The following is a 69,572-nucleotide window of genomic DNA, read 5'->3' as shown; positions in this document are numbered from 1 at the left end:
GGTCTCTGTGATTCATTCTCAGGGTTGCCTGTTTCGTTGCAACTTTCGAACTGTTAAGCAATTTTGCGCAACTGTGTGGAAACTAAAGGAACTGAAAAATATCAGGATATACGGTTCCGGTTTTTTTGATCCGAATTTCTTTTTTCACACGCCTTTGAAGTCTGCATTGAGGTTTTTTTTGGTCTGGACGACACGTGGTCCCGCTGCCTGGCCGGGTCACGTGCGCATCCTTACTGGAAGACAGGAAACACTGGTCTGTGGTGTCTCACACGCGCCTCACATGTCTCTCAAAGGATGCGCGAGGGCTCATTCATAATGCATTAATGGACAGGGCCTCGGGAAAGCCTCTCTCTCCCGGCTGGTGGTGGCGGGGCCCGCTCCCATTCATCATAACTCACTGCAGACGGATCTATAAAGGCGGTGATCAATGACTGTGTGTTCCATTAGGGAAAAAGTGCAAATTTAGCTCGAGGAAATCACCGAACTTGTGGTTTGGCAATTTGCAGTTATCTCAATGGAACCTTCGATTTGAACATGCGTGGGTGCACCCACTCTTTAAAAAGAAAGAAAGAAAAAAAAAAACACTTCTGATGCAAACTTTTGCGGTTTTTGCTTCAGCCAGGAGCCTTGCAGCACGCCGCCATCTCTCTCCAATGTTAGGCCTCTTGTTGTGGCTATCATCAGAGCATGATGCAAGGCAGGGCGGTGAGTGAGAAACATGCAGCTGGTGGCTCTGCTTCGCCCGAGGGGGAGAAGAACCTCACCTTGATTTTTTTATTTTATTTTATTTATTTATTTTTTTGCTGATGAGGGCTGACTTCTCTTGAAGCATGCAAATATGGCGGCGTGTTCACCGAAGCTAGCAATGAGGAGTTGGAAGGGATGTGCATAAGACTGTCAGGACACTGTCATGAACATGGAGTTTTTCGGTAAATAATGCCACTTTTAATGAAAATTTGCATTAATAGTTGCATTAGCGTAGCGTTGTTTGGCAAATAATTACATTTTTTATGCAAAGTTGCACTAAAACTTACATTAAGCTCAATTAAGAGCCAACTTTGCGTTAAAAGTGTCATTCTTTACCGAGGGACGCTTCATGACAGCATTCATAAAGACTCCTTCATGTTCATGTCAGGTGTTGTGTCATGTTTATGTCAGTGTCATGTCAGTCTTATGCAAACCCCTTCAAATAAAGAGTTACCGAGGATTCGAGGTTTACCATGACATTGAGAAAAGAGTGCATCAATATTTGTCATTCTTTGCAACACATTACTTCCGTGAGGTTGGCTTTAATGCCTGCATGTTTTTCTTTTTTGTTTGATTGATTTCACCAGCGAGGTAGAAGAGGGGCATTAAAAAGCTGCCCGAGAGCAAAGGAGGTTAAACAGATTTAGCACTTCAGCTAAGCTGATGTTTGGACTGTAGGAGTGTATGAGCTTCAGAGGTTGAACCTATTTATGAGCAAGGTGGGCGCAGAGGTGCATGTGGTTACTGGGCTCAAAATGAACACGACGGCCTCCACCCACCAGTCCACATCCTGGCGTTTTACAGCATCCTCTGTGTGCGTGCGTGTGTGTTTTTTTTCTAATTTTCCCAAGCAGTTATCATCATAATCGCCCTGCTTCCTGCCATCAGTCCGTAATGTTGCTTTGTCGCGGCCGTACTCTGGTGCAGGCAGTGGCAACGCGTCAGGTTCACAGCTTGAAACTGGTGGATTTGTCCTCTTAAGACAAGTATCAACATTGTTTTAAATTGTTGTTATAAACCTTTTGCTGCTGCTTGAGCTGGAAGTGTTTGGGGATTTGTCACTTCCCCAACATTCCTGGAGCTCCAGCATTACCTCATGTTCAGCTTTTATCGCCTCAATAAGTCTGACCAGCTCTCCTCGGCATGCTGCTGCCACCACCGTGTTTCACAGCTGAGAATCTGTGTGTTCGGGGTTTGCATGTACTCTGCGATGTTCTATTTTGTCATCACCGAAGCAGCGCAACTTTGGCCACACGTTTGCAGTGTCTCATACATGGGTTGCTGCTGTGAACTGCGGGCAAGTCTTCATGATGCAGCGTGGCCTCTGGTGTTCTCTACCAAATCTCTTAAGGCCTTCAGATACAAGCTGTGTGCCTGTCGCAATTAAATTGCACTCAGGGGATACTTTATTTTCTAGATACGACACTGAAAAATAAGAAAGAAAAAAGTTTGGATTTGCCATCGAAGACTTCAAAATCTGTTGAGATTGTGGTGGTAATTTGACAAAAAATATGAAGAAGTGCAAGGAGCGTAAAGAGCTTTTGCAAGCCACTGTAATTTTTGCTTTACGACAGATTGCATGATATGTGTGCGTCTGTGCATTTCATGGGAAATGAGGAATTTGGTTCAAACACATGTTTGCACAATTGCATGCATGCTCACTGACACCCACACAACCATAGAAAGTCACAGCTCAGATGGAGTGGGCAAAACTTGATGCTTTCTGTGTGTGTGTGTGTCTATGACTCAGCAGACCTAGTTTAATAAATAAATAGATGTGGGTTTCACATGCTGAAAGTATGAGATTGTAGTTGCAGACATCAGACTGACTGTGCAGCAGAAATTAGAGCCATGCTCATGCATCTCAACCTGACGGACGAGCAGAAGTTTCTCTTTTTTTAACCTCAGCAACTCCACAGCGTGAAACCAAGTTTTTCTCCGTGTGATCACGCTGAAAGCGATCGATCTGGAAAGGCGCTGATGGTTTCAGGAAAGCTTGTGAAGAAAGAAAAATAAAATAAATCGGAGGAAGCTCTCAAGCACGTTGCACTGCAGGAGAGGCGCTTCAGTCAAAAGCTAGTTTGTTGCGAATATTAAATTGATCTGCTTTGCATGTTACAGTAGAGGAGGAAAGGCCTGCTTTTCAGAATTGATCGAGCAAGTAAAAAAATGAGGACAAAGAGGAAAGAATGTGTCTTTGTTTTTTTTTCTCATGAACTCAATTCGACCTCATCATCACTCCGCTCTGGTTGGGAGATTTTGCTTCCATCAGAATGCCTCGGTTAATAATCCAGCCCTTCGGTATCTTCCGAAACGAGTCAGTGACGCAGCTTTAGATCTGCTCTCGCTCCTTCTCCTTCTAAGGCTCGTTACAATAAAAATGTATTAATTAAAATTGGCTTTATGCCACAGATTTCTAATAATTTCTAAAGTTGGTTTCTGCTTCCGAATTAAATTAATGGGAGATTTTTGACTTTTTTTTCTTAACGTTGCGTTTTACAATCTGTTGTTCAATTCCTAAATATTTTGACTGCCAACATGTTTAGGTAAGTTATTCTTGACTGGCAATGACCGCAGGTCGTTTTTTAAAATGCGATTTGAGATAAATTGGACCCGAATTGTAGTTGGGAAAACACAAATAGATCACAATAAACACCCCCATGACAGAGCTCCTTAGCGAACCCTCGTTGCGATCCACGCCGAGATGGAAAGAGAATGTCAGGTGAACGACTTCAGACGACTCCAAAACTTGGTTTATCTGATAAAGTCAGATTTCTCCTGTGCTTTTTTCTCCGCTTTTAACGACAAGGCAAAAGAAGCACTGAAATGTTTTTGTGGAGATGCCAAAAAAAGAAAAAAAAGGCTTAAAACAGTCCACATTCTCCAGGTTTACACGATCTCACACCTTTCTATTAGAACTTTTCACTTTTAAAATTGGTTGTATTAAGAGTTTCAAGCACATTTTTTTGGGAGAATTTGAATCATTTGGTGTCATGTATGGATCCTTCCATGGGAACCAAGAGCCGTCTCGAGTTCGTTGAATCCAAAAGACGATTTATGTTTCTTTTAGGACATTTTTACTCACGATACAGACACAGACTACCTATTCTCCACAGAAAATGATAGTAGCCTCAAAACAAAAAGGCAATCTGTTTTCAGCAAGTCAAGGTCAAAATCTCCACCGGCGGTTCAAGAGATAACAGCCATCTCCGTGTGAGTCATTGAAAAAGCCATTATATAAAAATTAGGATGACTTAGGATGCTCTTCCTCATCGCTGCTATCTTATCGGCCTCGTCTTCCTCCGGGTTGAGTTACTGTGTTTTGCATACGGCCGGCGCATTGTGCTTACTGGCCACATTATAGTCACCTCGCTGAATCGCATTATGGTATTCAGAGAGATAGTAAAAAATAAATAAAAAAAGAAGAGAAGAAAAAGAAGAAGAGGCTATAATTTGCAGGCAAAGCTAAAATGAACATGTCATCACTGAAGGGGGTTGATTTTTATCCTGCCATTTTGTTAATTAGCCCTCAGACGTCAACGAGCTTGTGTCTTAAAGCAAAAAAAATTAAAAATAAATAAATAAAAATTGCAGAGAATTGCAGCTCTCTGAAGCCTGAAAGCAAATTAAAAAAAATTCATTAGTTTTTTCTAACTAATGAAAATAAGAACTTGCTGCACAAGCTAAAACTTTAGCAGATTGCAATGCGCTTTGAAAACAAACCAAGAGGAAACAAAGAAAAGAAAGCACAATGTGTGGATGTTTCCTTTTCCTCAAGCCTCTGAAGACACGTAGGATGTTGACCTAGTTTTTGAGAAATCAAGTCAGCAAAGTGAACATGTGGATGGAAATCCAGACTTTTATTAGGACACTGCGAGGTTAAACGGGTGACTGGAAAATTAAATAGCAAGCATCAGAATGTATATCCAGCACATTGTCTGTGACACTGACTGCACGCTTCAGAGGAAAACATAGCTCTGTTTGTAGATGCAGAAGTTTTATAGCGTGTCACAACCAAACTTGAAAGTATTTTGTGTTTGAGGTTGAGATGTGCATAATTGCAACTTGAACGAAACTGACACACCGCTTAACCTGTTGGGAAAATAAAAATGTAAAAGAAATAAATACATAAAAAATGCGTCATGCCATTTGTTATCAATTGAAAATCACCGGCAGGGAGCCGAGAGGCCTCTGATAAGGCGCCGAGAAAGAAACGGCCCCGCATTTACCCACATGCCCGAGAGGCGGCTTCAAACAGACGGAGGAGGAAAAAGGGGACAGAGTTTGAATTATAGACAAAAAGTACAACAGGAGACAGACCAGCCAGAGAGAGAGAGAGAGACGGAGGACGTGATTGAGTGACGAGATGGAGAGAGACGAAGTCAACCGACCCCACTTGGAGCTATTGACATTCAATTTGACTTTGGGACATCTGCAAGGCTGTTTCTTCTCGTTAATTACAGAGCTCTGGTTTAGCTCACGCTTCTTAGCGAGGAAAGGAAAGGAGGTGCTTGGTGGTGGAGATTGGAGCTGTGAAACAGAACCCCCTCCAAACTCAGCGTCCATCAGTTACTTCATCTTTTGTTTTGGTCAGCTTGAATGTCAGAGGTAATGAAAACAAAGTGCAAAAATATCTGTATTTTATTATTTGTTTACAAGGAAAAATTGCACAAAGTTGTGCATAATTGTAAAACAGAAGGAAATAGATATGGGTTTTAAAAATATTTTACAAACGTAAATCTTGGAAGTTAGCCTTCAGCTTCTTTGTGCTGCAAGCCTTTTAGACAGCTGCTAACTAGCAAGTCTTTCAGGAAGTGCCTCTAATATCTATTTTCAGCTATTTCCAGGTCTTGCCAAAGATTCTCAATTATGTTGACTGGACAATTAAAACGCATCAGCTGGCTTTAATCTAAGTCAATTCATTGAATCTTTGGCTGTATTTTTCAGGGTTGTTGTCCAGCTGAAAGCTGAAGTTTCACCCCAGGCTCAAGTTTTCTGGTTTTCATCCAGGATTGTCCTGTATTTAGTCCCAACGCCTCTGACCCGCCAGTGCTGAAGAAATGTATTGCGGACCCTGATTTTGCTCAATGTTCATTTTGTCACATTGTGGAGAGAGGCGGGTTCAGGTAAATGCCAATAAGAATATCTTCAAATAACATTTTATTTGATACTGAGATTGAATCGCACAATGTAATCAGATGACTTCTGAATTTACACCGGATTTTGTGCATCGGTCTCAAAAATGCAGACGCTACTTTTCGGAGTATCACATAATATGTGATGCTTCGTGTTGGTCTATCACCAATGTTTCAGAAGGAAAAAGCTAAAGTTTGGGCCTGTAATATAATAATAAAAAAAAAAGTTGGAAAAAAGTTTACGGGTACAAATACTTTTCCAAACCACTGCGTCACACAGACTGAGTGTCAAACCAAATGATGAAATCTGAAGCCCGGTGATATTGCACTCGCCCAGAGAAACGTGTCAAACATTCTGATTTGTCATTTAAGAGGAGCGCATAGAAAAGCAAGAGAACACGCACGCATTCGCGCGCACACACAGCTCGTTCAGACCCCGGAGGCCCGTGTTTGCCTTTCCTGTAATCCGAGCTTCCTTTCTCTGAAGAATGATGTAACTGAATGCCAGTCATGAACCGAGCAGAAGAGCCGAGCAGCCCAGACACCCTGGAAGGAACAGGTGTGTGGGACTGCACACTGTTTATATCTCTTCACATCACTGCTGGACGGCAAAACATTTTCTGTAGCTACTTTAAAAAAACTAATAATAATGAAATAGAAGTTTTAAACATGATCTTCTATTTCATCACCTTGCCCCGCAAACACTTTTACGAGGTCACCGAGACGAGGCAATGGACTCAGACTCACAAAACTATTGCAGCACTAAATCGTTCTCTGGTTTGTGGATCAGAAATGCGAGGCGAGCTGTGCACACCTTGGGCTGGATCTCTGCGCAGAGCCATCGTCAAGAAATGGATTAATCACGAGGTTCTCTTTGGCCCTGTCCTGCAGCGTCGACCTAAAAGCTTCCTTAAAAAATCAAGAAGAAAGAAAAGTAAACCTTCCAACACAGAGGTCAAGAGGTCTAACTGAGCAAAAACAAAAGAAAAAAGAAAGAAATAGCCATAGAGCTGATGGATTACGCGTTACGTATGTGATGTGTTGCATCATAGATGTTGTGCAAAAAGAAGCAGCGCTTGTTCTTTTCATCCTGCTGGTGAAATAGGTCAGGGGTTTGTTTACTTTGAAACACTGCAATTGTAGCCAAAAGGGGGGTTGCCACACAACTTTGTGTGTCTCCGGGTGCCTGCGCCGGGCTTTGCTCGCTCGGCTCTCCATGTGACCCAGTTGCTGATCGGGCCCGGCGTTCCTCGCTCCGATGCGGTTTCCATGCCAACACAGACGGTGGCAAAAAACGAAGGATGAGGGCTCACTTGGTCGAGATCAAAGGAAGCACTTTGTCAGTGTGTTGTCTCTGCTAGATGGGATGTGCACGCAAGCTAACTGAGTGCCTGTAGTTGTTCGCCAGGAATCTACTGCAGAACATTGCTTTCTGACCTTTCTCTAATTTCAGATGCAACTTGTGCAGAACACTACAAAAGAGTACAAGTGAAACATCTCCCAACAATCTGAATTATGAAGTGTAGTACTTGTGATTTTTAAGACTCCAATGAAATAAATAAAATGCAAAATGTACCGACCAGCAGTTGTCGGTGTCAATGAAATCGACATTGCAAATGGTTTGTCCAAAAGAAACAAGAAAGAGTTTGAATGACCACTGCAGTCCCAAAATGATTCCACTCCTTCATGACATGCATTTTTAAGTCTCTTCAGCAGCTATTATCAGAAAACAACTTTTGACTGTGTACTTTCTACAGACTAACCACTGATCGAAGGCCCTACAAGTTCCAGTTTTGTGTTACTGCGTCACAGATCAAAATCCAGAACCTCGTTGGCCTTATTATATAGTTGAGAGCAAACCGTAGCTGACTTTTCTCGGTCAGCAATAAGGTTCTCTTGGAGTCCAACTGGGTATTCCTTCGATGTTCTACAGCTTTTCGAAGTCGCTTTCTCGACATTTGCAAAACTGCAATTGCATTTCTCAAAACGCTGCATAGACAAAACACCATGGATTACCCACAAAAGCTAGTCTCTCGCTTAAAATCCTTACTCAGCAGTAAATATGAGTGTTGTTGAGCAGGTCAGTACCATTACAATGACAAGTCTTATGTAATAGTGTATGGATAAGACACTCAAATTGCTTAGTCATGTTGGAGTACAGTGTACTTTGGAAGGGTGTGTTGCTGTAGACGCACTGGTGAGGAAGAAGACTAATTTCATACGATATTCTGGCAGTGACTGGTAGCCAGTGAACTTGGTGCCTTACAGGTGTAATTTCATCATAACTTTTAGTTTTTACCACAATTTAGCTGACATGTACATACTAAGGTTTCTGAAGCTTGCCGTTTGAAACACCAAAGAGTCAGTTGCAGTAACGTAGCCTTGAGGGAATGAATGCATGGACCATTTTCTCAGTGTTGGGATGGCTGAGCAAACTACAGAACTTGCTATGTTTTTGAGATGTAGGAATGCAGGTTTACAGATACAAGATGTGAGAGGTAAACCTTACACTAAGGGCGCAACTTGAGTTGTTGAGTTGAAGAAAACTTGCCATTTTCTGTGCCCTTATTGCATGAAGAGACGTGAAGTGAGGTTTTAGGTATCGGTGCTGGCATTGAGAAGCTGGAAGAGTCCGATGGTGAGTGGTTTAGTTGTAGAGTCGGGTATCGTCGGCATAACAGCAAATTGAGAATCCGTAGCCAGTGACCACATGTCCAAGTTGAAGCATTTAAAGCATGGGTCCACAACTCCAGTCCTGCAACTTTTCTGTGTATCTCTACTTTGGCACGACCAAGTCAAGTAATCGGAATTTGGAAAACTTGAGTGCACTCTGAGTAAGGGATTCAACCATTTCATTCAGGTTTGTCGGATAAACCTGAATGGTATCCTACAACTTCTAAAAGTTGTAGGATACCAAGGACTGGAGTTGCGGATTCCTGACGTAAAGTGAGAAACGGTATGGACCAAACAGTGAGCTTTGAGGAACACCACAAGGGCATTTTATTGGGCTTCTCCAATTGAAACATATTCAGTCCTTCTGGTAAGGTAGGACGGAAACAGATCTCTAACAATAAATTGTTGGAGATCCAATGCAGAGCATTTTATATGGAGGTTGTTGGCCTCAGTCTAATCAGAGCTCTTCAAACAGAAGGTTGGATTTGAGACGTTTCAGCAGTTGGACAGCTCTACCATAATTTTTGAGAGGAAAGGGGGACAGAAGAAGGTAGTTGGATCAAGTGTTGGTCTTTTAAGTAGAGGCAGATTTCAGATTGATTATGGTGGCAATCAATGGAGAGATGGAGGAAACGTATTGCCTTAATCAGCGTGATTCAAAAAAGAAGAATTTACTCCAAGGTAAACGTATTAACTGGGGGAAATATGTTCCAAAATGAGTGCTTGTTCCCTGAGACTGTGCAGCACTCTGTAAATAAATGGACTCGTCTTGGGAACACTGTGATATCATTCTTCCTTAAAGAAAGCTGCATTTTAAGGCCGTACTTCTCAACCAGTCACACCTTAACATTAACAGCAAAGCAAGAACAATACTGGCAATCCATGCTTGGAAAGCTTGTTGAAGGACTGAATGGACGGATAATGCAAGAGCTGTGTTTGGTGATACTGTGGGAGAACTTTTCCACTCCATTCATCAGCTGCGGAGGGAGAGAGACAAAGAAATGAATGAAAAAGAAAGGGGATCTGTAAGAAATACGAAAACAAGAACAGATGAAAGACAAGGAGTAATAAAAGACACGAGTCTGATTCAGAATTTCAAAGAGATGTGATTAATTTACCAGCACTGAGACCAAACCCAAGCTAAATTCGTGTGGCCGTACGTCACCCTTTCTGGAGCAGATCAGTGTGTGTGTGGGGGTGTGCAAGAGTGTGTCTATAGCTGGGGATACAGTGAAGAAGACAGAGTGCTGTCTTTTTAGTAGACAATTGAGATAGAGCAAGTCCTATTTTCACCTACAAAAAGCCCCACTAACACAAATCCATTTTCATCCACGCACACACACACACACACACACACACACACATCCACGCACACACACTAAGTCCTCTGTATCATCATCGTTGGAGGGGAAGATTGATGATCTTGCTGTTGTCTATTCTAGATAACTGCCTCATCATCAGCCAAGCATGCCGCCCAGCTGATAAATCATCTTAATGTAGGGCGATAGGCCTTCACTGCTTTAACCACCGCAGCATTGGTGACAATGATCGCTCCGTTTGGCTTTCTCTGAGCTCCTCCTCTGAATGTCATTGCATTCATGAATGCAGAATGTCCCTAGCGCCTCAGAAATTATTTAAGTTACCTTAAAGAGTGATCATTCGGAGAGACAGTTGCAGCTACTGGTATCTTCTCCTCACGTACGGAATAGTAAATGCTTAATACTGCACCTTAAAATCAGAATCGGCATGCTTCCTTTGATTGCTGTTGTACAGAAGCGCAAGATTCATTTCGGTTTTAAATGATTTGCACTTTAAGAAGCCGTTTTAAAAGCGACTGCTCTGATTTTCTGCAATAATGTTCCCTGGGGCAAGTAGTTTCCTTATCATAGCAGAACATGTCCATTATTATTTTATAGAAACTATGCAAAATCCCCAGAGCGTGAGAAGACAAACCCTCCGTATTAGTCAACTAATTTTGACGCAACGTGACATTTCCCAATAAACCGGTCAGAAATTGTTATTGGAATGCTACCAATCAAACCCTTCATGTACTTGCTGGCCACCTTTTTGCTCGTTTCCACTTCTACTTTGACTAATGTTGGAAATGAGTTTTAAGGTTGAACCCCCCCATCCCCCCAAAAAAAATTTGTTAAAACCATCACACTATAGGTTCACATTCATTAATCCATGCAGATTTGGAGGCGCCGGAATATTAATTTAGCCTCAACTTCCTAGGTGCACCTCTCTCATTGCATTGGTATTCAAGGTTCAAAAGGAACCTGACAAGAAAATAATGAGATCATTTATGTCACATTTGCATATGAACTGCAGATGTTTGCAGTCATGCTGCATTTGGCCGTTTGTATTGTTTCAGCAAGCTGTTGGAAAAAAAAAAAAAAGAGGTGGAGGGTTGGCGGATTAATGGGGGCAACAATCCCCGGTGGCATTTTTGTGATAGCTACATGTTTATGCCGAGTCTTCACACACACGCACACAGAGATAAACAAAAACACCTTAAATCAAAACATTTTAGGCCCATTAATTGGCGTTTTTTTTTTTTTTCAAATGACATCATTCGCATGATGGTTTGCTGAGTGCATGCATGGAGAATTGTTAATGCAAAGATCTCACGCGCACGCACTCAGCCCCTTCCCTGAGTGTGATTTTTCTTTTTTTAACAGGGTGAATCACCAACCTGCCTCTCCTCCTCAGGGTCTCCATCCGGATGACTCATCCCTCATCAAACCGTGGCCTGTAGGAAAAATCAGCACTCCCCCCGTACACGCACACACACACACACACGCACACGCACGCACACCTTCAGACGTCCACTCACCCTGTAGTGAACACAAACATATTTAGCAGACATGCTAGAATAAACGCGCACACCCACGCAGGCAGATATGCAGGGTTTCCCTCTTCTTCTTTTTTTCCCTCCTCTTTTCTTTCTTTTCTTTATCTATTTGTTTATTTTTGCTGGCTTTCTTCCAGCCATGTCTGCAAGCAGCGGCGCGCGGCGCGTTGGGGAGGGAGGGAACCCCCGTGGCAGATAAACGGAGCCGTGTTGAGTGTGAGCGCGCATCGAGAACGGGATCACACGCTCCATACGATGACTCATACACGGGCTGCTTTGCCAGGGAGCGGCTGGCTGGGCTGGATGGAAGCTCTAAAGCAGGAAACTCATCAGCTATGCGCCGCTGAGCCCCAGACTCCAGCGAGACGGATGCGAGGCTCTCCCACTTTCTTGTTAACCGATGTTTGATTTCCACTTGGCCAGAAAAATAGCTGCCTGTTTTATGCTTTCGCGCGGCTCCGCTATGCGATGGCGGACGTTTCAACAGCCAGTTTCACATCTCATTAGTTCATTTAATGCGCTGCAAGATGGGTACAGATGGCTTTTGGAAACCGGGCCCGTAACAAGAGACCCCGGCAGAAAAATTTTCCACATGCGTGCGTGTGCGTGCGTGCCGGTGCCGCGTCCCTTGCTCTGCGCCGTCGTGGCGGGGGGATAGTGCTGTTGTAAGGGTGCGCATAATTTGTTTAATTACTTAAACGTGTCACAGTGTGTGCAGAAGGGAACACAGAGAGCAGCCTCGCAAAAGACAGGGAGGCAGTGAACATTAACGACTTGAATAATGATTGAAAACCACACAGAGCAGGGCAAGGGAACCGAGGTGGTGAGAAAATGGGCTTATGTCAAAAATCATCTCTGCTCCTGTTGAGTTCTTCTTCTTATTATTATTCAATAAGCAGGGATTAAACATACAAACAAAAAAGAGAGTGAAAACAAACAGTTGCAGGCGTAATTTAGCGCAATAATTTCTGTGCTTTTCCAAGAAAATGATGAACAATTAATTATTTATTTTTTATTTTTTTGGATTTTCTATTAGTAGCCACTTAAATTTAATTTCCCTCTACATTAGAAAAAAAAAGCTGAAAAATATTCCTGGTGTGAGACGGTGTGCATCTCGTGTCGCGTTTGTCCTCTGCAGTATTTATTCTGTCAACTTTACCCCCCACATTTTATCATGTTCTAAACTCAAAAAACAAACACGATGTATTTTATTTGACACAGCAACACCAAATAATGTAGAGGCGTAAAGTGGAGCGAAATTGATTCGGATAAAAAATAAATAAATTTAAAAAGTTAAAAAAAATTTTAAAAAATCTGAAAAGTGTGGCGTGCATTTGAATTAAGCCCACTCGAGTCAGCGCTTTTAACTCAGGTGGTTTCCATTTTCCATCTACAGGTTAAAGGTGTTGCTCCCTCTTGTTTGCAAAGTAGCTCAGGCTCAGTCAGACTGGATGGAGAGCATTGAAACACATAACACAAGTATGTTTTAATAGAAACCATTCCATTGCAAAAGGGTCCCATGCTTAATGTCATTGCTGTGCTGGATGGTGAACCTCAGTCCCCGTCTCAAGTCTTTTTAATTAAAAACTATGTCAGAGTATCAGGTCCAATTTTGTGACGGCAGAGAAACTTTAACAAAAATGCAATAGATACAATTAAAATCCACAATATGGTGAAAAATTGCACGTGCACTGCAGTGCAGCAGCTGCAACATCATGAGACAATACAAAATCATCCAGTCTCTTGAAATGTGCTTTTGGGCCTTATCCATACATCTATGTGTGGAATATATTAAGCCAGATGTAAGAAGAAAAAGAGAGAGAGAAATGGAGAGAGGCCTGGTAATGTATGCATGTCCATCTCAGTTAGGAAAAGGCTGAAGAGATAAACAACCACATGAAGCTGGCAGGATAGATAAATGATCACATTGAAGTGTGTGTGTGTATGTACCAGGTTTTTATATCCTTATAGGAACCTATTTCTGTCTACAGTGTGAGCTTATGGGGACCATTGCTCCTTGTGGGGACATTTCCCATGAGAAAGATTGTTTTTGGGTTAGTGGTTAGATCTGTGGTTTTGGTTTAGGGTTAAGGGTAGGGTTAGGCTGTAGGGACTAATGGAAGTCAATGTGAAGTCCCCACAAGTGATGAAAACACAACTGTGTCTGTGTGTTTGCATGTGCATCAGGCAAGCGCATAAAGAGCTGCCAGAGAAGGGACTTTGATGAAACAGCTGCAGGCGGTGGCAGGAGAACAATGCAATGCTGGGTCAGTCATCTCTTTGTTCTACCTTGCAACTTAGGGTGTGCACTTGTATGTCATGTGGCTCCAACTTCCTAGAGATCAAATGGGGAAAAAAAAAACAAAACAAAAAAACAACCCTTGTGCAACTGCGAAGCGAACCTCCTCGCTTCAAATCGATGCCCCACTGCAGATCAGATCCGGTTCGGCTTGCTACGTTTGTCATCTTCCTTTACTTTTCAGTCACTTTCTGGCCTTGCTTTCCACAGAGTCCTTCATATTCTGCTCTCCAGTGGCCTAGATAAGAGGGAATATTGCTGAGCACATCATCTATCTGATCGGTGGGACAAAATCGCAATTAAAGCACATAAGCTACCTGATATTTAATGAGACACAACGGTCCAGATCCCACCGACTGAAAGAAATATTCCTACTCTCAGATAAGGAGAATAGACAATCCGATGGAGCCTTCAAAGTGCAACGTATAGTCCCAGTCCCATCAATAAATATTTCAGTGCAAGTTTGCCTGCGATTACAGTGAATTCTGCAGAAAGTGTGCATGTATTCTTTTGTGTATATGTGTGTATAACTCTCTGTTCCCCCACCCTTCTTTGTTCCAGATGCAAAAGAGGATGTGCATGAGTCATAGCCCTGTGGTGTAGCGTATCAGTGATCCGACTGTCCCCTCAATGAAGAAGAAGGAAAAAAAAAAAAAACAGAGAGAGAAAACAGAGAGAGATGTGGATAGAGGCTGTGACAAAAACTGCTTGGTCTCCATGACAACCGAGCTCTGCTGGTGTCACCAGGAACACGGCGTTTCGCTCTAATGAGGCAAACTGGATCATTTTGTCCATTTACCTGTGTACCCAGCAGCCGCGTGCCGCTCCTCGTGTCTTTTATCACCCGCGCGCGTCGAGGAGAGGCTGGCGCCGCAGCCTCGGTGTTTGCTTTGTTGCAGCTCCGAGAGGGCAAATTGCCTCTCTGTGCTCCGATGTGAAACTCGGCAGACAAATTTGGAAAAGATTGGCTGCTCCAACTTACTGATTTGCACTGCAGAGGGAGAGTCAAGGTGACCCCTCAACACACACACACACACACACACACACACACCCACAGAAACACAAACAGGTATGCGGTGTCGCAATGACACCAACTGATGACTTCCCTTTTGGGGTGCTCCGGAGCAGATCCATGGATCGAGCTCCAGTGAATCATTTCTGACTTTGCAGCTGAGCTGTGAAGGTCTAAAAGTATCTGGAAGCTGCAATAGTCAGAACAACCTTTGCTAAACTTACTACTTCCTTGCAGGAGGTCAAGCGCTCTACCTTTCTGAATCTTGAATCTCTTGTGGATGTGCAGCACAGCTCTAAAACGCAGTCCCACTAAATGTTTTTGAATCTAAACACTGACATAATGTTATTTTTTGTTTTTAAATGACTAAACTTTTCATTTGAGGATGAGACCTGATTATTATAAGATATAATTGATTTATGTTTTTGATTGATGATTTAAAAAAAAAAAAAACTTTTTAGGGACATTTTAAGAGTAATTCAGATCAATTGTCAAAAGTCATTTTCAAGAGTGCAATAACTTTCGTTGAAGTCCAATAATGTTATCCATCGTGTCCTACAGATTTCTATGTATTTCAGAGGGACTTTTGAATGATACACTGAATAGTTGTTGTGAAGCAGAAATTAAATGATGCATGGTTTCTGGACATTTCTACAAAAGAACAAAAGGAAATTTAGAATCTGTGGGGACATGTCGACACTATCATTCACAGATGCTCTAGAATCAATTTGACAAGGATTGGTGAAAATCTCTCTCTAGCCGTACAAATCTGGCAAAAGAGCAGCCATAATTTTCCAAAAGTACCATTTGCTTTTCTGATTTTTATTTGTACAAATAAGTATTGTACAAATACTTATTTGTACAATAAGTATTTGTACAAATAGGTTCGACTGGATCTGCCCTCTGGTCATTTACTAGTCGAACCTGCTTGCATCGAAGTTGAAAAAAGGCACTCTGACGGTTTCCTTGACAGATCCCCAAACCTTTTCCACTTGCTCCTTTTGAGACAGAACTTGTAATTTTCATTCAAATCAAAATTACAAGTTTCTCTACTTTGTGTTGGTCACATAAAAGACAAACAAAACTCATAGTAATGTAGCAAACTATGAAGAAAAACAATCAAGAGGCATTCATGTTTTAGAACGTGCCCCCCTCCCCGGCACCAAATGTTGGGGAAAAAAGTACCGATATGAATCTGTTTACGTTCCTCCCAAATCCATCACCTTTACATCAACACATTTCTTGTGCACGGTGCAGATCCACTCCATCCTGTCTGACTAATTGCCATGCAGTTCAGGTAAAGACAGCAGCAGCTACCAGAGCCTCCCTCCCCTTAGATCTGCAGCTTCAGAGACATAATCTTTCGATCCTGTCCTGGATCTGCCCTCTGGTCATTTACTAGTCGAACCTGCTTGCATCGAAGTTGAAAAAAGGCACTCTGACGGTATCCTTGACAGATCCCCAAACCTTTTCCACTTGCTCCTTTTGAGACAGAAGAGCCTCGGCTCTACTTTGTGAGTCCTCCCTCCCCCACCGAATGATTTGACTGCGCATTGTATCTTCCAGGCAGAAGCCCAGACACCCTGCCAAAGCTCATTTGTGTCAGCTCTCTAATTCCTCAGTCACTACTCGCTGCTGACAGTGAAGGTTAGCATGAAAAATAGCCTTTAAAGTTACTGCTGTGCTAAACTTTCCCCCTCATTATGATGTAACAGATTGGGTGTCAGCTGCGAAGAATGCAATCTCCTGTGCTGTTGGCAATCTCAACTTTTTCACCAACTGATATGGCAAAATAACTTTTTCAATTTGCACGGTGTGATATCAAACACTCCCCCAGATGCGTTTCTGTCACAAAGTATTACCACAAGCCTCAAACTTTCTCATTAATCCTTTGTTTACTTTTTCTAATGCTGCTTTGCACTCACCTCAGAAGTCGGACCAGAGTTAACAGCGTTATGATTACAAGGTCAGAATTTCAACATTTCGTGAAAACTGCCCGCAGCGCCTCTCGCAAACACATTGAAACGCAAAGTTCGACTTCGTAGACAGATGGAACAAATGGAAATCAGCTGAGGTCATCAGAGGCTCGGTCGTCCAGAGACATTGGCTTTCCTTTTCGAGAATGGCAAAGAAAATCAGCAAGCTGCCGTTTGCGATTAAACTTGGAGACGAAAACCAAGTCTGCGGCCCACAACACTTTCTGCCCTGCAGCTGGAGGCGCAAAAACCCGCGCGTTTAATGATGGACGATGATCTCACCGTTATGCCCACGATGAATGCTGGATCATTCAATTAGAGAGCAACACAATTAATCATTCTCTTCCCCTCTGATGGTCTCCGCCACACTCAGCTCATCTGACACCACCAAACCACAGAAGACGGCCCTGTTATACGTCTCTGTAATGTGGACAAACAGTGACAGTCGTCTCAGACGGAAGACCATTTTGATGGGAGAGGATCAAATGGGAGCTCATTACGAAAAGAGTGCCAAAGCATCCAAGGATTACAGTTTTAGGCTATGAAGAGACCCCAGTCCTTGCTGTGGCCCTGGAAAAAAAACTCCTATTCGTCCTGGTTGGGGCAAAATAAGTCCTGGTAACCTCAGACAGCAGACAAAGCTGTACAGTCGGTCAACTTTTTTTAGTGTCTGTATGTCAGTGCGAGCCTGACAGAGAGTCGTTTATTTCCATCTTGTTCTTAGCGTGTCTTCGTCTATCAGCCTCAAACCTCCACACTGCTTGTCTTGTTTCACAGGAAATGTGTCAGTCACGGATCTCAAGGCGGGAATGGCTAAAGAAAATCATTTCCCTACACCCTCGTTTTCTTTTCCTCTCTCAGCTCCATATTTGGACTTTTCCAGAGGGATGTTTATGGGAAGCAGAGTTCATACTGTGGGAGAAAAGGTGGCACTTCCATTAAGGCTTTGCTCCCTTAGATTACTCGGGTCTTGTGTTAAGCCGTAAAAACTAAAATGGGACTGGATCACAGTTTTTTCAGAGCTGACATTTGTTCATGCTCACAAACTCAAATGAAATTCTGAATCAGAAAAACAATGCCAAAACTTTACGTTACATTTTTAAATTTATATTGCAAGAGCATCATTAAGGTTTCGACTATCTTTTCAGTCTGAAACCTCCTTAATGTTCCACTGGGCAATCTAAACTCTAATCTACTATTGCCATAAATTCTAATTTTCATCTTAATGAAGGTACCTAATGTTTGATTTTCAATTTCAGGCTTGTTTCAGAGCCTAGATGTGTTATCCCATTGACTTTCCTTCCAAGATCATCGATTATATTTTTTTCCAATTAAACTTTATTTATATTTATGACTGACATAAATCACCTAGCATCTCCTTGTTTTACATTTGAGCAATTTAAGCTATTAAAAACTTCACAGTGGCACTATTTAGCTCAGAGCATGCACACAATCTGCAGAAGCTACAGTCTTCGACACGGTTATCCTGTGTTCAATTTCCGCTGTCATGGCCATTTGCCATCACTCTCTATCCAGTTTCCTGCCAACTTACTGTTTAAATAAAGGCCACTAGTACTAAAAAAAAGCTCCTTCTAACATAAAATGTCAGTTTCATGTTATAAAGTAACTTTATGCCGGAGATGTCGAGGCGGCCAGGCTGTATGTTTGGGCCCCACTTTGCAAAGGTATTTTCATATCTGCGGTCTCCTCTGTTTCTGGGAGGCTACCCAAAGAAAATGGACAAATGCAAAATTGAGAACGTCGACCTTTCGGAGGCAACCTTGAAGTTAATTTGACACTGTGTATTTGACAGCCAATTGCATATTTGAAAGCCAATCTGTTTTCAACAGTTGTGTCAACAAGCCCAAAACCGGGCAATGAGGTGCAGCCTTACCACATAGACGTACGTCTATGTGGTTTATTTTACTGGGAGTCTCTTTTCCCCGTGACAAAAAAAAAAAAAAAAAAAATCATTTGACTCTGAAATTCTTTTCAAATCAAAAACCTCTTAAAGCTCTGGAACCGATCTGACCCAGCTCAAACCCAGACATATTAACAGGATATTCAATATGCCGTGGAGACCTTGTATGTCGAAAGTGTTCAAAGAGACTGGAAGTCAATAAACAGTTACAAAGTTTGTTCTAGCTTTGGTTGAACGATAAGTCCACTGCTTCATTCCATTTGAAATGTTGCAAAAATATTTATTTCACAGGATGTATTATTTTAGTTGAGATTATACAACTGCGTTGTGGTACGCAGTTCCAATACAAGCAAAGCTGGGGGTATAATTCCCACTAGCATGAGGGATTAGCTTGTGAAAACCAGGCATGTCGATGTTATGTCACTTAAACACTGTGCTGTTTGATGTAAGGCACATGCAGGATGTACCCTACGTATAACCTGGAAGGATATGTGGGTACAGACAAAGGATGGATAATGAGCAAACATCTTTCACCCAAATAAAATCCAAAATAGTTAGAAAAAAACTCGTTTTTACGACTTTGAGCACAGCATACTGAAGACGGAGACTTTCCTGAGACTCCCTTTCATTCGATTAAATTTTTTCTAAGACCAGGAGACAAACTCATATCTATACATTCCAGTTCCTAAATCAAAATCTGTCACCTAAGAAGTTGTAACCCATTCACCCTCCGAGTGTTTTAATAAAATCCATAAGCACATTTCAAACTTGAGTGAATTTCAAAAAATAAAAATAATCGATAATTTGCTCTTTATCTGGCACACTGATGTAAATCCGAAACAGTCGGCCAAATCTTTATCCTCGCAAAGTTGATGAGATGAATAGGACCGTAACTTTTCAGACCTCACGGGTTTTGTAGAACGACAAAAAGCTTTCTTCATGTGTCACAGGGTTTTTTTTTTTCCTGTGGGGGTGCGATGTTTTGGAGATGCTTTTTACGGGCTCGTGAGGTCCGGTCCCGTTGTACGAACAGAACCTACAAGGTGTTCTTTCAGGCGGCCGTGATTACGCAAGTCCTGGACCTCTGCCATGCTGCACAACTCTGGCAAAATGTGAACCCAAAGTTTGTTTGTTTTTGCTGACCTGCAGGACCATAAGGAACAATGAAGGATCACTCGTTTTCTAATAACAGGATGACCAGATTTGACTGTGTTTAATATGGACGAATTCTAGCACCCTAGGAATGCGGTCATTTCCTCGCCATTATAAATGTTACACACCGGATAGAACTGAGCAGTCCGCTGTTGGGACCGCCAGAGCTTTCCAACGCGCTTCCTGTATGGGAACGCTTAGTGTGCTTACAGTACGTGTGTCTGTGTGTGGATGTGTGTTTGAGCGAATACAAGAAAAGCGAAAAAAAGGAAGGGAGAGGCAGAGTGGGAGTCGGGCAAAGGCATATCCAAGGGGATTAAAACCTAAACCGCTGGATATTTCTGACCTTGAGGGCAAGTGGGTGAAAAACAAAGAGGAGCCAGGAAAGAGAAGGAGAAAAATAAAGAGATGGAAGGAGAGAGAGAGGAAAGAACAGAGCTTTCAGAGAGCACCTGGAAAACCTCCAGAATCCTCTGCTCAAACCAACCATAAAATTCCAGCTGAAGCCACAAAACCTGGACGAGGACTGACAAGGGCGCCTCCTGCCCGACGTGGATGTGTGTGCTCGCACGGCTGCGGTGTGCGCGCGCGCATATTTAGTTGTGAGATTCGTTGCGTGTGGCAAATGTGATTAAAAGGTCTAGAGCAAGAGGAGGCCAAGAAGCAGACGAGTGATGCAATCCACGGAAGCAACAGAGGAGAGGACACGAGGGCGGCAGGAAGGAAGGGAGGGAAGAGGGGAAGGAGGAATTGTTGCTTCTGGGGATCCAGCTCTCCAGGAATGTGCTGATGGTCAAATCCCACGCAGTTTAGAAAAGTGCTGCATTTTCAAAAACATGCCACCCCGGCCTCCCCCCCCCCCATTCTAATCCTCCTGCCTCCCGCCCTCAAGAAAAATAAAACTTTCCAAGAGGCGACACCTGTTTCAGATCACCGCGGATGGCAAAGCGCACGAGTAACTCGCACGTCTCAGAAAGGGGGGACAGACTTTGAGTCACCGCAGTTGACTTTCAGCGACACAACGGGCCGTTTTGCTGTTCAAACTGGTATTTCTCGCTACATGCTCGAATCCGCCCTCACACGACAGCAGCGAAGTTCTATTTCAGTGCGAGCTACACAATGTCCACAGGCACCCACACAGGCTCAGTGGGTAAAGTGCTTGGTAAGCCTGGACAAATAGTCTATTTATGAGCATCACAAGAGTGGGCGGCAGTCCTCGAGCTGGTTTTCTGCCGTCTGAAGTGCTAAGTGCTGTATACAGTTACAATAGACAGAACATTCACAAGGACAAGTGAAGGTGGGGAGAGAAGGAGAGAGGTGTGGGGGGCTGAGTGGAGGAGAGGTGGGGGGGACGGAGAGAGCACTGGGAATAGAGATGGTGAGTCAGAGGCCATTTGGAAAGTAATTTCATCTCTGAATGCTGTATATCTTTTCATCAATGAAAGAAAAGAATTTTCTAAACCAGGTAGGCAGAAGAAGAAGAAAAAAAACACATCTCTGTTTTGTGAAACAGAGTCCATTGAGTGGGCGAAGAACAGATGCCATTCATAGGCTGTTCTTGCAGCTTATTTATTTAATATTGATTCAATTGTTTGTTAAACCGCACCGTTCAGATAAGCTTACAAGCATGATTGCAAAAGGTGCATCGGTAAAATTGCACTTACACTGGCTTGCATTGTGTCTTCTTTCAAGTCTGACATCCATCCATCCATCCATCCATCCATCCATCCATCCATCCATCCGTTCCACTTGTCTCTGGTAATGAGGATAACAAGTCCAGCAGGGAAACAAATTCCTGACACTCACCGGTTCCTCTCAGGATGTATAACTGTATGTACTTGAACAATATGCACTAATAGATGTTATGTATTTTCCCCTCTCCACCTCACAGCTGAAACGTCACAAAATGAGAAGACCTACACTTCCTAACAACTTGAGCAAACCTAACAGTTTGACGGATACAGCAGCAAGCACTGCAACAAGTAGTCCTGTTTAGACATATCCAAGGTATGCTGTTAACTGTGTGGCTATAGATAGACAGAAAAAAGGAACATATTCAGCTAAATAGCAAACAAGTTGCATCAAGAATACATCTTGCTATTAAAGAGTCGCTCAGTTGTTGCTATCTGACCAGAAGTCGCTCCATGGATAAACCTAACGGGGATAAGTCGTTGAACTACAATATCCGGGATTCTCATGCAAATACGCTGATGTGCACCACCCTCAACGTGTTGTACAACTTTTATTCTGATGAATAATGCATTCCTCTGATGCTCTTCTTACACTCAGAAACTCTTGCCATCACTGCTTCTACTTTGTACCTCATCGCTACATCACTTGATGCAGTCCGAAGAACACAGGTTTGCGGTGCATTAGCCAAATGCAAATGCTTAAAAAACATATATTCGCTAGAAAAAATAAACAAATAAATCTGACTGAATAAATGCATCAAAATGTTCTGTGGTGGTTTAAACTTGGATTGCTTTTTCTTATCTTTGATCTAATGTACCATGCGTCAGCCCGTATGCTTCAACTGCACCATAACTCATAAAACAATGAACAAGTTCAACTTTTTGAGTTTGGTTGCTTAGAAAAAAAAACAACAAAAAAAAAATCTTCTTTCCCCTTTCTTCACCCTTTGACCTTTGCTTTCTTTTTTATTTATAGCTTCCAGTTGAAAACATGAAGTCGGAGTTGAAGACCAATTGGGTCTCGCTCCAGCCTCTACTAAGTTTTATTGATCAAAAGGTTCTTTGCCATCGATGGAGTCACCGAGTGCGCATATGGAAGCTTTTGTAATTTTTTATTTTTTTTGGGCAAATCGCTGGTTTACTGCATTTCCATGAGGTTTCACGGATTGAATCAGTACTTTGGACTGGCCTGCTATGGCCAGGCCTGGAGCCAGCTTCAAAATGAAAAAGAATATAGGAAAAGGGTTAGTGTGTTAAGTTGGAGAAGTTCAGGATATACATTTATAGTCACACCTGGGATCCTCGGTGTAATCTGGCGAAATAAACTTGACCTCCGCTGGAGTGCATAAACAAGTGTTAACATTTTAATCTTTTTTTTTTCCTTCTTTTTTTTTCTTCACTCCTCCTAAGCAAATATAAGTGGAGATTTATTTTTCCTTTCGTAAAAAAACAACTGAAACCACTCTCCGGTTTTGGACTTAATGAAAACCGGAGCACTTCGTTAACAACAAGAAAAACACCGGTGTCTGTTGAAACAAGTCGCAACGCATTAAATGTGTTTTTCTGCTAACAGGGTTCACAGAGAGAGCCGAGGATGGGAAAGGATACCACAGAGTGCAAGCGTTGGACTGCAGCGCGGTGGTCTGGCAGCGACCGTGCTGTGATTTGGGGAAAGCATAAGGAGGAAGCTGAGGTTATTCTTGGACCTCCACTGTCCAAACTTCCATAAAATGTGCTGGTGTTTACCATGGCCGGTCGAGTTTGTCTGCCGTAATTAGGAGCCAGGCCTGTTCAAGAGCTGCCGAGGGGTCCTGTGAGGACACCGACTGTCAAACCTGCCCTCACTGCAATCATGTAGGAGGGTTTTCTTTTGTTGTTGTTGGTATTGGGGAGGAGGGATGGAGGGGGGGAATAAAAAAATGCAGTCTGGACACAAATTCAAGCCAAGACACAATCATCATCAGAAAAAAAACAAAAATAAAAAGCATTGTGTTTTTTTCTCACTTGCACATTGCAGCTTTTGTTCTGCTGTTGGTGCGACGCTATTTTTCAGTGGACCGGATGATTCCGGCAGAGCAAGCACCAACTCTTCGCCTTCGCCTCACCTCACAAGCACGCATTTACTCACCGCCTCCGTCACATGGCTACCCCACAACGAATACCTTGGGAATTTATTGTCCCGCTCGCACACCCGACTGGCTTCACGTATCAAGGAATACATGTCAAAATCTTGACTTTCACAAAAACTGTCCTGTGCACCTTTGAGCAGGGGCACTGCCAGGAATCTTGGGCCCCATAACAAAAAATTAAATCGCCCCCCCCATGCAGCTGCTGTACAATTGTTTGAGTCTATCTGAACCATCGAAAGCATCATAATTTTAAAGGCCTGCAACAGCCTTGCTTTCTTTGGAGCAATACTGATTACTAGCACAATATTTACTGCTCATGAATTTTACATCCAACAGTCTGCATACAACATGCAAATAGGTTGCTTAAATTTTTAGCATAATTTACCGATTATGCTAAAAATTTACAGTCTACCCACCTCTCTTGGAGAAAAAAACGAATTATAATTTGTCACTCTAACCTTTTTATCTCTCTCTATTCTTTTATTTTATTATTATTATTATTATTTTATTTCTATGAACAATAAATAAATAAATTGCGGAGGGGCCCCTTTTGGTCAGGGGCCCTTGGAATTGCCATAACTTCCCCCGCCCTATGCGGCGCCCCTGCCGACACGATATGCCCTCGAGGGAATGTGAAAAAAAAAAAACGTCAGCCAATACCACTGCTGAAACTGAATTGAAAGGGCATGTTCCTGAAATGACTGTTTGACCTTTTGTTCTCTCAACGATAAGGCATTATGTTTATCCCCTTGATTACACATGTCAGGCAGCGATGAACAGAGCCGCTTCCTGTCTGTTATTTTCATTCTGACGATGCGCACTGTGAACACACATTGCAGACCGCAAAACCTGAACCAAGACGACTTAAATAGTTGCCTCTGGCACTTTCAGGGAGCAGGAGAAGGCCTTTTATGTGTTAACAAATACTGCAAAAGCAAAAACGGTCACTCAGAGCCCAGCACATTTGTTTCGTATTTCGATGATTTATCGAATAAAAACCCTTCCTAGATAGACTCCCCGCCGGCGGTCTGCACCACATTCACATCTAACGAGAGACCTTCGTAATTCATAAGATTTGTGTCTGGAGTTATTGTCCAGGAAACGAGGATCTCTAGTGACCAGCTAGTAAGCTAAGTGTCATCTCTAGAAAAATATGAGTGGCATTGGAGTATTCTAATAAACTGTAGTTGCACATGGTGTTCCAGGTCGGAGCGGAAGTCTGCTGCATATAGTTGGTCCAGGGAGAAGCATGACTCACCGGAACAGAGCAGATTGAGAGTTTGCAGAATTCATTAGGACAAGTGGAAGGTATATGGATATCCTGAGAAAAACACACACACGCACACACACACACCCCCACACAGACACACTCACACACACACACACTTGGCAGCTCCTAAGCCGATCCCCAGGGGCTTCCCCAAGTAGCTTTCCATACACCTTTGGAATGACAGCATTTTGCAACTCTGCAGATGATATATCCTAGTCTGAAGATATGTTGCCCAATTTATGTTTGTATTACCATTGCGCTCCCAGTCAGTTGACAACACTGTAACTAGAGTCCTTTCGGTGTCGATTTATTATTGTTTTCATCAGTAAAAACACATGTTTTCTGTTTGTACTTGATAGAGTTATCGCGTTACAACCAGAATGCCCACTGAAGCCAGCATTCTGACTTGGAAAGTCAACCTAAATCTCAAAATTCAGCATGGCCGTCATGCATGCAAGGGTCATAACTGCAGAAATGAACTGTTTTAGTGTTCTTCTAAAGTTTTATGCCTCGTTAAATCACTTGCCTCCAGTAAAACCTCTCTTAGGTAATGTTTCTACAGTTTAAATGCACAACAGGCTGAAAAATACGTTGGTTTTATAGCATCTTAGAAATGTACACCATATAAAACTTTTTTTTCCTCCTCTCCGACATTAAATCACCCTAAACTTTTCCCTTTTTTTTCAGATCAATAGGATGACCAAAATTATTTCCATTTGCAAAATTCCAAATTATGAGATTTTAAAAACATTTCTCTCTCTTTTTTCTTGACTTTCTTCAAATACAAAGTTGTCATTGTGTGCTGTATAATTTGGTGGAATTGCATTTTAAACCAGGCAGAACTGTTGTAGAGTCAAGTTTGCACTGCGCCTTCTTCACACATGCACACACACACACTCCGTTTACCTTTGTGACAGCTCCTCTGAAGCAATAACTGCGCTCCCCTTAGGCCACGTATTAACAAATTTGGTGGTATGACAGATCGTATATTTAGAAGAGCCATCAGCCCTCGAGCTGCATCTTCCTCGCTCATGTCTTGAGATGCTCGCATTAATAATTTCACATAATGTTCTCTCCTTGAGAGGTTGTGTATTTCGTAAAGTTCACTGGCTCCTCTTGCAACCTCGTCCCCCAAAAAACCAACAGCTACATCAAGCTATCGTTCTTGTCCTTCACTGATGGAGTGCTGCTCTCCGATTTAGAACTGAAATTGACAAAGTCTTTGTCTCAGAATGCATTTGTAAATGGCTTACAGTCATTTTTGACGCAAAGTCCACGTTGGGACAGAACTTTTTTTCCTCAGTGGACAATGACACTCCCACAGCTTCAGGCAATGGGACCCAGTGTAGAACTAGTTCTGCTCCCTGTGCTGAAAAGATGACACCAAAATCAATTTCTTACAGTGATATGCACTGGCTGGCACAGAAACTTTAACAGATCCATTTAAAAAAAACAATGTATTGTTACAACAACTTTAGCTTCATACACATTGAGATGTGGTCCTGATTGGTTTTCATCAGCTGAATCAGCAATCAGCAACCTCACTTACTATACTGAAGGATGAAATCGTCAATTTTGTTGTTGCTGTTGTTCTGTGACCGTATGAAAAAACATTTTTGATCTGGTAAATTTGGTCTAGTAAACCAGTTTACAAGGTCTGTTGATTCTATTCTGCGATTCCTTTACTCGTTTTGGACAACGGTCATCTATTGAACAGATGAACGCTGCATCGTCATCTGAGAATGGCACCCAATGAGAAAGCATCTTTGTGGAGGTCCATAATTCTCTTCCTCCTTTTAGTCTGATTTATTTTGCTTCTTCAGTAATATTCCAGAAGGAAACAGTGGCTTTGAGGTGCAAACTGTGCCTCCGTTTCACTCAAAATGTTATAAAATCAGAAGCAGAAGAAGTGACGTAATCATCTTGGCTTTCCCTGATGTTTTGAGTATAAACCATTACGTTCTTCCAAATGTGAAAAAAGGTTTTGTTTTCACTCTCAGACTGGAATGTTGGCAAACCGAACCAGTTTTGGTAATCCCTACTGACTTGAATTATTATCAAAATGTCAAAGATTTCAGGTGAGGTGCGGAGAAGAAATTCACCAAATGGATCTGGCTTACTAGGATTTTAAGTGAAAGGGGGCATAGGAACTCGAGAGCAACACGGTGAGTTTAACGTACAAGATGAGAGTAAAAATTAAACTTGCACAGAAGGCACGCGGAGAAAAGGGGCAAGTGCAACGAAAGAAACCAGCAGAGAACAATGAAAGCCGAGCAGCTTAAATACGGAAGAGTGGCGGCATTGAAACCAGGTGAGTTAATCAGAGGGACGGAGATGCACATGGGGGAGAATACAAAGCATGAACGCAGACTAATTAACACAGAGAGTTGAACCAAACACAGAAGGATCTACAAACCCAAAGGGGACAAAAAGACTTATGCCAACATAAGAGTCAAATCCAGAATACAAAATGCATAGGAGAAAAGTAATAACCGAGCAACACAAAAGAATTTACTAAATATGGTAAGACCATAACAACAACAACAAACAACCCAGAGATGTTTAGAGTGCAAGCACAGGCAAAAACCAAGTGCAAACATCAGTGGATCAGGACATCTTAAGCTGGAGATGGGAACAAACTTTTAGATTCAACAGTGATGCAACACACACACACACAAACATATGCCTAAGAGCAATTAAGAAAATAATCAACCAATTCACAGACTTCTTGTTTTTGAAGTTGGAGAAGGTGCCCTTTGCATAGGTTGCTGAAAGAGCCACTCATGTCATGTAAAGAAATAAAAGCTTTCTTTTATGTAGCATATGCTACATTATTATTATTTTTTCTTTTTTGCATAAGCATGTATGTAACCTACTGAGAAACATTAAAGCGTGATTTTATTGTTTTATAGCTCTCTGCGCAATGCCGCCATCGTGTGGACACTGGGGAGCAATACGTGGAAAAAGGCACCAATTTTCCTGTTATTTGTGTTGAACGTTACGGTAATATCACTTTACTCATAAATTGTTCTTAAGACAGCCGCCGTAACAGTTTCTCTCCTAATCGCCGTCCAGCACGCTCAATAACAATTAGTGCGAAAACAAAACGCAGTCACGTCAAAGAAACGCCAAATTTCCACATATAACAATCAATTCGACACAAGGCAGAAGATTAACTCCAGCTCATTATCACACGCGCTCGTTTCGTTCCGGTTACGTAACGCCATCATCACGGTCGATGTATTACATTCTCAAACCAAGCGAGGGAGGCTTTTGTAGTCGGTATTTCACAGGTTAAACAAAGGACTAGTCCAAAAACCGGCGACTGGGCCACCGGATGTCAACGCCGTGAAAAGCCTGGAGCGGTCTTTGTGAGGGACTTCAGCAGGAAGTGCCTTCCGCCGTGGAAGTGAAGGGCTGCCATTTTACCGAGCTTACGGTAAGAAAACTTCACTCGCGTCGAATAGTTTCGCTGGACGCCACAGGGTCACTCGTGTGAGCAGTGAAGTGTGGAGTGGGTTTGAGGACCAGCCCACACGGTACCTTCGCTTCGAGCCGAGTGTTGCTGTCGGAGCTGGTCTAGCTATTGTCTGCGATGCTAGTGCTAGCATTCGCCTCGAGCTGCTGGCGTCAACCCAGAGTGATGGACTGTGAGTGTTTTTTTCCTCATGTGAAGATGCAGCGAGAGCAACACAATGCCAGGAAGAATGCAGCTTTCCAGACATGCTTGGTGACCTTTTGCACTTTTAAGATGCGACTATTGCTCAGCCGGATTGCTGTTGTGCGTGCAAAAAAGTGTTGAAAGCGTCACTACAAATGTGTCATCCTTCGAGGAAGTATGTGTTTTCTAACAATATGCAATGGACGTGTGTAAAAACAAACAAAACTGGAAAAGTTGCGGATTAATAAAATATAATCAAACAGAGAAGTGTTTCTAAAAACATATATTTTTAGATTCCGCAAAGATTCAGTATCTCACAGTGTTCACACCATTGATATTTTTTCACATTTTGCTGTTTCACAGCCACAAAATGTAAGAATTTTATTTACCTCCACTCATCTTCCCTTCCAGTCAGATTTCCTGTTCTTGCTAAAGCAGAGCATCCCCTCAGCATAATGATGCCACCACCATGTTTAGCCATTGTGATAGTAATATTGGAAAGTTGCTTTCAAACTCGTGTTGAACCTCTCCATGATTTAATCGCTGCTCTGTTTGCTGTGCCCCTTTGTCTTCTTGATGCTCTTGTTTCTTTCATGCTTGCAGGGTGCTTTGGATCAGTATTATGTGGTTTATCAAATGAAAATAATTTTTTAAAAAAGCCAATGTCACGAGATGTGTAAATACAGAAGTTTTTTCTTGTTAAAATGTAACTTGAAACTCGGTTTTATGGAAATAAAATAAGAAACTTTTCAAGAGTGGTTTAAATTAGAACAAAGCAAAATCTCCCTCTGAATTATTTTACTTCTTTAACATCTGATTATGATTCTCCATACTCCCCTTTTGAATTATTTGTAAGTTTGTCTTTGGTATCTTTTACATTCAATCTGAAGAAAAGAAAATTCAGTGTAGATTCCCCTTAAACTGGTGACTCCTATTGGTATCAGACACTTGGGGGACACGCATAAAAAAAAAAAAAACATTCTGTAGATCTTCTAGGACATCTTTAGAGTAATAACATGTCCCATATTTGTGTTTTCCTCAGCGCTTGAAGTGATAAATGGGGATCAAGGTGATCCAGCTCACCTCGAAGTCTCACCATGAAAACCTTCTGGCTTCCCTGCATCAAATGAGGATGCAGGGGCAACTGTGTGACATAACGGTCCAAGTGAACTACCAGGAAGAGGTGGAGGAGTTTCAAGCCCACCAGCTGATTTTGGCCGCATCCAGCGGGTATTTTCAGAAGATTCTCCTCTCTCAGGACGCAAGCCAAGCTAAGCTACAGCTCTCCAACATGCACTCGAGTGACTTCTCAAAGTATCTGGAGTTCGTCTACACGGGTAAGATAGAGGTCGCCAGGAATAAGATCGGCGACGTTCAAGAAGTGGCACGGTTACTGGATTGCGAGGGCCTGTCGGTGGTTTGCAGCGACGCCTTGAGCGCTGGAGTTCTGGAAAGGCCCAAAAGGAAAACCTGCGACTCCACGGTCAAAGACGGAGGAGTGGAATTACCCAGCGCTGAAAAGGTGGACGCAAAGAAGCAACCTCCTAAGCAGCAGCTTTCGTTGCAGAGCCCCGAGAAACAAGACCGCAAAAGGAAGCTGAAGGCAAAAACCTTTCAAAGGAAAACAACCAAGCAAGTAAAAAAGTTGAAACTAAAGCTGGCGGGCCGTAAGGTGCTCCAAAGGCGCTTGCGTTACTCTTTGAAAGAGGATCCTAAAGATAAAAACCAAACGAATGAATCTGAGGACAGAACTAGAGAGGATTCTGAACCAGAAAATGAAGACTTAAATGTAGAACAGGAGAATATCGAGGGCAGAGCCTCGGATGAGGCGGATGAGATGGACTTTGAGGAAGATGCACAGAGTAACGATCCTCAAGACTCATTGTATGTGGACGAAGAGGAGGAGGATGACGAAGATGAGGAAGGACAGTCTGGCGAGGAAGTTAAAAGGATATCCAAGGCCCAGTTCAGCTGTAACAAGTGCCAGCGGACTTTCCATTACGAAAAAAGCTACTTGAAGCACATCAGGTAACTTGGTTGCTGTCCTGTGTCCGATTAATCTTCACCAGAGTTCCGTTTGGTGTCGGCTATGAGCTGAACTGTTCCTTCCCATAGCACATACCACGGAGTGAAAGCGCACGTCATCCACCGCTGTGAGACTTGCATGCAGACCTTCGCCAACAGCAGCAATCTGAAGATCCACGAGAAGCACGTCCACAGCAACGAGAGGCTCTTTGCCTGCGATTCCTGCAGCAAGACCTTCAAACGGAAGAAGGACGTCGTCCGCCATAAACGACAGGTGAGGAGTGACGAAACCTTGCTTCCCCCCTCTTTTTTTGTTTTTTTCTGTCTGCACAATAAGCTCAACATTTCCTGTTGTGTCTCAGGTGCACGAAAGGAACATGAGACACGTGTGCTCCGAATGTGGGAAGTCCCTCAGCTCCAGAGCGGCCTTGCTGCTTCACGAGAGGACGCACACGGGCTTGAAGCCCTACGAGTGCACCGTCTGCGGGGCCAAGTTTACCCAGAACTCTGCCCTCAAGATGCATCACAGGTAGCAGTTTTGACCTCTTTCCAGCTCATGAAGGATTTCAGCCTTAAAATGCGACCTGTTTATCTTTGCGTTGTAATAATTTAAAGTTACTTAGAGGTATTCACGCCCATTTCCTAAAATCTCCTTGAAGGGTTTTGATGAAGTGGATCAGATCACATTTGCAAGCCCCTGTAAGTTGAAATCACGATTAAGTGTTCAGTAAGTGTGTTCATGTGTCTGCAGGACTCATACAGGGGAGAAGCCCTATGCATGTGATTTGTGTGACGCCCGGTTCTCTCAGAGGCACATGTTGGCCTATCACAAGAGATCACACACAGGTAAAGAAAAAAAACAAGCATTTAACAAACATTTTTCCAGATTTGAATTTGACTTTGAGCAAAGACGGCTGATTAAACAAATCCATTGTTGCTTTAGGGGAAAAACCTTTCATGTGTGAGTCCTGCGGTAAAAGCTTTGCATCCAAGGAGTACCTGAGGCATCACTCTAACATCCACACGGGCTCGAAGCCGTACAAGTGTGAGCACTGTGGCAGAGGCTTCGCCCAGAGGAACTCTCTCAACCAGCATTTAAAAATACACACGGGTATAGTTCTTCAGACACATTTTTGGAGTACAAGGAATTGTTTTTGTTTACCCCGATTCATTTTCTAAATTTTGCTGCTCAGGTGAGCGTCCGTACAGCTGCAAATCCTGTGATAAACACTTCACTCAGCTCAATGCGCTGCAGAGGCACCAGCGGATTCATACGGGAGAGAAGCCCTACATGTGTGGACTCTGTAAACGCACCTTTACTGACAAGTCCACCCTGCGCAGGCACACCATGGTGAGTACGGCTTCTCTCGCCAAACGGCAAAAAAGAAGCGTCTGTGTTTAAGGCAGGAGCATTGATTCTCTTGTTCGGGTTGCTGAAACAGATCCATGGCTCGGATGCACCGTGGAAGACCTACCTGGTTGTGCTGGAGGGGAACGTGGAGGAGAAGAAGCCCAAGTCTCCTATAAAAGAAAAGGGAGGATCGGAGGAGAAAAGGAGCACGGCCAACAAAAGCTCTGCCTCCGCAGTTGCCACCGTTCACGCCACTGACGAAGCGGACAAAAGCAGCACAGAAACCGTGGTGGTTCCGACTGAGCCGGTGAGTCTCCCAGCTGACTGGGCCAGGCACGGAGCCATCACTCTGGTCAGCCACAGCGGCGGAGGCGCCATCGCCGTCATCCACACCGAGGTCCCACTGGGGACGCAGATCCAGCCCATCATGACCACCGGGGGCACAAACGCCATCACGTTAGACGGTTCGGCCATCGCTGTGCCCTTTTCCATCCCGGTATCCGTAGCTCAGACCTTGTCCTCTGAAGCCCCGTCCGGCTCGCTGTCTGTTCCCACGCTCTCCGTCCCCGTTTCTGAGACCTTGTTGGCGTCAGACATCTCCACCGTCTCCGCGACGTCTCTGCTGGAAGCAGCTGCTGCACAGACGGTTTTAGCCCCACCTTCGGAAAACAAGCCAACCTCCGAGAGTGACAAATTGCACCCGGACATAGAGACTGTGATCGTTGGGGAGGGGATTCGTGGAAAAGAACAGGAACATCTCCTGAACGATGGACCGAACAAGACAGCAGATGAAGCAGAAACCACCAAAGATCAAAGTTCTGTGTAAAAGAAACTTTCTTTGAGCTGTGATTAAGGATTTTGCAGCAATATGACATAAAGGCTTATGTAAAGCTTTTGGTGTCATTTAAAATCAATGTTGCCTGAGAACAGCTGCGCATTATTAACAATTTATTCCTACTATTTTATCAGATAGTGTGATAGTTGTCAGGTAGCAGGTGATGCTTTGTGTTTTTTTTTTTTTGGTCCTGGTTTATTTGTGCAAGTTTTTACATGTATGTTACCATTTCATCTCTTCTTATTGCCATATCTTACCTATGTACTTAAACTAATTTGTCCTTGTAGTTAAGTATTTTAGTGAATTATGATGATGCATATTTAAAATTGCTTCCATTTCATGTATAATTGAATTGTTAAAGCTTCCATAACAATTTAGCCCCAACATTCAAGGACACGAAGAGTGTGTATTGAGAGTGACCAAAATGTACGTCTGGATTTTAAAATAAAGTAAAACTTAAACAGGTTAGTGACATGTAAGCTCACAAACACCACAGTATTGAACTTATCTTTATTATTCTTAATTTTAACAGGCATACATCTCATATCCACAGCCTATTGTTGTTCCATGTGGAAGGAGGTGAATACAGAGTTTCTATTTCATTTGTAAAAACTTTGGTTTTGCTAACACTAGTGAATATACACAACACAATGACATGCTAAGCAACCGGCTGTTTGGAAGGTGCACTACATCAAAATACACATTCAAGTGACTTAAGGAGGAAAGGGGGCCTCGTGCCGGTGCTCTTTATTTCAAAGTAAGGAATGCTTTTTTACATTCAAACTATACAGCTTACAGGTGCAAGCAAAGTCTCGTCACAGCAAATACATCCTAGAGTTTTAAGAAAAAGTAATAAAATCATGATTTCATTTGTTCAGATACAAATATATAACAGTCAAAACTTGTGCATGTCGCTGCCAAGTTTCAAGAGAAGTCAATGGAAACGGCTTCGGTGGATTGTTGAGCACTGAGAGCGGGGCTTCGATCGTCTCCTCCAGCGCTATGCAACAAAGGGCTCCTGAAAACGATCGCACACTGGCTCGTTGCATAAATCAAACAGGTTTTACACGCCGACACGGATTTAAATACAAAAAGCTTCGTCTGACTAAGACAGAAACGGTAGAAAACATGCAGAGCCTCCTGTCAGTACTAGCATCAGACTCTGAAACCCCCTCCAGGAGGATTTGAGCTGAGGAAGGTATGCAGCAATCCTCTGTTCAGAGGTGAGGGCGAGAGGATTTACATTCTGACTGGATTTGGATAAGCTGGTAACAAAAACAACATGTAGTGCTTCTTACAACAGTGAGCAAGTAAAAAAAAAAAAAAAAGTGCCAGCGGTCGCTCCCGAATCGGTACTGTAACAGTGAGTCTGAAAGAGTGCTCTGCAGTGTGTGTGTATGTGTGAAAGCATGCGTGACGGAACCATCCCCTCCATGCTGCAACCCTACCCTGAGATTTTTGTTTCTTTTCCTTTCATTTCAGATCCCCTTCATCACCCTGGATGGTCTTTTTGATGCGCAATAGGAGGGTGGTGTGCCACTGGTCCAGACGGGAGATCGAGTCAAACTCCTTCACCTGCAAACGGGTTAAGATGAGGCACACAATGACCCACAGCGCCTTCAAAAATCATTCCCAACCCTTTCGAATTAAAGAAGTGAGTGTTTCATTGGGGTTTTGCGTGACAAATCCACACAAAGTAGCAGAAACTCTGAGATAGAAATAAATCAATGAGGAAATGAAATCCGATTGTCTTACATATACAAACGTAAGTGCGCAGAGCTGAAATTGCGAGATTGTGTAAATTTTAAAAACTGGTTAAAGCAGGGAATGTGACGACTCACCGCTTCTGTAAAGGCCTCACTGTTCTGTTCCTCGTGGGCCTCAAGAAGTTTCTGCTCAGCCGAACACAAGAAGGAAGTTAACCAGGCAATTCCCTTTGGGATCAGGAAAGTCTTTACGAATTTGAATCCTTCAGAGGTTTAACTCAGAGTTACCTTCAACAACTTGCATTCTCTGGAGTCTGAGAAAGCAGGGAACATCTCCTCATATTTTTCGACAGCAATCTGTTCAGGCAGAACGCACATATCAGCCTCGGCAACACAGTCCCCAAACCAACAGTGAACCTCGGAGGCGTGGACTTACCTTGGCGTTGAGTTCGTCGACAATGAAATGACACAGGGACGCTTTGAAGAAATACTCTTTGGCGCTGTATTTCAGCAGCGGGTTGTCCATCGTGTTAGCTCCGACCTCGATAGCATTTAGATCAGGCAAACCTTAGCAGAATCCAGGGGTTGTTGGAAACAAAGGGAGGAATGTGAAGTACACACCTGCTCGTAGATCTCTATGGCCTTCTGGTATTGTTCCAGCTGAGCGCAGTAAGCTCCCACTTTCAACAGGCACTTGTTTGCCGAACTGCAGAGAGATGATCGATTACATAAAGCAACACAGTCTAAGTTTGAAAAATCAACCGTTTCACATTGGCACTGTGTTTGACCCCAATGAAAGAATTCAGCTTCAATAAAAGGTCCACAATAAGCAACAGTACCTGTTTGACTCCTCTCCTTTGTAGTAGTCTGCTGCTTGCTCATAATGAGCAATAGCCTTTAAAGGAATAAAAAAAACAAAAGACACAAATAAAAATAAAAGAATTTACAGGTGTATTAAAATGGCTGGTGGAATTTCTTTTCCGCAACGCAGCCGTTGACTGCGTTACCTTTTCGATGTCCACCAGCTCAGACTCAAAAATTTCTGCGATGCTGATGTGATGTTTGGCAGCGATGGTAAATCTTCCCTGGAGGAGGAAAAGGAGGAAGAGCAAAAACCGTTACAGACCGGATCTATCGGGAGGCGCCACACCGATCAATGGAAGAGCTCCATGCTTAATCCAGGGCATCATCGGGCAGCGGCAGCTTGCGACTTTGCAGCTACAAAGTTTTCTGCATTCTCAACATTGTGAAATATAAAGGCTCGCAGCAATCGGATCCAGATTTTTTTTGCCAGAGACGACAACTAAGCTGAATGGAAAACAAAATCTTTTGCGTCTGCATCTGTAAACTTCGAGGTGACGTCACACACAGCGCCGTTCACACAAAGGAAATGACATCCAGAAACCGAAACGTCAAACACACGGAGACAAAGCAGAAACACCGGTGGTCACGTTCTAAGTGCATCTTACCATGTCTGTGTATATATCGATGGCAGCATTTAAACACTTGATTGCCTCTTAGCAGCATAAAGGAAAGAGGAGGGAACAGTTAGAAAGAAAACATTACAGCTCTTCTGGGTGAAATATGGAAGACTGTTTCATATGAACGAAATGGGGTGAATATTAGAAAATCAAATATTTTCATATATATTAAAAGTTACTTTTTTTTGCTTTTGAGGTATGTAGGAGGATTAGATCAACGTTGGCCTTTATCAACTGAATTATCAAAATAGACTTTTAAGGACTTCTGATGATCACGAAGCTGAAACAGCAACTGAAGCGATTCTAAAACGTTTTGACTCCACCAATTCAGTCTGACAGATCAGAATGATCAAATTACAGATGCAAAAAAACAATAAAAAATCAATGCACACATAGCCAAATTACAATTCTGCTGCTGTTCAGTTGTTTTATTACTTGTTTCATTTTTAGGAAACGGCTTTGATTGCTTTATTCAGTACTGAGGGCGTGGGTTTGAGATAGACTCGACAATTTTGAGTTCAAAATCTGGATATATCAGCATGAGAGCATCAGGACAATAAAGACCAACAGCTATTATAGCTGGAAAATTTATTTTTGTTTATATTTTGATATGATACAAAGAGTGTAAAGCTCATCACAGGGAAACAGAGTAGATTAAAAAAAAAAGAATGTTGGCAAGGTTTCCTCCATGCTCATATCACATGTGGATGGATGTATTCACATCTTACCATTAGGGTCAGACTTCTTGTAAGCATTTCCTGCATCAATGAAACTGGTGGCGCAGTCGTGTTTGTTCTGCAGCTGCATATGCAGGCGGGCAGCCTTGCAGAAGGCATTCCCAGCAGCTGGAAAAATGGCAAGAATTGGCATTCAAACTGACACGCTAATGTCCAGCTTATTCTCTGACTTTGGCATGCAGTTTCTCAAATCTTGACCAGACAAACATCACATTTATCCCACAGCCTTTTCAAGAACACTTAAAATTGTTACGTTGGACATCCACTTACCGCTCCAGTTCTTGGCCATCTTGAACATGTTGGCAGCTCTGCAGTACATCTCGCATGCCTCCTCCACTTTGTGATGTCCGCTAGGGAAACGAAAAGGAAGGAGAAAACAAATATCGTCACCGTTTCTATGCAAGGAGGAGTAAATTTACTGTAATTTCCAACTTGCCCCCTGAGACAATCGCAAAACATAGTACATCTGGAGACAAAAAGAAAAAGTGTGCCCAACTTGCTTAGTTTTTTTTTTTTTTTTTTTTTTTGCTAAATAGCACAAGCTCAGATAGGTTGAATGGATAACATAATTGAAAAGCAATTTTCAAATCTGTTCCAATAAGGTTCCTTCAAGGGATGAATTTTACAAAACTCAACTTAAACACATTTTCTGAATGTCTTGCATGACTTGGGACAAACTTTGTACAGGATTTCTTGTAGCTCTCTTCTAGGCCAGCTTTGTGAAATGCAAGGCTGACAGTTGTTGCAGCAGATTCTCCCATCTGATCAATGGGTCTTTGTAGTTCCTGTGGGCCTCTTGCCTGCTTTTCTGATAAATGTCATTTTCTTATGTGACCTTTCAGTGTGCATGGGGGCGGAGGGGTCATGTCTTGTGTAGCTTTGCTCTTTCGCCATTCTTAAATACCTGCATAGCCCGAACCTGCTTTCAAATTTGAGAGGTGACATTGGAAGGCAGGTTCGTCTTCAAATGCGAACCTGCCTTCAAAAAAGAAAAACTCTTTGGAAGCCTTACATTATTTTCTCTGGGAGAGAATCTGCTCCTGTGCAGGATGATGTCTTCATAGCACCTCTAGGGACTAACGCGCCTTTTGTTAAATCATTTGGTTTAGAAGCAGACCCGGGGATCATCTGGGTCTTAAACTATACAGGAATTATTATTTTTATGTATAGATTTAGGATGATGGTTTGCATTCAAAGGCGTTTTATTTCAACATACCAGCCAATGTAGAGAAAAGCTACTTAAGTGTGAACGTCACTCATTCATTACTTTTTTTGAAACGACTAATTTACATAATGGATCATATTCCAGCTAAAGCATAGCACACTATAACCCTCTGAGGCTAGAAAGTCTTGCTCTACCGCTTTGTTTAGCTTTGTTTACATTGATAACAGCTAACATAGCCAGCTGAATTACAGGGCTTTTCAGAACTAAAGTCATATGTCGCCTTCTTGGCTGAACAAATTGATGCAACACCTCACTGTTAATGTCATCATTCGGCCTCGTAAAACATTAAAGGTGGATTCGGGCTTCGTGCCAAGTTTGCTGCTGACACTTGCTAGCTGCTCTTTGGTGCAGTGCTGTCTTACCCTCCAAACATCCCTCCCAAAAAGGAGCCGGAGGACTTGACTTTTTTGTCAGCGTCCGCCATTAGCTGAACGGCTTCCTTCTCTTTGCCGGAGTTGTCCATTTCTTTCGCCTGTTTAGAGGAAAACTTGTAGCCGCAGGAAAAAATTGAAAGAAAAAAATATATACCCGCAGAGGATTCAGTTGTGTACAGTAAGGATTACAGTCGATTTAGCGTGGGCGTAACTCAGCTTTGTGGCTTTAGGGAGCGAGGCATCATGGGAGCTGGAGTTCTGGGCAAACCAACGGCGCTTGATGCCAATTGCAACGGAAACTACGACTCCCAATGGAAAGGAGCCTGGATTTCTATCACCCGGTGTCACGTAACACGTCGGCGCTGTTTCCAACATAGAGATTCCTTCCAGTAGTATGAATAATATTTAGGCGGATATATTTATAGTGTGTTTTGAATTTCTCCACAGATAAATACAACATTTCTGGACATCTGAACTCTAAAAAAAGAGGCAGTTTTACAAGTGGTTAATTTTGTCAACAGAGGGCGCTAAAACACCATTAGAGACTTTTGTGTCTGACGTAGTGAATCTCAACAGCCTTCAGGTATTTAGACACAATTAACTGTTATCGATTTTAATGGCCACCTTAATTGCCTGCGTTTAAACTAGTGGAATAAAAAGTTCCGAATTTGAAGGATTTGGATTTTGATCAATCACCATCATCTTCACTGTTCTCATCTTACAAAGTACTTCAGCAAATAATAATAATAATTATTATAATAACAACAATAATAATCTATTAATACATTCACTGACATATTTTACATAATTCCTGCAAAATAATACAAAACTGAGATCCCGACAAAGCTAAAACATTTTTTAAGTGTGTGTTTTGTTGAATCAAAGTTTGATTTCTATCAAGAGAAATTAACTGCAGTTATAGTACCAATGATTATGATCTGTTTAAAGTTGTCAGCAAAGCCCTTTTAGAGTGTTGCTGACAATCGAAAGTTTTGATAAACTCTCCGCAGTGAGATATATGAATAATTTTGATACAAAGACGCTGGGGACGTCGTTTGCTCCTTTATAATGTAAGTAGGATTAAAAAATTTCAAACGTCTGCAATGAAACTGTTGGCATTCCCACTCTAGACGCCTCCCAATATCAACTTAACATTTAGTTTATAACTTTTAAATGGCCTGTCTGCCATGTGCATAAGAGTAAATTATTAAAAAATAGTTTACGGCACATCAGTAGTAAAGTGTAAGTGGTCCAGAGGATGTCATGTCTAAGTAAAACAGTGCATTCATGTGAACAAAGTCTGATGCCATTTCAGATACTCCAGTACCCGGCAACAGAAACATTGACACACATGTCACAGGGGACAGTGGTATCGCATGGCTTTAAAAACCAATTATTTAATGGCACCAGTACTCACATTTTATGCCACTTTCAAAGCATGCACTGTGGTATATTTAGTTGCATTTGAAAGTTTGTTGCTTTCTCGAAACTGGAGATGCCTGGGGACTATGTTCTTCACATGCTTGATAAGGCAGCAAAAGCTGGCAGATGTGACCTCATTACCGAGAATTTGTCTGATAAACTCTGTCATTTAGATACGTGCATTACTGTGGGAGAGGTTTAAACCCCACGGTTCTCTAACTGTGGCCCATGTGTCATTGTTAGCACTCGTAACATTTTACTCGCATTAGAGTTGCAAGACCAGGTGTCACAATGTGTGCAAAGGATTGTGTGGGTGAAATATTTGCGAGACTATTAAATTTCAAGTGTCGAGCATTTGCACTCACGACAATTGTGCGGTTATCCACTGATGCCCACACTAAGTATCGCATTTTGTGGCCCGGATCCTAAGATTACAGAGCCTGAAGGTGACGTGAGGATGGTGACTGTGTGACCAATTATACAAGATGTTTACCAATTATATCAAATTACGTGCTCTTAAAATCAAGCACGACTAAGTCATGTAAAATGTCAGTTTTTGCTACTTATGAGATGAGAACCAATCAAGTTGATCTGTCCCAGTAGACTTAAACTACTAAATGGAAACAACTTTTGACAGTGAAAGCCAAAGTTTCTTCATGGTTACTACAAGTATAAAACCTAGTTGAGACCAGAAATGAGGAAAAGTGCGAGTTTATTTACATTCCATGTGTTAGTATTGTACACATGGCTCAGTTATTCATCCATATACATTCAAGGAAAGCATGTAGCAGTCTTCACACTGTTGATCAGAGAAGGGGTGGATAAGACGGGTTCTGTACAAAACATATTACAAAGCTGTGTAAGCCCAACCAGAGGCTATTGGTGCAGAAGTGAAATGGATTCACCAGGAGGTGGGAATGACGATCCATTTTCTTTTTTTTTTTTTACACAAGTCTATTAGAAAAGACAAAATGATACATTGCTCATGCTGAAACAAAGCACAACAACAAATCCCCCATAAGGCTGTGGTTTACATGTGCAAAAACAATCATCTGCTTACCTCAAGTAAATGTGAAATCATACAGTACGTACAATGCTGAATAATAGCCGATAACTAAAATCAACAAAAGCTTAAAGCCATAAAAAAGGTGGAACAATTGCTTTCAATCATACTTTATTAAGAGGAATTTAATTATTCCTAAGGTGGTTTTTTAAAGCGTATCAAGTTGCTCCAGTAGAAGTAAAAAAATGGGTATTAAATATTGGCAGCCAGCACTGTTTGCAGAATGCTAATGTGACCCGTCACTCCACTGATTTCTGAAAACGCATCGTCACTTTTTTAAAATTCTATTGCTCAAAGGATGATGGCTCCGTGCACGTAGATGGCTAAAAAGAAAATCTTTCCGGATGTAAAGTCTCATCTGCATCAAATTTCACTTCGATCCACCACAAACTTGTACACCTGCATGGACTGTTGACATTTTTGGGGGGGGCTAAATTTTCAAACGTGGCTCCGTTTATGAGGACATAAAAACAGAAGAATGAATCTGGCCAACAATTGTGATTTTTTTTTTTTTTTTGAGCAAACACTGAGGTTCATTTTTATCAACCAATCACATTTTGGTCATTCTCAAAGGACATGTGCAAAAACAACAGGGTGAAATATCGAGGCGGTTGGGTTTCTACGAGGAGCCGAGCCCCGAATCGGACTCCACGCTTCCGTGGTGCATCTTGGGGGCGACGCACGGCACGGCAGAGCAGGGAATGGAGTAACAGGAACAGGCAGAGCTCTTTAGGGTCTCCTCTGTAATGACCTCTTGCAGGGAGTGCTGCTCTTCTACCTGGAAGATGTTTGGTTGCTCTCCTTGGGCATCACAGATACTGGAAAGGGGGAAGAAAAGGAAACGATTGTGGAGTTAGGATCAATTCCCAATCATTCCTGACATCCAGAGCCTAAGAAAATCCTACATAAAATAGTTTTGCTTTGGATTTTTAGGGAAACACAATACTGTTGTTTTACATGAATTCATCTAAGCATTGGTGAAATCTACACTGTTGCTAAGCAGATTTTATAACTATATATCTCTTAAACAACATGAAAAGTTGAAGAAAAACAAGGCAAGATGGCCAGTTTGACTATTTTCTGTGAAAACTGATCACAAACCACCCATCATTTCTCATGCACAGACCAGTTAAAACAGCTGAATGATTGCACTGGTTGCTGTTCTGCCTGCAGGAATGAAGCTCGAATGACAACTTGTAATAGCATTCCAGGATTAGTTGATTTACTCTGGGCTAAGAGCAATCTTATGTCTGTTTTTTTTTTGGTTGATTAGCTTTTTTTTTTTTTTTTACAGCCTGTAATTGAGCAGGTAAAGTCCTGCAGATGCATCTGAGGCAATTCAACGTTTGACTGGGAAGGGGAGAAAAAAAAAAGCCCTGCAAGTTAAGGCACGCCTATTTTAATGGATGTCATAACAAAAATACTATTAGATGATTACTGCTCCATTAAATCCATTAAAGAGCGGAGAAGTTCAACAAACGACGGCAGACAGTCCACAGGTTCCAGTGAAATCACCACTTAGTTTAAAGTAGGCATGGGCCGGTGTGAGGCTGTCAAGGTATAACAGTCTTACATAAAAGTACAACAATTTCATGGAATTAACACAAATATTTGAAAATGAGAAACAGTTCAGAATGATCCAATTAATTCATCACAAATCTAACTTTGTCAATTTGGTTTTGTCACAGATTTAAGCCAAAGTAATGAATAAGCATAAGATTTAGTGATTTAAGATGTAGTTAGCACTTCATTAGTCTACACCGGCGATGCTCCACTCCACCGTTTCTGAGGTTTAACTTCAAACTCGTAACCGGCTGATGCCTAATTTCGAGAACTCAAAGCGTTTTTGAAACAAGTTCAGGCAGATCAGCCAACTGCTTTGAGACATTTTTTGTTAACATAAGCCATACGCTCTGACCTCAACTCGCCTTTCCAGAGGCGTCTCATGCAAGGAATAAATGCTTTTGGATCAAGCGCGATTGACCAGTTGCTTGACCAGTTACTAGTTAGCACACATAGTTTGCTGCACCAACGCTTGCTCGAGTCTGCTTTCTGCAAATCCGATTACAAGCAGCACTCCGTCATTCAGAATCTTTAGTCTCGTGCAAATAAAAAGCCATTCGCTCCCTGTGCCACTGAGACATAAATCCAAACTGAAACATCATGGCAGCGAGAATAAAAACGGAGGAACTTAAAAGCATTCTCAAGCAGATGTGACAGTAACAGGAAGGGTCCTTGTGATCATTACCAAAAAAAAAAGCTTAAAAATGATAACCAGGGCAGCTGACCAATCGAAGACAACACAAGTGTGTTTGGTACAGAGTTGTTCAAATCTCTTCAAAACGAAAACAAAAAAATAAATCATCTTCAAAGGCATTGAGAAATACGATAAGTCAACCGCCTCATGTATCATTGTCAAGAAACACTGCGGCAGCATTTGGTGAGCAGGATTCACTTGGGTAGCATGTAGGCCGGGCGACCGAAGACAATCGCAGCGGGACAATGTGAGTAAATGAAAAAGAAAAAAAAAACTAAAACAGAGGAACCAGAGAGACATTACAGGAATCTGGAGAACTTGAGTCAAAATATGGCAGCAAGCTTTCACAAATTCTGTAAAAAAGAGGCACAGATATCACAACGACGTAAGAGACGTTTTTTTTTTGCTGTAACAGATGAAAATGTGCTGGTTCCTGGGCAAAAGTGCAGACACAAATATAGAGTAAATGTCACAGCACGGGATATACAGAGAAGTAAAACTGCCTGAGCAGAGCAGGCTCTGCTGATGATGCAGTTCTCCCCAGAAGCAGGGGAATCTGTCCAACTCAGATACTTTACGTAACAGTCCTGGCACATCGCGTTCATTCATTTCACGCTACAACTGATCAATAAACAATCAAGTCTTTCACTCAAAGAGACAAACAGGTGCCAAATCATCCAAAACACTGCCAATGGATTACGTAATTATGTAATCCCTGAAAAAGAAGCTAATGAACAACCCTGTTTATATAAATGGGAGCAGCCACTTGGATGTTGGCCATTTAGCAACAGGATTTTCCTTCACCTACATAAAAAAAAAAAGTTAAAAGTGGCACAGAACACTTTGCTACTCAAGTGGGGGTGGATTTATAATTTTTTTTTTTTAAAAAGGTGAATTTGAAACGTTGGGAGCAACCCGGAGCATATAAAGTGGCTTTTTGAATAGGAGGACAATGTATTGGTATAACAGTAAAATCTCATTATGTAAAGGAAAATCTATGACTACCAACTAAATGAGAAAAGGTTCATTTCTTGATTTTGGAAAAGTGCATTATTTTGTAAGGCGTTTACCACAGGAAATAAAGCATAAATGTTCAAATAACAGCTTATGTCAAGGAGAACCTACTGGAAAAGCGTTCATGGCTGGTCTGACAAACGATGCGTATATTTTTTGCTGTGCCGTCGTGCGACATAAAATAACTTTGCAATCTGGCAGAGTGTGAGGCGTGCGCAATTATTTCTTGAACTCATCGTTCCTGGGTAGAGACAATGATTTCAACTACTCACACAAACACAGCAGTGACTCACCATCTGAATCTTATCTACATAAAAACAAACAAACTGTGATCTTTGCTTGTTATCAACATAGTAGTAAAGGGACTGTTTTATGGTGGAGCAATAACTAAACAAACCTTTATCAAAACAGTTTTTAGACACGGCAGCTAAATGGGAACAAGAACCTTAAATAATTGACAGATAGTGTTTCAAATAAGTTGTAATAGCTGGGAGAAGCCCATTATATAAGATTAGCTTTAACATCCGATCTATAGCATTCTGTGTTTGCATCCTGTAGCATGTGAACTGACGCTGCAGCCGGCTGCGTGTTAAAATTTAACCTCACCTGTCATAAATGAGCCCGTCGATCCCCTGCTCTCTCAGCTTCCTTCTGTTTTCATGCTCGTTGTTGTCGTCTCCCCAGCTGAACACCACCAGGCCTTTGGACTGGGCCTCGCCGATGTAGTTAAGGTGCTTCAGCAGCTCCTCGGTGTGAGCGCTGATTCCCTGCCAGGGCAAAACATCAAAGTCCAGCAAATAAGGTGGTTGCTTTTTCCCTTAAGGATGTTATTGAATGCGCAACCTCCAGGAAATAAAATCACCCACCAGGATGTTCTCGCTTTGAGCGAAGCTGATGGCGATCTGCGTTGTTTGACAGCGCACGTCCATCAGCTCGGGATACTTTTGTGAAATGCCCTGGGTCAGGAAAAGGATGGGGTACTTGTTCTGCTTGAGTCGCACCCTTTGAACCAGATTACAGGGACAGTTTGACATTTTAAATAGATCCTTCAGAGGTCCCACTGACGGACAAATAAAAAAAATTAAGTGCCTCTGCTTTTACAGGGATCCTTTCGAGCAGCAATATTTCAACTGCAAACTCGAAGGGCGACGCTGTGCACTCACATTGTGCAGATATCTGGGTCGAAACATGAGAAGATGATCCGCCTTCTCCCAGCCTTCTGCAGAACACAGGTAAGAATAATGTCCAGGAAGGTATTCATGTTGAAATACGAGGATAAGTTCCCGTCCCACGTTCCGTCCTGTGAAAATGGAGCAAGGAGATTCGTCAGCTTACGCCGACGATTACACTTTGTTTCAAAGTCTGGTTCAAATGGCGTACCTTCATTTGGCTGATCCATTTCAGTTCAATGTTAAAACCGACACTTTCTGGAACAGCTTGGAAAATCTTTGGAGAAGCGCACAGAGAAAAGCGATTACTATCCGATGAGGGCTGCCTTTAAGTCAAAGTGATCATTGACAGCATTCCTTGCCTGTGATAATGAGGGGAACGGCTGATGCTCATCGACTTCCTCCTCATCCTCCAGGAGATCTTAAGAAGCAAACAGAACGGGGGAAACGTTCACACGTCTTCCAGATTATCTGCCGATCCGATTTCACAATGTCGGCCGTTCCACCCTCATGTGATGCAAGGACACTTAAACAAAGCGGCCTTTAACCAGAAGTGAATTTGGGTCACTGGAAAGGGGGATTTTTGCGAGGTATGCACAATCAAACGTTTTCCCAAGCTAAAAGCTCCAGACGTTTGAGATGGAGTCAGTATTGCAGTGTTTAAGTAGATTTTATCATTTTTTTCTCTCTTTTTTCTGTAATCCTGAAAGTAGCATTAAAGACTACTGTGAAACAGATTGCCATAAAGATGTGGAAAAAAATATATACATATTCTGTCTTTTCCAAATGACAAACACAGGTGTATTGACCTCTGCACTACGTCGCACAGTAAAATCACCTCCTATGATGCAGGGCTACCAGCCCAACTGTTATGTAAACAGCATTATGTCGATAAGCAAACCAAATCTCTTCTGGTTACAAAGAAGAAAAAAAAAGTTGTGAGGAACTGCTTACCTTTGTGATCACTTCCTGTCATTGCAGCAACATGGGCCAGCTGGGCAAGAAACACATATATTCATGTTTTACTGTTGCAGTGAAAAGCAACATATTTACTCATGTCATCGTTGATCCATGAGGCCGTTTCCGCTGTCGATATTGTCATCTGATCTACCCAGAATTCATCAAATATCTCACCTGGTTCAAATGTGGCACCTTTATCTAATCAACCACTGACTGGTTAATCCGGAAAAATGGCCATCAGATCAGTCCTAAGTTGTGTTGATGTTAAGTTAAGCAGAAAAGGCTGAGCTTTTAGAAGTGTTTTTTTTGTTGTTGTTTTTTTTTTGTTTTGGGGTTTTTTCAGCTTCAAATGCATTTTTTACAACAAATTATCAATGTCCCTCTACAGGAATGTGTTGTTGGATTTTAGGTGATGAAATGCTTATTCTCTTATTTTAAAAATTATGTTTTTTTGCTTATGTGCATCTTATAAGTATTTCTAATATTGCACAAAAATGGCTAAAGTGGTTAAATGAAAAATCTACAGAATGCAACAATATATTTATTTAAATCTGACTAATCGTCAGAATAATTGAGCAAATGAATCGATTGCTAAAACAATTGTTAGTTGCCGACCTGCAGAGAATTGGTTATCGAACGTTACTGTAATAACCCTAACCACTCCCTACTGAACATTTCCCGAACATCACAAGACCAAGGATACACAAAAGTCAACTAAAACTGAATTCAAAAGGATTGTATGAAGGCTTCTGGGTGATATAGGCTTTCTGTCAGACCCAATCTGGTGACCTTCCAGCAGGCTGAGCAAATATTGTTTAAAGAACAGGGTCAGTCTGGGTCGACTACCCAAACACAGGAAGAGCTAAAATCACAATAAAACCCAGAACAACCTCTACACTCACAAGTTGTTAGATAACAGACGCTCATCAAGCAAAGATTGGTTTTGAAACGGCTCCTTTTACTGCTTTTATCTTCTCAATCAGAAATTCACTCCAACAATCATCCCGACATTAAACAGGATGGCAGCACAATGGCTACAGGCTGCCTCAACAAACCAGTCCAGCTGGAGCAAAGTTTACCTTCAGTAGCTGCAGCTGATCAAATGTCAGGTCTTTGACAGGAACCTCAATGAGCTCCAGATTCTGGTCATTTTTCTACCAAGTCAGAAACAGAACAGTTAGCATCACACAAGCTACAACGACTGCAGGGGGAGAGATGTTTAAGGGACCTTCTTGGTGGAGATGCAACATGTTAGATCGTGGTACACGATGGGCACAGAATCCTTGGAGAGATGAACGTCAAACTCCACAAAAGCTGCACCCTGCGCGTTCAAACACGTTGAGGCAAAATGTTCTGCAAGTGGCTGGATTTATTCAAATATATCGTCTCGTCGACTTACATGGTTGGCAGCACTTTTGAAAGAAGCGATTGTGTTTTCCCGGACTTTGTGGTATCTGTGGAATAAGAACAGGAGCGACTGGTAAGACATCTGAACTTATGCGTATTTGTCCACATTACCCTGCTGAAAATCCTAAAGAGAGTCCTCACTCTGTAGCACACGATTAATTCTACATTTAAAATGAGTGAATTGAGTGGATTTGACATATTTTTTCGATGAAAAAACTAATTCTGCCGTCGGTAAAGATTGACTGATGGTCTCACTTGGCAGCGTGTGTGCTTCCAGCTCCTCTGTGACCCACGTCCACCGTGCTTCTTTTTGTCCAGTGCTTTGTGTACGACGAGCTCATGTCGCACTGCAGCTTCTGGATAGGGCGGATCACCAGGTAATCCACTGAAACCATAAGCTGCAGTCAATAAGGCTGGACTCGGCAAAAATCAGGATCCGCAGCATATTCTAAGTACTTTCAAAGAAACGTCACCTCTGACTTTCCCGATCGTCTGTCTGGAGTTTCGGCCCATGATGGGGAGCGTGACGACGCCCGTGTCATTGCCGTTCTCCAAGAACGAGGAAGACAGGAGGCAGGCTGTCCCGACATATCCGGGATGGATGTCTCCCTGGACCACGTGCTCACTCAGATCCTCCTGTAATCACAATCCGGATCACTATGCGTGTTACAGCACATTTTGAAGACCCTTCGCGGAATTATCAAGAGGCAGAAAGACCTCAAAAAACTCAAACGTGAGCTCCAGGTTGTCCGGGTCCATGGTGTGGATGCTGTACTCGGTCCACCGAGAGGGCTCTAGGGCGTAGCCGCATTCTGGCTGAGAGTGACGCGACTTGTAGTCGTTGGCAGAGATTAAACTGGTTTCCAGAGTTGTGGTCATCTTGTGCCAAGAGGAAGGGCTGAGTTCCGGTTCCTCCTCCTCCTCCTCTTCTTCTTCAATGCCCTCTAACGTAAGTTTAATCCTACATGCAAAATTTTAAAAAATTAAAACCTGACAAAGTGCTAATCTACTTTAAATATAACTACATGCACGTCCTGTTACGCTTATATAAAAGGTCAGTGTATGGAACATCTCATGATGTACTCAAGTTAAATTTGAACTCCGCGGCATCCTCACCTGAAGCGTGACTTCTTGAATTTCTTCTTGGTGATGGACACCGGAGGCCTCTTGGAATAGTGCAAGCGCAGTCGAATGTCCGTCTGGCATGTCAGCCATCCTGAGTCGACGCATTTCACCCCATCTGCACAGAGAGAGACGGCCTGGAACTGAGGCAGCGCACCGACTTCCTTCGTCATGAACCAAGCTTTTCCTCATCTCGTCACAAAACAACCAAAAATCATAGGTTTCGTTGGGCGGTACTTGCGTTGGACTTACAAAACGTAGTTCATAATTGTAAAATTGAAGCAAGATGATGCGTAGCTTTGCAGTACAAGCTTGAAAAGTGTTTGTTTGTATTCCGCTCCCTTTGCTACAATGCTAAAAAAAAAAAAAAAAAAAAAAAATCAAAGCAAGCAGACTTACTGTGAAATCCAAATTCCCCGTCGTCAATGTTCTGCTGTGCAACTAAAATTGAAGAAAAAAATACATTTTAGGGTCTTGCAATACCACATCAGTTGAGGTCATCAAGCCAGAGCAATCTTGGTAGTTAAAGAAAAAAATAATTATTATTTTTGAACTCTTAACATCAGATTCAATCGCTCTGCATGCGAGTTGCCTCAACTTCACCAAGGCTAACTTAAAAATATATATATATATATTTATGTTAATAAGAACATCTATATTTAAAGTCAGCATGGCGCAGAGGTTACTGTAGGACTAACAGAAAAACTAAAATGAAGCACATCAGTGATGATACTCAATAGACCCTGAGCAGGGTGTGGACGTAGCTGCAGCTACGCTTCCTATCTGACTCATGTTCAAATAGCTTTATTTGCATAAAACCCAACACAATGGCTGGCTAACTAAAGAGACCTTGAATAACAGGTCATGGAGTCTGCTGCACCGCAGTGTTTCCTCTGTGGCTGTAGATTAGTGCGAGTAAACGCTCTCACCAATCCCTCCCATAGCATCAAAAAAACAAAAACAAAACATAATAAAACATACAGCTGGGAATTACAATCTTTTTTTTTTATTTAGAGGAAACACTGCAGTTCATTGAAACTTTAACCAAAAGAAAAAGAAAAAAAAAACCTTCCTGAGTGGATGAAGCTACAGTGAATCAGAAATTAGAGGTCTGAATACAACAGACTTTATGAACCCAAACCAAATTTTATTTTTCTTTTCGCTGGTTTATACCTGTGGGGCTCATAGTGCGAGGCTGATGATGGGTCTCCCACAAATTGACTATCACTTGACATGGGCCACCCGCACTCTGTTGGGTACAACGTTAGGATTTTCAAGTCATGAACTATTCACACATGAACTACCATTCAGGCTGGTTGCAAAGACATCTTTGGACCAGAGAGTGAGAAAGCGGTAAGAGCCCGTCTAGTCACCGATCCGCCAGCTGGATCAGGCGCAGACCACGGGTCGAAATCTGAAAGGTGGATTTGTTAGTGAGAGGATAACAAAAAAAAATAAAAAATCCTAGCATTGTATCTTTGTTCAGATCAATGTTTTTCTTTATGTAATTAATCAACAATAGTGGAGGTTTATGGAAATTATTTTCAGCCACTAGTTTTACAAGTTACAAAATTATAGGTTCTTTAAAAAAAAAAACTAAATATATATATATTTTTTAAATGGATCTACAATCATAAATGTACAGAAAAAGTGACTTCACCCTCCTGTACTGCTGGAGCTTTTAAATCGCAGGAACACATAATGAGATATCATACACAAAAAATGAGAACACTTAATCAAATTCTGTGAAGTCCACTCTTGATATGAAACAACCAAAAAAAGAAGAAGAAGAAAAAAGTAGGAACACCAAAATCCTATCTTGACAAAGTCACCAGAAACTGAAAGAATCTTCAAACGCATCCAACTTGTGTACAGCCAGTCTAAGGGAAATACCGCATTCTTCAACCAACAGTGAAGATCACGCAAAAAGAGGCTTTAGTTCAAGGCTGGGCGAGGTTCCACATCACAGATTAAAGCAAAGCAGCTGGTCAGCCTGTGGCTGGACCTTCCAAATAACTGACCACAAGCTGTTTCGCTTCACGTCCCACATGGCTGGATCACACGGCAGCTCCCAGCGTGACACTGCATTTCAGACAACTGATTTGTCAAATCCTACAAATAATAGCTGCATACTGACAGACAGCCAACACAAAGAAGGAATCAACAGAAGGGGGAAAAGAGAAAACAAGGGCTCATCTGAGGCTTTGTGGACACGGCCCATCAACTAAAAGTCGCTTTACTGGTTGTTCTTAAAGAGCTTTATACATTTCCACCAGAGCAAAACAAAACATCGAAAGTTACATATCTCGCTCTTCAAGCCTTGCTGTGGCATTAAACACAGAGGGAGGATGAGGTTTTGGGTTAATCTTCCAGTGCAAACGCCTCTCAGCTCCGGTGCAGCTGGTGTTTCTGCTTTTTAAACTGCTTTCGTGGCTCAGCACAGCCACGTGTGACGTAAAAGGATTTGACAACAATCCCACCACCTTACATCGTTTCATTCCAAGTCGGGAGGAATCCATTTCAAGTTACTGGTGACTTTGAGCAAATCAGCCAATAAATTCGACATACAGTGGTAATAAAATATTGCCTCTATCTCTGTTGACGGTCTGCAAAAGTAGAAATGATGTCATGAAGTCATACCAAATTGAACATAATGGAGTATACATAGAAATGGTGAATTTTTGTTCCCCAAAAAACTTTGAAAAGCATCACAACTGTAGCGACTAGAAAAGCATAATGTACTTGATAAATAAAAATAATTAAAAAAAATAAAAATAAAAAAAACACCAAAGAAAACTAACTCACCTTTGATTCCAGGAAGAAGCCCTTAAAATAGCGATACGTGGAAACAACCCCCCGGGGTACAGAGATCGTCACTGCCCATGTGTGCCTGTCATTGAATCAAGACAATGAAGAGGGTTGAAGTTAACCTAAATATAATACACATACTATTAACTAACAGGAGACAGTTGTGCAGCACATGTAATGTTTCTCATACCTTTCGTCACCAAGAGGATGTAGAGTCACAGCTTTCTGATAGCTCCAGTTTCCCAGAGCCTCACAGCTGCCGACAACAGCAATCACCTCACCTTGAATGGGGAAAAAGACACGCTGCACGTCATGACTGCTGATGGATGCTATTGCATTTATTGCTTTCTCAACAGAAAGCAGATTGTACTAAAAGTTCTTCATGATTGCAGAGTTTTTCATGTGAAAGTGAAAAAAGAAAATAAATAAATAAATAAAAACTTAGCCTGGCCCTAATATTACATCACAGAATTGGCCTGGATTTAAAGTCCACATAAATAGAGGTTTTAAAACACACTTGTCAAAGGAAAATGAAATCTTAAAAAAAAAAAAAAAAACTAAAGAATTTGGTTTATCGCCCAGTTCCCACACGATTGCCATGTTTTTTAGAAAACAAAAAGTATTTAATCAGACGATCTGATGAGCAGCAGGGAGTGTTCAAAAATAAGACGATATGGCCTGGGATTCTGTCCTTAAATGTTTGTTTCCTCTTTACTTCCTTGCATCCTTTCGTTAATTGTGATCAATTATTCTTTTTAGTCTCTTCTTCTGGACAACTGTTGCATAGGAGCCATGAGGCTTTAAAAACAACAAAAACCCTGCAGCTTTTTAAATGCATTTTTTTTTCTAAATACCAGAGTAAATTGAGACTTACCCGGAGTGGTCTCCTCCCTGATAGTTAAGTTCACCTGGCTGGTCTCCATAGTTTAACCAGGAAAAACACAGACAATGGAGATGCAAAAAAAAAAAAAAAAAAAAAAAAAAAATCCTGCAAGACAAGAACAGGGGGGTTCAAGCGAAACAACCTAAGACCACTGAGCTCTGGGAGGACAGAGATGCTGCAATGCTGGCCACGTGTCTCCTGCAGACTGAAAACAACAGCAGCTCAACTCCTCCAACAGCTTCAAACACCTCGCATCCGAACCGTACAGTTATATACATGTGGGCCGAAAATAGAAACGGCTCGAAAACCCGGACGTATCGATTACCTTCTCTGATTCCAAGAGCTCCTTCCCGGTTCTTGGCACTGTTGATGGATTCACAGCAGACCTCGGTCCGACGAACCAGCAGAGGAGCACCGGTCTGGATCAGCTGCCTCCACCACTGCCATCGCCGTTCAGTTCAAGACGGCTTCAACCGAAGACAAATAAAGATGTTCCGAGAGCAGATTTAAGCCCCCGGGAAAGATAACGCTTAATCAAAACCTTGCATCCCCCGCGTTTATCCCACTGCACTAGAACGAAGACGCGAGGCCAACCGTTTCTTCTTCTTTTTCTTCTTCGCGGAATTTGTAATAAACATCACCTATTACGTTCAACAAGTGAACCGAATTGAACAAACTTCCGGTGAAGGAATTTCAACTTAAAATCCAGTCAAATGTTCGCAAATATGTTTCTGCACTATATGAACGTTGTGTTTATTAAGATGGCGTCTAAACATTTTAAAATCATTTAAAAGGCCACTGACGACTTTTTTTCCCTTAACGGGAAACGAGGGGTGCACCCTGGACACAGGCTACCAGTCCCTTACAAGCCAACACAGAGACACACAAAACAAACACTGACACACTTGTACCTAACAAAATTTTTAGCAAGTAATATATAATAAAACAAATGTAATATTTTGAATCCATTCGCCTAATCAAAAACAATTAGACTTTTTACTCTACTTTTACTTTGAAAGCATTATGTCCACTTTCCATGTTGCTTCCGCTGCGCACTTGAACCGGTTCATACCACCCTGCTCCGGATCTGTGGCGTTTCCCTATGATGCATTCAAGTTCCTTTTCAATGATAGTTATCAGAAATGTTACAAATACCAAGAGGTATTTAAAGAGTTAGAATACATGTATGTATCTCAAAGAGGATACATAAAACAGAGAAACATAATTTCTTGTTATAAAGGATGGACAATTTTTCCCCAACCAAGAATATTGCATTTTCCCCAAAAGCGCCCCGTGAAATCATATCCTCTTTTAATAGCAGGTGTAATAGTATTTCGGCGCGGACTTCAGATGAATTATTGAACAAAATTGTCTGAAAATGTCACTCTTCCTCGTTATACGGAATCGTTAAGTCCAGTAAGACTCAAACTAAAAACAGAGTTTCTCACAGATTAAGTTATTTTAAGGGTTAAAGCGGAATTTACATACTTCTCACAATGCAACACAAACTAAGCGTAATTCTGGTTCTCCCAAACTGTGTCTGTCTGGGGATTATTAACAGATGGGAAGTGTTAGCACTGCGAGGCAAAACCCAAAAGTGACAACAGCGAGCAACGTGAAACTCACAGAGACGGTTTTGAAACCTTTAAACACCCGGTTTTTGTCGTGCTAATGGCTCGTTTGGGGGATTCAGGGCAGATGCGCCCGAATTGAGTGACGTCTACCGCCATATGATAACCCGACACAACGAAGAAGTCGTGTGGAAAGCGTCTGTCTGGATGGCTGCTTCTAAATATAGGCGACATGGCCCAGATGTTCTTGGCTTCAATGACAGACTCTCGTATTACGCAGTAAACTTAGTCTTGTTCTTTCACCATCGTGTAGGACGTAAACGGTTATAATGTTGTTGGGGGGAAAAAAAAGGTAAATAAATGATAGCTGTTGTCAGTGTATCCTGCTTTGACCGCACCATAACTGCAAGATGGACAAATTGAAGTCACGGTTTGGTCTGCAGCACCTCCTAGTGTTTAGACGAAGTTTACACACCATGCAGCATAAATGTAAAATAGTCCCTCTTCCAGAGTCATAATCTGAAATCTAGCTTCTATTGTTTGTTTGTTTTTTGCCAACACAATATCTTGCAAATATGATTAAAGGTAATGCAATTCAGTGAACAACTATTTCTATTAGCTGAGACCCAAACTGAACTTCTTGGCTTGTACACAAAATACTATCTGTGGGGGAAAAACATCCTGTTAGTAGCTTGAGACAGGGGGAAAAAGGTCACTTGAACACAAAGTCAAAGCTAACCGAGTAGCTTGGATCAAAGTATTTTCACATGTTATTATGGCCAAGTCAAAACGCATAATAGTTCAAAATGCTACTTGTGGCATTTTGAATGTTCAAGCTGGAGACACGATGTTCCTGGGACTGATACACCAGCGGCTCAAAGGATCCCTTGTGGCCTCTTGTGAACAATAGGAGGAAATCTCTGCAACAGTGGAGAGTTTCACCTGAAAACTGCGGTATCACAAGAGTCCCGGTGATAGATGCCTCTGTGAAAACGTTTCCTGAAAACCTTTTCTTCATATTAACGCTGCAAAACGTTTGGTCTTCTGTGGCCGAAAAATGGCAAACAGGAACAAAAATGCATGAATGATAAAATGCCAGCTCACAACACTTGAAAGCATCATGAAGCCAGAACAGAGCTTCTCCAAGCAGATAGGGCGTTTTCAAATACAAATCTGCCACGTCAGCATTTACACAGATCGTAAAGATGGAATATGATTACTTTCATGTCCTGGTTTCTGTTTGCAGGTATTATTCAGAGTTGTGTGTTTCCTGCGGATGACTCAACACTCTGCCTTTTATGCCAAACAATTACGACTGGTATTTGTTGTTGTTCTTGCTGGTCCACAACTGGTCGTACTCAGGGCTTCAAGGCCAGAAAGGGAGTGAATAGAACGAGAATGCTGAAAGAGAAAATAAAATGCGTTCCTGTTTCAGGCAGAAAGAACATTTGTGATATGATAAACGAAAACTCTCCCAGATCAGGAGGACTCACTGTCTTCATCTCTTTCATTTGAAATGCAAATTGCCAAGTATTACATAAAACCCTGCTGAGAATCCCGTTTCCAGAACATCAGCAGGCACCGTTTTATATGCTTTAAAATGTCGTCAGTGATACGTGAAGCCCGTTACGAAATAATTCTCGCTCCTTACGTTTTGTCATATCTGACCACTTTACAACCATAAAGTGCATTGTATGTTGTTAAGATGACAGATCAGCATAAAATAGTGTAAAATTGTGAATGGATGAAATAAAAAAATACGTATTTATTTATTTATTTTCTGACATTCATTTCCTTTTTAATCTGAAATATGTTGTGTTTTTGTATTCACAACATTTGAATCAAAACCAGAACCATTTCTAAATAGGGACATGTTTAGATGTAAAGCGCGCCGTTGTGCATTCTGGTTAAAACTTCAACGTTTTTGCAAAGTACTGTATGCTGATAAATCTGCAGTTCCCCAGTGATGCCACGTGACCCAGATATAGCATTATAGAGTGGGCAGTGAACCACTGACCAATAGTCAAAGCACACCCTGAGGAGATGTGCACGGCCACTCGTCCAAACATTACACCATCTCCCATCTGCCTGTCAGAGTGGTTAGACAGAGGAAATGAAAGTGGAGACAAAGAGCTGAGAGTGTGAAAGGTAAACAGTAGAGATGGAGATGATGGATTATCTGTGTTTGTAGAGGAAATACAGTGACATTTCGAGCGCTGATGCTGCTGCTTTGGATTTTTTTTTCAGCAGCTGTCTGTATGTGGAGATGGGGATGTGTGATAACAAATATATCCTCAGGTCGTATTTAATTTCCTTTCGCAGGTGAAACGGAAGAGCACCCCGTTACGCCGTTGAGCTTCAGCTCCACGACTTATTTGAAGGAAAATGAGAAAATGACGCAACACTCTAGCACTTTAATCATTCAGTGGTTCACTTTTTTTTTTTTTTAAGTGTGGACAGAGGCTGCTCCACGTGGAACAGGAACATTATTAAGCTGTCATTTCCTCAAAAATAAATACATTGATGGTTTCTGGACATTTTAACTTAAGCACAATAAGGACACCATTCACGATTTCACTCAGAATATCAACAGAACTTTACAGTCAATCAAATGTGCTATAATTGTAATATATATGTAGGCACAACAATCAATGCTCAATGAAAAGTGAAGCCAAATGAATTATTTCAAATTTGACATTTTTTAAAAAAATTTTAAAACCATGATCTTTTAAAAAATAAATTCTCAAAATTTAAACTCTTGTCATTTGCTCGGTCCCCTGTGGCGTGCCGTCCCCTGACTCAGGTTTGTTCGGTGGGCAAAAGGGGACGTAGCGGACCCAGGACTGCTTTTGAAGGCACGGAGTTATCCCAAACGGGAGACTGTAAACCTCTTCTGATGCCACATCGTCGCTGGAGTCCTCGGACTGTCCTGCGTTCCAGGTGAGGATGCCACGCTCACGCTTGGTCCCTGAATGAGGTGGAATATATGTTTATGCAGAGTGGCTTTACAGTGTTGTGTTGATGATTTCAGTTGCACTAAAAGTTTACGACGTGTGGTGGGAAGGAATTCTGGTCAAGCAATCTCAGAATATTAAAATATATATATATATATATATATATATATATATATATATATATATATATATATATATATATATATATATATATATATTTTTTTTTTTTTTTTTTTTTTACCAATGGGGACTGAATGCCACACTTTTCAGATTTTTTTGTTTGTAATAAAAACGGATTTCTATTTCTTTTTCTTTCATTGTTTCACTTCTGTATTGTGCAGCACTTTGTGTTGATTCAATACATAAAACCCTTATAAATACAAAGAGATTTGTAGTGATGTGGGAATATGTGTGTGTGTGGGGGGAGGGGCATAACATTATTGCACTAAGCAATAGCAATGAGGCAACACACGCTTTCTCCATTAGAGCGTGCTGCCTCATTGCGATTGAACGCATCAGTGCAGAAAATCAAAGAAAGAAAGAAGGTTGTTGTAACTCAGCAACAGCTCCCCAACCTCAGCTTACCAGGAATCGTGTTATCTAAGAAGCAGCCGAGGAACCCTCCTACAAACATATGGGTGGTGAACAGTACATGCAGAACCTGGTCCACCTCTTTGACACCTGAGTCATAAGCACAGAGGACATCACAGTGAAATAGCAGCTTGGTTTTATTTCGCTGCTTCCCTGCTGGAAGCAGAAACAGCAAACCGCATCGTAATTCAAGGTTAACGCAGCAGCGCACCAACTGCACCTGTCTCTAGAACGCCGGGATTCTTCATGATCCAGTTTGGGATGACAAGAGCCGCAAAAATTGAGAATCCAAACACAAAGATATTCCGAGAAGAATTCATGTCTGTAAACTGTCCAAAACAAAGGATTACGCCACAATTAGAGAAATTTGTCAGCAACAATATAAATGTATATATAGAATTATCTATTCACCTGCAAATTGGAAATCCCAGCAGCACATATGACACCGAACATGATCAGAAACATCCCTCCGATGACAGGAGTGGGGATGGTGGAGAAGATGGCTCCAATTTTGCCCACCACTCCCAACAGAATCATGAGAAATCCACTCAGGAGAATCACAGTCCGACTACCCACCTGCCATCGGGGGATTATCTTAAAACTACTTTGTAAAAGCATCCAATCAGCGCTTTTGTTGTTGTTGTTTTTTGCACTTACCTTGGTGATGCCGAGAGCCGCCACGTTTTCGCTGAAAGACGTGGTGCCGTTGCCCGTCCCGAAGGCCCCCGCCAGTAAAGAGCCGATCCCTTCCACGCCGATGCCCCGGCTGATGGCGTGCTTCGGAGGAGGAGGGGCTCCCGAGAGCCTGGCGCAGGCATGGTAGTCACCCACAGACTCTGCCATGGAGCAGACTATTCCAGCCAGGATCCCAACCACAGCTGCCAGGTTCACGGTTGGAACCCCCCACCGGCCTGAACGACAAGTCAAACTGCAGATCACTGAATTGGTCTTTTAAATCGATTGACTAATCAAATTGTGTGTTTTTTTTGTGTTTTTTTTTTTGTCTTAGTAAACCTACGCACCGGGGTACGGCAGGGTGAACCAAGAAGCCTTGCTCACCACATTTCCCTTCACATCAGTGCGGGCCAGGTAACCGTAGTGAGCAGAGTCAGACGGCAGGACGTCAAATATGGTGAGGAGGTAACAGACTAACCATGAGATGGCGATGCCCAGCAGAATCTAATTGACATCCACAATTAGTACGGAGTAATGCTCCGATGTCAACATTTTAGCCTCAAACGACACAGCAGAAGACATCCTACAGGCATGGTTTGGAAGATGTAAAACTTTGAGGTTTTCCTTTTCTTGGTTTTGCAGCACGAGGGAATGGGAAGCGGTATGAGACGGAGGTACTGAGAGAACACAACGATCAGCCCCATCGTCCTGTGAGTACGACAAAGGGACAGAGAAACAACTCAAATCCAGTCCCGATACGAGCAGATGCCGCACTAAAAGCACATCTCAAAGAGAGATGTCATATTCTGCTCCTGAATTAAAACCGGAGCTTATCAGTGTTCTTTCCGAGGAGCTACTTACAAAGCAGAAATGCCCCAGTGGCTGCCAGCTTTCACTCCAGCCGAGTCAAACAGAGCCAGGCCTATCAGAGACACAGTGGGGGCAATGGTTAAGGGCCCAATGAAGCGCATGAGGAACCCAATGAGGCCAGAGAAACCAACAAGAATCTGGAGGAGAGAGGCCACCATGATAGAGCCCTGCAGCTGTGGACAGAAACACAAGAACCAGAAGCATGAGCACTGATGTTTTAATAACGGCCATTACTTGCTATAGTTTCCCAGAACGGGAAATACATTCAGAGTACTCATCTTTCTAGCTTTGTGTTCATATTTTGTCTCTTTAAACCCACAAAAGTAATCTATTACGTGTTGGTCCTTTAGACAAACTCCTGAGAAAATACATCAAATTTAGATGTCTTAATGTGACAAAATGGCTTGTGAATAATTTTAAGAAGGCACCGTATTCTAAATGCATAAATCACCAGCGGTGCAGACGGCGTGTCTGTGTGAGAGAATGAAATTGTTGGTGTTGGCTCACCGTTCTCATGCGGCTCTGCCACTCTTCCATAAAAGCCGGGGAGGAGGTGTTGACCAAACTGGCATTCTGCGTCCAAGCCGGGCACTTCCACTCTGGCATGGATAACACGGCCATGGCTGGAGTCACCAAGGCAAACGTGCCGCCCTGCAGGATAGGAAGTCTCCACGTTTGACGAAGACAACAAAAACAAATGAAAAGCAATGCAGTCTGCAGCAAAAGTCAAGTAGGTCACAACATTGCAAAAGAACAAGGCGTCGTTTCGAACTAAAGTCTGTGGATTTTAATTTTTAGAAAAATTTGCATTTAGTTTATTAAAAAGAGGGTCTACACACTGTTGTCCTGGATCATTTTAGTCAATCTAGTGTGTACCTGTACGAAAGCTAATATGCTAATGCTAAGCATGGATGTTTAACTGTCTTACTGGCTTGCGCCTTCTGGACAAAAGCAGATGCAAGTTGAGCTGCTATTTAACTACAAAATGTTTGAACACTTTGGAGCTTTTCCCTCCCAAACCAGGAGCTCTCACCTGACACCAAAGGTGACCTGCAGGATGGTGCAGAGGCCCGAAACAAAGAATATGGTGTTGATCAGAAGCCCCTGGGTCAGGGTGTCATGCTGCAGACACAGACCCTCGGAGAGGATGAGGGGAATGGAAATGATTCCCCCAAATGCTGTCAGGTAGTGCTGTGGAGGAGATGAACATGCACTTTTACAGACGTGACATGCAAACAGAGCCAAACATCGAGTTGGTTTTCAGGAAATATCAAGGCCATGTTTCGTCCAAGTGTGTTTTAGCTCGACACACCTGCTGCCCTACGTCCTTTTCCCTTCATCTCGCCCACCAATCACGTAACGAACCTCCCAAGCCTAAATACCTCCTGGTTCATTCTGCTCATGAGAAATCATTCTATCCCAGCAGCCTGTTGACATTTATGCTTCTTCTGTACTCAAATCTATAGTTATTTTGGATCTTCCCAGCTTTATCTTTACAATTTGTTCCCCGAAAGCCAGCAAATATCAGCTTGCAGTTTGTTACGAACGTCGCCTGATCACATCCAACCACTTTGGCTGCCAGGTGTTTTCGAAACTGCTGTTCCTGAGAAATAAAAGTACCGAAAGGAATGGCATGCATGAGTGATGAAGGCCTCCACTTCAAAGTTTTCTTTTTGGTTTAAATCCCTGAGTATGCAATCTACAAGTAGGTTGCATTGAACTAATGAATAGCTGAACTGCCCTGGAGTCCATCGCTGACTGAAAACAAGACTATTTTTCAGTAAGCAGTTATCTGATCTGCCTCAGCTCCTGTTAACTTGCTTTTGTAAACTACCAACCAGTGTTAATAACTAAACTACGTCATATTTTTTGTTTGTTTGTTTGTTTGTTTTTTTACACACTTTGTTATAACATGAGTGAGAATTTGGTTGTGGCATCAAACAGCACTTTTACCTTTATAACTCACCTTTTTTTTTGTCTCCATAGGAAATGTTGGATATTACGTTAAGTAAACGAGCTCAGAGTTAAGATATGACGGATGTTTCCGTAAAACATTACCCTGACCTTTCATAACAAAGCCGTTTTCCTGACATTCCAAATTTTTCTGGCTTAAACTCATCTTCACGGAGCGACCGGCAGCTTCACTGTGCTCTCAAGCACGCTGTGAAGAAACCACAAGCCGAGTTTAGATGAGATGCCTGAGATAAAGAAATGCCTATGTGGGAGCTGCATATGTAGCCTTGGGATCTGTTTGTCCTGAGAAAATTTTCTGATGCAATTCAAGTTCAAGAGTTTTGCTGCATGAAACAGTTTTATGTGTCATCATCCCCTGCCGTCCTAAATTGTCTCAACTTGTGAAATTGAACCCTCAGAATCAGTCTTCCACTGGACATCAGACTGTTGATACGTTATAGGGATTTAATCTCTTTGATTTTGATAGAAAAAAAGAAAACAGCTCATGTGTTGTAGAAATATTTAATTTCCCCTATTGATTAGATTTTTTTTCTTTTTGATATACAGTGAGACTGGTTGTCTGCGGTGCCCCACCTGAATGGCCAAGAAAATGCAAAGATACCAAGGAGGGACGTCAGTCACGCAGTAGGTCGGTTTATTTCTGTTCTCCTCTGCCGCACAGTCGCTCCATCTGGGCTCATCCGCCTTCGTCTCGAGCTGGTCGTGGATTTGCTCCTGCATCTGCAGGGAAACATCCAAAAACCAAACAAACAAAGCCAAACAAGCAAGCAGAATAAATTGTGAAGACTGAGAAATGACAAGGAATCACTTTCAGCCCAGTCAAACTATTGCTCACCTGTCGACTCCGCACCAGATCTACATTACTGTCATTTTTTGGTTTGTTTTTTGTTTTTTTCCACACAAACAGGCGTCAAAGCTTACTTGGAGACTCGTACACATGCACACGTTTACTGATATCTGCCCTAAATTTGTCCCGACAGCAAGTTACGTTTCCATGACCTGACAAAAATGTGCGAGTCCTGTAGACTTTCCCGTTATTACACGTGACAGAATTCAGAGATGCCTCTTTCAATATGTTTAAAGGAGTGAGAAGTTGTTTTTAAAGTAAAAAAAAAAAAAACAAACAAAAAAAACTTTGAAAAGTAGACATTTTGAATCAAGAAATCCTTGTAGATTCTGAACAGAGAGCATAATAACATTTATGAAACATTTTTGAGTCGCTACACTTTCCTTGAAGAGATAAATATAACGTCTATGGAAATATAAATCTTCATCTTTGTAAAGATATGCTCACAAAAATAGAAGAAAAACTATGTAGGTATACATAGATGAGAATAAAACCTCTCGGGTTTTACCCGAAGTAGTAATTGTACTCACATCAAATGCCAGGTTGTCATGTCCTTTACTTTTCTTCACTGAATCCATTAAGCCAAAAATTGTTGGAGGAAGTAGTCGATAAAGTGATTCTGTGAAAAGAGAGTCTCTTCTGCTCTGCACCACTCCCCAGGTGTTAATCAGCGCGCTCTCCTCCCGGAAAATCACACAGGTTCTCAAAATCATTAACAGATCCACCTCGGCTCCATGATCTCAGAGGGCCAAACCGTGTGCAAGTCTCTCGCCTTCCTTATCTCCGACCAGCTCACAGGGAGGGACAGCGTTCCCATTTCAAGCACACCGTGCAACACAGAGGAATGTAATGCAAAAGCAAGTTCAAACGTGGAGCCATCTGAAAATGAATGTCAAATCTAAGCAATCGATTTTAAACCTCGAAAACTGCTGGATCTGTTTTTGCTTTTCTGCACAGAGAGAAGAAGGTGAAACACGAAGGCAGCCTTTGACAGCGTGACAGAGACATTAGGGGTAGGTTGTCATCAAATCTCATTTTGACAGGTGCCACGCCCCTTTGACCTCTATTTACCCGTATATCTGACTTTCTTTTTAAGAGTAATACAGCACCCAGCAACAGTTATTTAACCAAGTAAAATTTATATAATTATGTAGTAAAGCCTAGTGAAGTTGAAATAGATGCCGGAGATGTTGCTTCTGATTCTGTGTCTGTGTTCAGCCAGCCTACAACTGGAGGTTCTGAGCTGCGACACGCAGGCCTGCGAGAGAAGGAATGTACTAGTTGCATACTTGCAAACTTTGCAGGATGCAGACAGAATGATAAATTAGCCACCTCGGGGGGAATTCAGAGCAAGGCCCTCATGAACCCTGCTGGTTCATGAGGGCAAACCAGACCACATCTGGGTTTTTTTTCTCAGTTTATCGCTCTTTGTCTAAAGAGTAATTACCTTCAGTTATCTGTGAGCGACACACGCTTTAAACACATTTGAAACTCATAGATTCATATTATTTAGATTGGATGTTTTAATGCATGCATCCAATCTAAATAATATGAATTGTATTCACTATCTGAATACAGACTGAAAGTTTACATTGATCATTTATAAGCTTCAGTAATGGAAAATTCAACAACTACATTTTGTTACTGAACACACTCAAGTGTGTAAAATGATGGATGGAGAAAAAAAGCATCATTTGGGCCGAGAAACATACAGCATATAAGTTAGAGACAAAAGTAGTGGATAATGATAAAGGTAACAAAATAATTTACCATGTTGGAGCGTAGTTGTGCAGTGTTAAAAAATAAAGAAGAAAGAGAGAAAAAAAAAAACTTTCAACTCTAGGGAAAGCTAAAACTTAAATATGAGTAGTCTCAGTAAGGTCTGTTTAATAAGTGTCACATATTCTTAAGAAATAAATTTACAAATGAGAAACTTTTACTGACATGTTTCACACTAGCGAGTGTTACAGAGAAAAATGTATGAGTTTTCAAATGTGTTTATACCGGCGTTTACTATTTTGGAGAAAGCATGAAGCTCTGGAAGATCAGTGTTGATTCAGCAGCAGGAAAAAAAATTGAACGAAAGTAGCATTTACAATGATGCGAGGATAAATTTTGGAAAATTCGGGACAAATTCTTTAACCAAGAAAGTTAAAAGTCTAATTTGAATAACCTCCCGTTAGCCTGCTTACAAACAGTCACATATTCTTAAGAAGTACATGTACAAATGAGAAACATTTACTGAAATGTATCACACTAGTGAGTGTTACAGAAAAATCTATGAGTTTCAAATGTGTTTAAAGCGTGTGTCGCTCACAGATAACTGAAGGTAATTACTCTTTAGACAAAGAGCGATAAACTGAGAAAAAAAAAACAGATGTGGTCTGGTTTGCCCTCATGAACCAGCAGGGTTCATGAGGGCCTTGCTCTGAATTTCCCCCGAGGTGGCTAATTTATCATTCTGTCTGCATCCTGCAAAGTTTGCAAAGTATGCAACTAGTACATTCCTTCTCTCGCAGGCCCTGCGTGTCGCAGCTCAGACCTCCAGTTGTAGGCCTGGCTGAACACAGACACAGAATCAGAAGCAACATCTCCGGCATCTATTTCAACTTCACTAGGCTTTACTACATAATTATATACATTTTACTTGGTTAAATAACTGTTGTTGGTGCTGTATTACTCTTAAAAAGAAAGTCAGATATACGGCATTTTCTGAATTCAGCAGAGAGAAAACAGAAAAACCTAACACACAGACCATATGTCACTGAGAACGACCCCCCCGAAGGGATTTCACAGGCCGTACCTATATTTGATCAAGCCCCCAGCTCAGACCCCAGTCGTAGGCCAGGCACAGAATCAGAAGTAACATCTCCATTCCAAATCTATTTAAACTCAGTAGGCATAGTATATAATTATATCATTTTTCTTGATTAAATAACTGTTGTTGTATTGGTATTACTCTTAAAAAAGAAAAAATCAATAGGAGCTTTCAAGAAAACAAAGAATAATAGATGTCTAAGAAATGTTCATTTAAGGAGGGGTACATCCTGACATCTGGAAGGGAGGGAGGGGAAGGTGTGTGTGTGTGTGGTGTGTGTGTGTGTGTGTGTGTGTGTGTGTGTGTGGTGTGTGTGTGTGTGTGTGCGCGTGTGTGTGTGTGTGCGTGCGTGTGTGTGTGTGTGCGGTGTGTGGGTGTGTGTGTGTGTGTGTGTGGGGGGGGGGGGTGTGGGGGGTGTGTGTGTGGGGGGGGGGGGAGGGGGGGGTTAAATAGAGGTAAAAGGGGCGTGGCACCTGTCAAAATGAGATTTGATGACAACCTACCCCTAGTGTCTCTCTAGCGTGAGCTTCGTACGCCGGTGAGTCTTGATCTCGCCAAGAGCTGTAAAGTTGTTTTTCAACCGGAACTTATATTGGAACGATCTCACGTTACGGTTTTATCTCGGAGCTAAACTGTTACTCATTGTACAAGAATGTCGAATTCACAAGACAGATTCTCGCGTCTGTTTTATGGCCGCTGATAAGTTGTTGGAGGAAATGGCTACAATGCAGATTCGTTTTAATCAGATCTGTGTCTGAGCCAAAACAGATACGAAGCCAACATCCCCATGGTGACACATTGTGGTGGCAGCATCAGGCTGTCCTGAAAATATATATTAAAAAAAAAAGGCAATGAGACAACAGCTCAATTCTTTTTAGTTGTAATTGCTGCATTTTACAATATATACACTCTGGGGAGCTGAACATGAATTCCTTTGAAAAACCTTAAATTAATCATATTTGCTTCTATGGATGCAACATAAAAATGTAAAACCTTCCAAAACAAGCAGAACACTTTTCCTTTGTAGGACATTGCATGTTCAAGTCGTCGATCCGTGCTCTCGACAACTTCCTGTGGGTACTTAGGTAAACTTCAGGTCACAAAATCCGACGCCTGGATGTTTTCTGAAGCATATTTCAGTGCAGTCCACGGGGGAGTCGTGCACACTCACCTTTTCTCGCTGATCTGGGCTAACAACAGTGGAAGACAGAATACCACGGGCTAAGAGTGACATGATTTATCCGGACAGACGTGCAGCAACACACATCTGACACCTACACGACTGAGTGCCTTGCAGCATTCTCGGCTCACATTAGCCCACCTAAAGTTGTGTTTTCACTTACAAAATCCTTGTTGATCCTGCATGGTGAGCGTCATTAATATTCTAAGTGAAAGTCTTTGCAGCACACCAAGCTCTAATGTCTCTCGCTGCAGTGTAGCACATCATTAACCCTGTGCAACATGTTTTTTTTTTTTATTTATTTAGTTGTTTTTTTAAGACAGTGTGGCCGCATCATTTCGCAGCCAAACGGCAGCTTTGTTTGTCACGTTTAAGGTTTGTAGCAGGGTCCCAGTAAGAAGAGCTCTTTTCAAAAGCAATTGTGTTCATTAAAACAAACTGCAGTGCGCCTCCTAATCTACTGCTTCCTGAACATTAAGAGCGGCAGAGTCTCCAGCTTGCGCACCAACAGAAAGTGCTTTTCTAATAACAATCCGATTCTGCACCCCGGGGTGCTGCAGGGGTCCGTTAATCACCCACAGATTCAAGCCAGGTGCGAGGCAGGAGCTGAAGCATGCAAGGCGCGGAGGCCCCAGGACCAGAACTGAGAAACTCTGCCTCAACCTAGGCAATAAACAAACATGCCTCTCCTTAAAATACAGCTAATTTATAGCTTTTGCTTTGTTCTAAAGTCGGAAAAGAAAGTCACAGAAAGTCAAGTAAACACACAAAGGAGAGAAACAACAGCTTCTCCATAAAGGTAGAAAGGAAGGCGTAACTGTGGAACTGTTTGCTAACTGAACATATGTACAGTTAGCAAATGAAATTAATCAATTCAGGCCGTTCTACGAGTGTACTCGCCCACCACCAGGTATACTGAAAGTTAACAAAGCACTTGTCACAAGAAAAAAACCCAAAAAAACATTCACTTTCGGCTAAGAGTCATCAGTTACATGCTGAAGTGTTTTTTTTGTTGGCAAAGGAGGCAAGGACTGAACAGATACAGATGGAAAAGTTACTCTGTTGCTCCTTTTTTTTTATCTCAAGGCATACATGGAACTTGTTAATCCACGATTTAACCAGTTCATTTATTTTTTATTTTTTTTAGTTGTCACAAGCTCCAGAATTGTGTGTGATCACTTCAAGAAAGAAGCCCCTTTTGATTTCCAGCTCGGTGACTGAATGGTGGACAGGTTTTACTGCTCACATCTCGAGCTGGAACTCACCACGAAACTGGAAACTGGACCGGATTGACGTGCTCAAACATGAAGCAAGAGGAGAAAAGAAAAGACGACATACAGCACCAACTTATGCAGCAACGCTCATCATAATGTTTCTTAATTACACTTGTTCTGCAGGGGATAATCTGATTTCATTATGCAATAAGTTTCAGACTGATAATCAGGCATTATAAAGTGGATGTGGATGACAACTCTGAATAAGGGGATAACCATCCAGAAACAAACAAACAAAGAAAAAAAAATAGCACATGCGCCTTTTTGGTGCATTTATAATCCTTTGCAACTTCCTCTGAGTGCTATTTTATTCATGAAGTGTTTCAATAAATGCTTTCATTTCAGTAAAATGATTTAAGAGTCTAGTGAGTTTTGTAATGGGAGGGCGAAAAAAAAAATCACAATGAGCATGAATTAAAAGCTGAATAATTTGGAGCAGAACATCGAGCCATCCCTTATGAATATTCACATACAAAATAATGCAAACTGTAAAAATATTAACTTGAGAAAAATAAGCGAGTTTGTGTAACAGTTTCTGCGCCTGTGGCACCAACACTTTTGAGCACATTGCCTTATTTCCTGCTGAGGTATTTTGCACCAGCAGCACCTCTACTACTGGATGAGTTCAATTTTTTATTTATTTTTACTTTTATTATTGTGTTTAGTAGTCCACTAAAACGTCCTAATGAAATCCACATGATACTTTGTCATTGCACTTTGTTTACAACAAGAAACACTGTATTATACTGTAATTATGCACCTGGGGTTTTGAAGTAAGCAGATCTTGTCATTGCATGTTTTCATTGATTTTTATTTTTATTTTTTGCTCAAAAACCAACAGTAATCTGTCCCGGGTCGTACATCTCAAACTGTGCTGCCATGCTGAGCTCTCGTCACAATTACGACTGCAGAAAAAGCGGTGGTGTGCAGCAGAGATCGCCATGCTTCAGTTTTATTGTGCCGTTTATGAGGATGCAGTCACAGTTCAATCGTTCTGAGTTGTGGGCACAATTCAGAATGATTTGTTTTTTTTTTTTTTGTTTTGTTTTTTTCCAATATGAACCATCGGCAGAGAGATTTATCGCTGCCTTTGCAATGAATGCCGTTGGTCCAAATTATTTGATCCCTCTCTTTCCACTTCATCCAGGTAAGAATTCAAGTTCGTCACGCGTTGATATGAAGGATCAACCAGGGAAGAAGAACTAGGAGCTCCACATAATCTATAGCTCATATTTTCTTGAAACTTGGAGCTCACTTTTCCAAAATGTTCCAGGAACGTACCCGGTACAATTTTTTCACTGCCAAAGCCTAAATATAATGTGGTGAGATGAATTTAAGAACAAACTCAGCTCAAACGTAAAGAAAAAACACACAATCCAATATTCCTCAGCGTTAGAAACCATGATGTTAAATCTAACTCAAAGAGTTTAATCACAGTTCTCGAAATTGTTCTGGCTTGCTTCTTAGCTGATGACTCTACGTCGTCATCTATCTTCTTATTACCCAACAACAGAAAGATGGTCTCACATGACAGGATGTATGCAAGTCTTCTGTACGAAGAAAGGAACTGTGGTAAATTAAATCTTAATGGGGTGCAGCGGCATATGCTTCCCTCTTCCCAGTTTTCATCACCGGCACGGTGTCTCGTCGTTTAACCCAAATCTACAAAAGGGGACTATTGCCCATCGAAGCTGCTCCTGCAGTTTTGATGTAACCATCATCCCTCACTAATTCACACTGCTACGTCGTACACCCCCTGTGGTGCAGTTGATGAGTCAGTACCAACTCGTTTCAGGGTCGGTGCTGAAATGAATGCGGACAAACCCAGCGATCCACATCCAACAACATCTTTCTGTCTGTCCTACTCTGCTTCATTGCCGTCTGTTGGTGCCTCGTTGTACTTTGCTGCTGACAAAATCACTTCAATATGTCATGGAAAAAAAACCCAACAAAACAACAAAACACATTTGGGAAGAGAGCATACATCTGGAACGGAAAACAAGAGCACAAGACATTGAAGCTTCCTTCTGATAAACTAACCGTATTAACATGGCTATAATACGTTTTTATGCCTTTCAAAACATTAGGAGCGAGATCAATCTTCCAATATGACAATGGAGCATCTGATTGAAATTCGCAGTACCTCGCTATATTCTCAGGACTCGCTATATTCTTGGCCCTGCCCTGTGGGCGTTCATGGCTACAAATCAGCAATCAAAACCAATGCATGCTGTAAATAGAGGCAAAGCCAGAACAGGGAGCAGCAGATGAAGTGACGTCGAGGTTTGAGAGCTACAGGTGCCAGAGGCTAGCAGGGAGCCAGCTCTTTGTTTACCAGTGTAACTCTGACATTGCTGCAAGCAGGAGACATTTAACAAGAACTTTCTTGTTTATGAAAGTTGTCGACTTTTTTCACACCGGGTCACTCTGCAACTGGAGTCAGCAATGTGTTTTCGTAA

General features: G+C 41.9%; 4 protein-coding genes across 10 annotated transcripts; 1 reads left to right on the top strand and 3 right to left on the bottom strand.

The window, feature by feature from the left end:
• The first annotated feature begins 28,055 nt into the window (after positions 1–28,055).
• On the top strand, positions 28,056–33,199 carry gzf1 (GDNF-inducible zinc finger protein 1). 3 transcript variants are annotated; one of them, XM_055044440.1, is made up of 8 exons: positions 28,056–28,298; positions 29,563–30,548; positions 30,636–30,819; positions 30,908–31,074; positions 31,297–31,391; positions 31,489–31,656; positions 31,739–31,896; positions 31,988–33,199. In XM_055044440.1, exons 2-8 carry the CDS (start codon positions 29,578–29,580, stop codon positions 32,720–32,722), a joined length of 2,478 nt encoding a protein of 825 aa, XP_054900415.1. In that variant the 5' UTR covers positions 28,056–28,298; positions 29,563–29,577; the 3' UTR covers positions 32,723–33,199. The 3 variants fall into 3 exon arrangements, with proteins under 3 accessions (XP_054900415.1, XP_054900416.1, XP_054900417.1); XM_055044441.1 differs by having other exon boundaries at positions 28,056–28,509; XM_055044442.1 differs by lacking the exon at positions 28,056–28,298 and adding an exon at positions 28,523–28,695.
• A 25-nt stretch (positions 33,200–33,224) lies between these two features.
• Positions 33,225–38,465, bottom strand: napbb (N-ethylmaleimide-sensitive factor attachment protein, beta b). 2 transcript variants are annotated; one of them, XM_055044443.1, is made up of 11 exons: positions 38,243–38,465; positions 36,926–37,005; positions 36,647–36,763; positions 35,907–35,953; positions 35,445–35,522; positions 35,277–35,332; positions 35,059–35,143; positions 34,874–34,978; positions 34,726–34,794; positions 34,573–34,623; positions 33,225–34,306 (listed from the first exon to the last, which is right to left on the bottom strand). In XM_055044443.1, exons 1-11 carry the CDS (start codon positions 38,341–38,343, stop codon positions 34,205–34,207), a joined length of 891 nt encoding a protein of 296 aa, XP_054900418.1. In that variant the 5' UTR covers positions 38,344–38,465; the 3' UTR covers positions 33,225–34,204. The 2 variants fall into 2 exon arrangements, with proteins under 2 accessions (XP_054900418.1, XP_054900419.1); XM_055044444.1 differs by lacking the exon at positions 35,907–35,953 and having other exon boundaries at positions 38,243–38,261.
• A 1,906-nt stretch (positions 38,466–40,371) lies between these two features.
• Positions 40,372–53,050, bottom strand: gpcpd1 (glycerophosphocholine phosphodiesterase 1). 3 transcript variants are annotated; one of them, XM_055044303.1, is made up of 20 exons: positions 52,685–53,049; positions 52,351–52,464; positions 51,667–51,757; positions 51,474–51,558; positions 49,842–49,917; positions 49,068–49,109; positions 48,663–48,786; positions 48,264–48,507; positions 48,020–48,182; positions 47,802–47,931; positions 47,539–47,593; positions 47,368–47,460; positions 47,219–47,293; positions 46,134–46,173; positions 45,542–45,600; positions 45,391–45,456; positions 45,174–45,310; positions 44,877–45,012; positions 44,617–44,777; positions 40,372–41,557 (listed from the first exon to the last, which is right to left on the bottom strand). In XM_055044303.1, the coding sequence occupies exons 2-20, from the start codon at positions 52,397–52,399 to the stop codon at positions 41,359–41,361; spliced, it is 2,025 nt and encodes a 674-aa protein (XP_054900278.1). In that variant the 5' UTR covers positions 52,400–52,464; positions 52,685–53,049; the 3' UTR covers positions 40,372–41,358. The 3 variants fall into 3 exon arrangements, with proteins under 3 accessions (XP_054900278.1, XP_054900279.1, XP_054900280.1); XM_055044304.1 differs by lacking the exon at positions 47,368–47,460 and having other exon boundaries at positions 52,685–53,050; XM_055044305.1 differs by lacking the exons at positions 49,842–49,917; positions 51,474–51,558; positions 51,667–51,757; positions 52,351–52,464; positions 52,685–53,049 and adding an exon at positions 49,973–49,991.
• Positions 53,051–56,324: 3,274 nt separating this feature from the next.
• Positions 56,325–62,811, bottom strand: LOC129369031 (solute carrier family 23 member 1-like). Of its 2 annotated transcripts, XM_055044299.1 has the most exons (12): positions 62,372–62,810; positions 61,568–61,714; positions 60,054–60,211; positions 59,528–59,687; positions 59,012–59,193; positions 58,738–58,858; positions 58,498–58,654; positions 58,133–58,386; positions 57,887–58,051; positions 57,696–57,804; positions 57,470–57,565; positions 56,325–56,898 (listed from the first exon to the last, which is right to left on the bottom strand). In XM_055044299.1, exons 1-12 carry the CDS (start codon positions 62,552–62,554, stop codon positions 56,681–56,683), a joined length of 1,950 nt encoding a protein of 649 aa, XP_054900274.1. In that variant the 5' UTR covers positions 62,555–62,810; the 3' UTR covers positions 56,325–56,680. The 2 variants fall into 2 exon arrangements, with proteins under 2 accessions (XP_054900274.1, XP_054900275.1); XM_055044300.1 differs by lacking the exon at positions 57,887–58,051 and having other exon boundaries at positions 62,372–62,811.
• Positions 62,812–69,572: the final 6,761 nt, after the last annotated feature.

Source organism: Poeciliopsis prolifica, unplaced genomic scaffold (genome assembly GCF_027474105.1).
Source record: "Poeciliopsis prolifica strain line A6 unplaced genomic scaffold, Auburn_PproV2 SCAFFOLD020, whole genome shotgun sequence".
Lineage (NCBI taxonomy): Eukaryota > Metazoa > Chordata > Actinopteri > Cyprinodontiformes > Poeciliidae > Poeciliopsis > Poeciliopsis prolifica.
This window is presented reverse-complemented; position numbering and strand designations above follow the sequence as displayed.

What these genes read in the sequence shown, in the direction of transcription:
- gpcpd1 (XM_055044303.1), bottom strand. Translation starts at nt 52,399, where the DNA reads ATGGAGACCAGCCAGGTGAACTTAACTATCAGGGAGGAGACCACTCCG. An exon ending in GCTTCTTCCTGGAATCAAAG is followed by an intron (nt 49,918 to 51,473) that starts GTGAGTTAGTTT and finishes TGTACCCAACAG; the next exon opens with AGTGCGGGTGGCCCATGTCA. An exon ending in GGAAGCACACACGCTGCCAA is followed by an intron (nt 47,594 to 47,801) that starts GTGAGACCATCA and finishes CTTATTCCACAG; the next exon opens with ATACCACAAAGTCCGGGAAA.
- LOC129369031 (XM_055044299.1), bottom strand. Translation starts at nt 62,554, where the DNA reads ATGATTTTGAGAACCTGTGTGATTTTCCGGGAGGAGAGCGCGCTGATT. An exon ending in ATGACAACCTGGCATTTGAT is followed by an intron (nt 61,715 to 62,371) that starts GTGAGTACAATT and finishes GTTTCCCTGCAG; the next exon opens with ATGCAGGAGCAAATCCACGA. An exon ending in CGGCTCTCGGCATCACCAAG is followed by an intron (nt 58,052 to 58,132) that starts GTAAGTGCAAAA and finishes CCCCGATGGCAG; the next exon opens with GTGGGTAGTCGGACTGTGAT.
- gzf1 (XM_055044440.1), top strand. Translation starts at nt 29,578, where the DNA reads ATGGGGATCAAGGTGATCCAGCTCACCTCGAAGTCTCACCATGAAAAC. An exon ending in TCGTCCGCCATAAACGACAG is followed by an intron (nt 30,820 to 30,907) that starts GTGAGGAGTGAC and finishes GTTGTGTCTCAG; the next exon opens with GTGCACGAAAGGAACATGAG. An exon ending in TCACAAGAGATCACACACAG is followed by an intron (nt 31,392 to 31,488) that starts GTAAAGAAAAAA and finishes TTGTTGCTTTAG; the next exon opens with GGGAAAAACCTTTCATGTGT.
- napbb (XM_055044443.1), bottom strand. Translation starts at nt 38,343, where the DNA reads ATGGACAACTCCGGCAAAGAGAAGGAAGCCGTTCAGCTAATGGCGGAC. An exon ending in GATGGCCAAGAACTGGAGCG is followed by an intron (nt 36,764 to 36,925) that starts GTAAGTGGATGT and finishes CCATTTTTCCAG; the next exon opens with CTGCTGGGAATGCCTTCTGC. An exon ending in GAGAATGCAAGTTGTTGAAG is followed by an intron (nt 34,624 to 34,725) that starts GTAACTCTGAGT and finishes TCGGCTGAGCAG; the next exon opens with AAACTTCTTGAGGCCCACGA.